A 72,089-nucleotide genomic window follows, 5' to 3' on the forward strand; every position below is an offset into this window, starting at 1 on the left:
GTGTGTGGTGTTGGGGAGCTCTGGCGATTTCCAACCAATATTCCCTTCCAATGTTTCAATGGAACTCTTGCCAGTTTTCAGAGATTTTATGTTGTTGTCGGGGAATGCGGTGCCTCGAGAGGAGAGGGAGTCTGTGGCCCATTGCCTGGTCAGACGGGAGGTCCACTCCATCACTCTTCCACCAGCGTGGTTGCCCAAGTGGAATTTCCACGTCACATGTGTGAAGAAGCAATGACAAGAAGATTAGCCATGTAGAAAGTCATTGAGCAACAGCTGCTATGAATAATGACCTTGCATTGTGCAATGAAAACCATAAGGGCCAAGAATGGTTTAGTGAGAGGGAAAGAATTTGGTAAGGAACCTCATTCTTGACTATCTCGAGGCGACTGCTGGGAAAATGTACGTTATATGGAGAAAGAAAGACTTGCATTTATATAGTGCCTTTCATGACCTCTGGACATCCCAAAGCACTTAACTACCAATGGAGTACTTTTTGCAGTATAGTCACTGTTGTAGTGAAGGAAACATGGCAGCCAATTTTCACACAGCAAGGTCCTGCAAACAGCAATGTGATGACGACCAGATAGTCATCTGGAGAATCTGGGATTGTCTTCTTGGAGTCGAGAAGGTTAAAAGGTGGTTTAATAGAGGTGTTCAAAAATGGAGCGGTTTTGATGGAGTAGATGGGAGTGAAACTGTTTCCACTGGTGGATGGGTGGGTTGGTAACCAGAGGACACAGATTTAAGATCATTGGGAAAAGAATCAGAAGGGAGATGAGGAGATCTGGAATGCGCTGCCTAAAAGGGTGGTGGAAGCAGATTCAATAGTAACTTTCAAAAGGGAATTTGGGAAAGGAAAGCTTTGCAGTGCTACGGGGAAAGAGCGGGGGAACGGTACCAATTGGATAGCTCTTTCAAAGAGTCAGCATGATGGGCCGAATGATCTTCTACTTCTGTGCTGTTAAGATTCAATGGGAACGGATATGGCCGGATCAGCAGTGATGCGTCACGGTTGAATAGTCCACCAAATCACGCCACAAGGAGAGGGCACTTGGACAAGTTGGCGGTGAGCTGCTGGTACCTGTGGTACTGCGCCCCAGGAAGTGGGAGGGCCTTGAGGAACCAACGAATAAAAAAAAAAGCGAGGAGTACGAAGGGCGAGCGTTAATTTAAAAGAGCAAGTTGGATTAAATTTCCAACTATGATTACTAACTATATATGCTGTGACCTGGTAAATGTTTGGTAGTTTTGCTGCCACAGTTTCTGACAGATTAAATAAATAGCCTGGTGGATGAGGAAATTGCAAGGGCAATTTTTTTGTAATTTAGTATAATTGCTGATATGCTTGAATGTCAATATTTTTTCCCTAGTATTTTGAAACTGCGTTTTTGTCTTTACATGCACTGTGTACTTGTTTTATTAAAGCACAATGCCAACTCCGGCAAAGACAGCAAGGTATGAGGGATGAAGAAGAAATCATTTCTCAGTGCAGTTTAAAGGAAAGTTGGCATCATTTGCTGTTCTCTTTCCCCCCACCTAAAGTTCCATTCCTGAAGATGCTGGGGAATTGCTGTCCTGGCACTACCGCCCTCGCCTACCTCACCCACATGTCTATATGTCATGTGTTGGCGGGCCTTGTGATTGTGAGTGGGTGGGGGAGGATATCAATATATGTTGGTGTTTATTGGAAGTAATTTGTATTAATTGTTCACAGCATTATAATTGCAATACATTCAATCAGCACTCCTCCAACTCTGGCCTCTTGCGCATCCCTGATTTTCATCGCTCCACCATTGGTGGCCGTGCCTTCACCTGCCTAGGCCCCAAGCTCAGGAATTGCCTGCCAAAATCTCTCCGCCTCTCCACCTCTCTCTTTAAGATGCTCCTTAAAACTTACCTCCTGACCAAGCTTACTTCTGTGACCGAGTGTCCTAACACGTCCTTATGTGGCTCGGTGTCAAATTTTGCCTGACTATGAAGCATCCTGGGATGCTTTACTACATTAAAGGTGCTATATGAATGCAATTTTTTGTTGTAGGCTTATCAATTTAGTACAGACTTGAGTCTAGTTTTTGGATTCTGAAAAATATTTTTACTCCCAATATTTTTACTCCAAGATCGTAATCTTTTAATAAATTTCTGGCGTGCAGGTGCCACTGTCCTCATCCTAATAGGAAAGAACGTGCATTTATATAGCACCTATCACAACCTCAGGACGTCCCAAAGCGCTTCACAGCCAATTAATTACTTTTGACGTGGAGTCACTGTTGTAATGTAGGAAACGCAGCAGCCAATTTGCGCACAGCAAGCTCCCACAAACAGCAATGAGGTAATGAGATAATCTGTTTTAATAATGTTGACTGAGGGGCACCACGAGAACTCTCCTGTATACTGCCGTGGGATCTTTTATGTGCACCTGAGAAGCCAGATTGGGGCCTCTGTTTAATGGCAACTTCAGGATTTAGCGCATGCTGCAGATAAACGTGTAAATCCTGAAGTTGCGGTCAGTCATTCACTGCTCCGACACAGGTTGGGCTGTGGAACTTCCCCAGAGCCGGAAATCAGTTGAAATCACAGAAGGAAAAAAACATCCTTTTTTTATGATGGAATATAAAAAAAAATTCAAACTTTTAAGTCTTGTTGGAAAAGGTGTAACTGGGTTTTTAATGGCATACCAACTGCTGAGCAACCGCACTAGCTCTGAGAGACTAATTTTATATTTGTGGAATGTCATTTTTCCATTTGTATGATTAAGAATTACAAGTTTTTAATATTTTTTTAAAGTTTGTTTGATATTTCAGCTATTACCTTAAGCCTATGTGTATGTCCCAATCTTTATTTTGCTCTCCTGTAAAATTTATTAAGAGTAAATTAGAATCTGTACATTTTACTTTCTGGTTTGCTGTCTGTGAAAATTCTTCAATGTGATTGGCTGCTTAGCCAGCTTGATGACATCACTGTTGTTGGATGCTTAGGATTCGCTTGATAAGGCCCCAGATTCAAACAAGCGTCAGGACAGCTGAAAGTCATGCCACAAAGATTGTTAGATCTTCTAACGATCTTTGTGGCAGCTTTCTTTGAGGTCAGCAGTGAGCATATTGCTACGCCCAATTCTGGGCCATTGTCTTATCCGAAAGACAGTACCTCCGACAGTGCAGCACTCCCTCAGTACCGCACTGGAGTGTCAGCCTGGATTGTGTGCTTGTGTCCCTGAAGTGGGGTTAGAACCTAACACCTTCTGACTCAGAGGAAAGAGTGCTACCACTGAGCCACAGCTGACCATTCCTGAGCAATATTTGATGTGTGAGTCTAGATAGCAGCAGGCTATTTGACTATGGCAGGCATCAAGCCACGCCTGATCATGATGTCCACATGCATACACCTTTCCACCAGGGTTCACTGGGAAACTGTGCTTCCTCCTCCTTCCCTAGGCTTGTCAGATCCCTATTGCTGCGCTAATGGGATGAGTCACCAGAGCACAGGCTGGAAATTGAATCTGGGACCTTTTAGGTCTAATGCGGCTTAGTGAGATGTCACGAGGTGCATTTAATCAGCCATCCACCGGGGAGCTGTGTAATTGTACTGGTGAATGCGGGAGGGTTGCAGGCACTTTATACTGTTTGACAAGCAGTGTTTGTGATGGCATAATCAACTGTTGATGACACCGCTTTATTTGTGTGAGATCAGATAAGAGTTGCCTAGAGACACTCACATGGTGATGATCCCATCAAAGGGTTCAAGACAATAGTTTAAATGATGAGAGGGAGCCCTGAGACAAGGTAACTGCCTTGTCATAATTACTATATATCTGCTTTTCATTTAGTGCTAGTAGATCTGCCAAGAGTGAGATGATAGGCTGTTCAATAATTACAGGACTATTGTATCATGTATTATTCTGCTGCTCATGTGAAGCTGTTCTGTGTCTCTTTTTCTGAGCTACAATGTCTAACTCCAGTAAGTTAATTTTTGACTAATTGCTCTTGGCATATCCTGAGGTCAATTATAATATTTTAATTAGAATTAATGAACTTGAAGTAATGTTCAGAGGGACCTGGATGTCCTTGTACACAAATCACTGAAGGTTAACATGCAATACAGCAAGCAATTAGGAAAGCAAATGATATGTTGGCCTTTATTACAAAGGGATTAGAGTATAAAAGTAAAGACATCTTACTGCAATTATATAGGGCCCTGGTGAGACCACACCTGGAGTATTGTGTACAGTTTTGGTCTCCTTACCTAAGGAAGGATATATTTGCCATAGAGGGAGTGCAACGAAGGTTCACCAGACTGCTTCCTGGGATGGGGGGATTGTCCTATGAGGAGAGATTGAGTAGACTAGGCCTATATTCTCTAGAGTTTAGAAGAATAAGAGGTGATCTCATTGAAACATACAAAATTCTTACAGGGCTTGACAGGGTAGATGCAGGGTGGATGTTTCCCCTTGGCTGGGGAGTCTAGAACCAGGGTTCACAGTCTCAGAATAAGGGGTCGGCCATTTAGGACTGAGATGAGGAGAAATTGTTTCACTCAGAAGGTGGTGAATCATTGGAATTCTCCACCCCAGAGGGCAGTGGAGGCTCAGTCATTGAGTATATTCAAGACAGAGAACGATAGATTTTTGAATATTAAGGGAATCCAGGGATATGAGGATAGTGCAGGAAAGTGGAGATGAGGTAGAAGATCAGCCATGATCTCATTGAATGGCGGAGCAGGCTCGAAGGGCCAAATGGCCGACTCCTGCTCCTATTTCTTATGTTGTGTTCTTATGTTCTCGAGTACCTGGAGTTTCCGTGGAGGTCCGCCAATAGGAGATCGGCAAAACCCTCAGAGAAATGCCATAAATGGTGTAAAAGGGCCTTTTGCACCATTTCCCCAGGGTATCTATCTGAAGTTGGGGTGGGCGATTGGGAGAACCCAATGGAAAATTCCCCCCCATTGTATGTAGACTCTGTGCTGCCCCGTCTTGAGCTACCTCTTTTTCAAGGCTGAGAAACTCCCTGGTTTGTTCTCGTAACTCAATTCTTTGCTACCTCTAGGGCTTGAGTGTCTTGGTGATATTTTGTCACACCATTTCTCCATTATACTCTAATAGGATGAACATAGGACCTCCCTCTCTCGAACCAGCCACAAACCGACAAACTTAAATGGCGATTGCCTTGTGAGAGCTATTTAACCTAGAACAGAATAATGTGGAATATACAGCAAAGAAACAGGCCATTCGGCTTGTAATGATATCAGCAAATAGTGATGATATTTGTCTGTGTTTGATTACTTATGCCTTACAGCATATTTGTCTGTGTTTTTGATTACTTGTGCCTGACCAGCAGAGGTCATGTGAGAGACAAGCAGTCCAGAGGAGTTTTACTTTCAGTTTCATTCTAGATGCATCACAGCATAGTGTGTTCTGTAAAAAGCTGTAGCAAGACTTTAGATTAAACAACATTCTCTTTCAGAAATGAGTCTTTATTGAACCCAAAAAGAAAACAAAACATGATGTCAGAAGTGGCTGAAAGAGAAAAGATCTGAAGTTAGCAACTTGATGGGACAGTGAAAGCAGTTGTGGCAAGTAAGCGAAATCAGCTCTCCACATATTAGCAAGCCAGAAGAGAACATCATTGCTTACCATTAGAGAATAGCTAACGAAGTGAAAAATGGAAGGTTTACACCCACCGGCGACGCTTCAATTAACAGGTAATGTGGCTGAAAATTGGAGAAGGTTCAAACAACATTTAGAGTTGTATTTAGCGGCAATCGGAGCTGACAAGAAAAGTAATAAACAGAAATCGTCACTGTTCTTGCATGTCGTGGGTGATGAAGCGATGGAGGTGTATAATAACTTCACATTCGCTGTTGATGGAGACAAAATGAAGCTAGATAAAATAATGGAACAGTTTGAGGCCTACTGCATACCTAAACGCAACGTGACCTTTGAGAGGCACAAATTTTTCACATGTGTACAGAAAATTGGCGAGACTATTGATCAGTATGTGACTGAACTGAGAAACCGGAGCAAATCGTGTGAATTTGGGGGACTCACAGACTCGCTGATAAAAGACAAACTGGTGTGTGGTATTCGAGATAATGGTCTAAGGGAAAGACTGCTAAGAGAGCAAGATCTAGACCTGGGAAAAGCCATAGCACTGTGTAGGGTTACAGAGACTGTGAAGTTGTAGGCAAAGGAGCTGTTCAGTGACAGTAGCTGCAACGTGGATGCAGTGAGAAAGAACGGATACAAACCGTTTAACAAAGAGAGCGCCAATGTGAAAAAAGAGACGTGGCCAGCAAACGAAAATGAAAGGGACAATCGGAAGTCATGTAGTCGATGCGGTACACAGCATCCACCAAGAAAGTGTCCAGCATATGGTAAAACTTGCAATAGTTGCAACAAGAACAACCATTATGCCCGTTGCTGCAAGAACCAAGTGCAACAAAGCAAGGTCCATGCAGTAGATGAAAGCGACATAGAGGAATTCTATGTAGATGTTGTGTCTGAAAACAAAAGAGAAGAAAGAGACTGGATGTTGACACTAAAAGTGAACGACATACACATTCCATTTAAATTGGATACTGGAGCACAAGTTAATGTGATATCAGAGACCGATTTTAAGAGAATTAGACCCAGACCAAAGATACATGGAATACAAGTGAAAGTGACCGGATACTCAGGTACTGATATACCAGTGAAAGGAAAATGCATTGTCAAAGTAACACACAAGGACAGAGAGCACACGCTAACATTAATCGTGGTGCCAAAGGATGTGCAAGCCATACTAGGGTTAAAAGCCTGTGAGAGACTGAACCTGGTAAAGAGAGTCCTCGTTGTGGAAAGCAAAGGAGAGACAGTCTATGATGAACTCATGAAAGAGTACAAAGACCTATTTAAGGGTCTAGGCTGCATTCCAGGAGAACACACGATCAGAGTAGATAAAAGTATGACACCGGTCATACATCCATGCAGAAAAGTTCCGTTTGCTCTTCAAAAGCAACTGAAGGCAGAGTTGGACAGGATGGAAAGCCTGAACGTGATTCAGAAGATAGATGAGCCAACTGAGTGGGTGAGTTCCCTCGTCGTAGTGGACAAAAAGAATGGAAAGCTCAGAATTTGCCTGGATCCAAGAGATCTAAACAGAGCAATAAAGAGAGAGCACTTCAAGCTTCCTACACGTGAGGAAATCATGGCACAGTTTGCAAATGCAAAATATTTCAGCAAGTTAGATGCGTCCTCAGGATTTTGGCAGATGAAGCTGGACGAAGCAAGTTCAAGACTGTGCACGTTCAACACTCCATTTGGCAGATACAGATTCCTAAGGTTACCATTTGGCATTGCCTCAGCTCCTGAAGTGTATCACAAGACTATCCATATGATCTATGAGCACCTGGAGGGAGTTGATACATCAATGGATGACATCATAGTATGGGGAACCACGAGAACTGAGCATGACGAGAGACTGAAAAAAGTGCTGGGAGCAACAAAGAAAACAAACCTAAAGCTGAATAGAGAGAAATGCCAGCTCGCGGTGACAGAACTGACATTCGTGGGAGATATCCTTAGCAGTGAGGGCATCAGACCAGATCCCAGAAAGGTGTCCGCCATTGAGAATATGCCAAGGCCACAATGCAAAAAGGACGTGCAGAGGTTTAATGGAATGATCAACTACATGGGTAAATTCATATCCAACCTCTCAGAAAAAATAGCGCCACTGAGAAGACTAACTGAAAAGAACATAGAATGGGAATGGAATCATGAGCATGAGAAGTCATGGAGCGATCTAAAGAAACTGCTCACAGAGGAACCAGTTCTGAGGTTTTATGACCCAGCGAGACCCATCAAGATATCATCAGATGCATCACAGAGTGGGCTCGGTGCCGTTCTTCTGCAACAATATGACTACTGGCAACCTATTGCATATGCATCACGCTCAATGACAGACGCGGAGACGCGATATGCTCAAATAGAAAAGGAGCTGCTCAGCATCACATACGCCTGTGAAAGATTTCACCAGCTTGTGGCAGGACAAGCAATCAGTGTAGAGACTGACCATAAGCCCTTGATTGCATTGCTCCAAAAGCCACTGAATAGCTGTCCACTTAGAATACAAAGAATGATGATCAGGCTGCAACGCTATACACTGAATGTTGCGTACACACCGGGTAAGCTGATGTATACAGCAGACACGTTGTCCAGAGCTGTTGACCCAAGTGAGCCTGCAAACACCACAATGGATGAAAAAGTGAACGCCTACGTGGACATGATCACAAGTGCACTGCCCATAGCAGATGCAAAAATGGAGCTCATAAAGACTGAGACAAACAAAGATGAAACAATGAGATGACTGAGAAAAAGCATCTTGGATGGATGGCCCAACATGAAGCAAGACTGCTCACCTGATATAGCAAAGTACTGGAACTGCAGGGCGGAACTATCAGTGGTCGAAGACATCATCTACAAAGGAAGTAAAATAGTTATCCCAAAGAGTCTGAGAAGAGATGCTAAAAAAGATCCATGGAGGACATCTGGGAATCAAAAAGTGTAAGAAAAGAGCACGAGAGGTGATGTACTGGCCACGAATCAACCAAGATGTGACAAATGAGGTGTCAAACTGCACAATATGCCTGAAATATCGAGCAAGCAATCCGGTAGAACCACTAAAGCCACACCCAGCACCAGACAGACCTTACCAGAAGGTAGGCGCTGACCTATTCGTATGTCAAGGGAAGGACTATCTTGTCATCACAGACTATTACTCCCTGTATCCAGAGGTTTGTAGACTGTACACCACCACTGCAGAAGCTGTGATAAGAAGTATGAAAGCCATATTCTCCAGACATGGCGTGGCAAGCGAGGTCTTGACAGACAACGGACCCCAGTTTAACAATGCAAATTTCCGACACTTTGCCAAAGAGTGGGACTTTGTCCACACAACGTCAAGTCCTCACTATCCACAGTCCAATGGACTAGTGGAAAAATCGGTCCAGACAGTGAAAAGACTGATGTACAAGGCAAAAGACAGTGGAACTGACTTCTACCAAAGCATGCTTGTATACCGCACAATGCCGCTCGAGTGTGGTATGTCACCAGCCCAACTCCTGATGGGACGTCGGCTAAGGTCAAACCTACCCATCCCGGAGGACCTCCTGAAAACAAAAGAGGGGGAGAAAGTGAGGAAGTTCAAAGAGCAACAGAAAGAAAAGCAAAAGTACTACTATGACAGAGGAACACAAAACCTACCTGAACTCCACACTGGTGACCAAGTAAGGTTGAAAGACAAAACAAACACATGGACTCAGAAGGGAACTGTCCTGAGTGAAGTTCAACCAAGATCATACACCATTCAGACAGATGAGGGTGCTGTTCTGAGAAGAAATCGTCGAGATCTTCTCATGGGACCAGCCACAGCAGGTCAAGGGACTGATACTGGTGAACAACCTGATCACACAGCTGAGAACCAATCATCTGAGGCAACAACTCAGATTCAAGGACAATCAATCAGAAAATCCTCAAGACACGTGAAGCCTCCTGAGAGACTCATTGAGCAAATTTAAGGACTATTGTTAAAGAAGGAAGTAATGTTATCTTATTCTTTCTTCAAGTTCTAGTGTATTGACATATTTCATGTGAACACACAAAGCAAGGGTAAAAAACCTTGATCATGATAATGATAATGTAAGTTCATTAAATGTTGTTAGTTAAAAGTAAAATACTTTTGTTTTAAGAAAGGGAGATGTAATGATATCAGCAAATAGTGATGATATTTGTCTGTGTTTGATTACTTATGCCTCACAGCATATTTGTCTGTGTTTTTGATTACTTGTGCCTGACCAGCAGAGGTCATGTGAGAGACAAGCAGTCCAGAGGAGTTTTACTTTCAGTTTCATTCTAGATGCATCACAGCATAGTGTGTTCTGTAAAAAGCTGTAGAAAGTCTTGAACAAGACTTTAGATTAAACAACATTCTCTTTCAGAAATGAGTCTTTATTGAACCCAAAAAGAAAACAAAACACGGCTGGCGTTATGCTCCACTCGAGCCTCCTCCCATCCTTCCTCATCTAACTCTATCAGCCTAACCCTCTATTTCCTTCTTCCTCATATGCGTATCTAGCCTCCCCTTAACTGCATATTTGTTTTTACTTATTAATAAACATGAGATACTAAGTGCAAAGATGTCTTTGCGTCCTTTCGGCTTGATAGCAGTGATATTGGATTCTTCTTGGTCCTCTCGTTCACTGAACAAAATAAGGCTTGCCAAATATTCTGTCATGAATTCGGTCCACCTCTAACTCAATCACTGCCCTGCCATGACCGCACGCATCAGATGATGCAGAGCTCCCCATATTCTGAATCACGGTTGTAAGGTCATCCACTCGAGTCTAAGGGGGGGAGGCTTTGGGCTCATCCAACACTGGCGTCATGCGTGGATTCTCTGGGTTTTTTTGGCCGTCCTCTCCAGGTCTCTTGAGCTGGTGACCCTTTAATGAGACATTGATCACCGGGTGTGCAGACGTCCTGGTTAACAGCTGCCCGAGTCATGAATGGCATAACAAATACCACCTGATGTTTCAGGCTCCACAAGAACAACTTGCATTTATCTAGCGCCTTTAGCTTTTGCTCAGCTGTCCTAATATTTCCTTATGTCCACAATTTCTACCCAATCACAGAACTCATGGATTTATTGCCAGAAGGGCCTATTTTAATTCGACCAATAGGAATGGCACTGAGCTGCTATGCTGTCACCTGACAGAAATGAGCAGCACAATGGTTGATTTTGAAGGGCACCGTTAATACAATAGTCTAACAAGGCTTTTGAATTGAAGCCTCACGGTGACATGGGTTGCCCTGGTGTCACCCTGTAAAAAAAAAGAAGGGAAAAAAACCAAAATATCTCTTTACATGGCTCGGGTGTCAAATTTTGCATGACAATTGTTCCTGTGAAGCCCCTTGGGGCATTTTTACTATGTTAAATGCGCTGAATAAATGCAAGTTGTTATTGTTTGGCTCACATGCTCACTGGGCAGTGAATTTACCAACTGTGTCTGTGGTGGCATCTTGTGATAGCAATTTTAAAGGCCTCCTGCGGATTGAGGTCGGAGCAGCTTGTCTGGTTTGTACTCGTGCTTTTAGAATGCAATTTGCATCTTTAATTGAATCAGACTGAGTGCCCTGATTGCACGAGCCAAGCGGAAAAGTAATGAATTGAGTCATTATTGGGGCCAGGACAGAATATACCAGCCAAACTACAGGTGGATAATGTGTAATAAGTGACGGATAAGTGAAGACTTTTAAGTGCGTAACAGAGGCAACCTCGAGTGTTCCAACAAAACCGAAATTATAATGATCACAAGCTATGCATCTGAGGTACTATCATTACACCTTTTTAGCTCATCTGGTTGTGGAACCTCCAATCTGCCCCGCTTTCAGAGTTTAAAGGAGTAATTGACTTAACAGTCCATTTTTGATCCCCGGGGACATCACTCAACAGATATGTTTTCTCAGACCTTAGCTTGCAATCATTTGCAATATAGGAATTTCTGGATTGGAAAAAAGACTCGAGGTCCATTTAGTTCACCTACCATCCTGGTTGTTGCACGATACAACAATAATGGAGTTGTTACTAATCCTAGTAATCAATCTCTATCAATTAGTCTACAACAGAGCCAGACATGAGGCGAGGAAAAACCTCAGTGGTGGAGAGCTTTGGGAGCCATAGGTCCAAAGTCACCTGATCCTCCCCAGTGCGCTACACTCACCATATGTTGTCTCAAATTATTCATACACTGTCCCAAAATGTTATTTTCTGAAAAAAATCTATCTAATTTACATGCAAATTTTAGAAGTAAATTCTCCATAGCTACTAATTTCAATCTCTTATTATTATGACCCGTGTTGCTATAGTTTAAGGTGATTTCCAAAGTTTGTCTGCCTTTGTTGGTTTTATATATGGTTGCCCCAACATTCTAGAATGTTATAATTATCAGGAAAGGCCGAACAGGCTGAGGCTCTTTCCTCTAGAAAAATGAAGGCTGAGGGATGACCTGATAGAGGGCTTCAAAATTATGAATGGGTTTGATAGGTTAGATGTAGAGCAGAATTTACTGGTGGGAGAATCTAAAGCTAGCAGTCATTGAATATAAGATAATCCAATAAGGAACTCAGAAGAAACCGCTTTACCCAGAGAATGGGTAGAACGTGGAACTCGCTACCACATGGAGTAGTTGAGGCAAATAGCATAGATGCCTTTAAGGGGAACATAGAAGATAGGAGCAGGAGTAGGCCATTCGGCCCCTCGAGCCTGTTCCACCATTTAACGAGATCATGGCTGATCATCCAAATTCAGTACCCTGTCCCTGCCTTCTCCCCATATCCCTTGATCCCTTTAGCCTTAAGAAATATATCTAACTCCTTCTTGAATATATTTACTGAATTGGCCTCAACTGCCTTTTGTGGTAGGGAATTCCACAGGTTCACCACTCTCTGGGTGAAGAAATTCCTCCTCATCTCAGTCCTAAATGGCTTACCCCTTATCCTTAGACTGTGACCCCTGGTTCTGGACTCCCCCGCCATCGGGAACATCCTTCCTGCATCTAGTCTGTCTAGCCCTGTTAAAATTTTGTAAGTTTCAAATGAGATCCCCTCTCATTCTTCTAAACTGGATAAGTACATGGGGGAGAAAGGAATAAAATATGCCGATAGGGTTGAGATGAAATAAGGTGGGAGGAGGCTCGTATGAAGCATAGACCAGTTGGGCCGAATGGCCTGTTTCCGTGCTGTAAATTCTATGTAATCTTCTTCCAGGTCTCAAGGTGACAACAGGAATGAGGAACTATAGTTGTAAGGAGAGAGTAGAGCTATTTCTAATGGCTTTAGAGGAGATTTAATAAGAGGTTTGTAAAATTATAAAGGGTGACTAAGAAAGAATATTTCCTGACACCTTGCCACTGACTTCCCAACCATTTGAAATTTGTCACAGAGTGAGGGGAAATTTTTAGAAAGATTTCTTTGCATAGTTATTGGAGCATGGAATAATTGAAGCAAAGACCGTTTCATCTTTTTAAAGAAAGAATGGATAAATATTTGAAGCAGAGGATTATGCAAGGTTATATAGGGAGGGAGAAGGGCAATGGGATGAAGTTTTGGGGGTCTCGAGCAAGCAGTTGGTATAGACAGGATGACCTGGAGAGCCTTCAGCTATGCTGTACATTTCTACGGCTCTAACGGTCCTGTTAGCTCTCTTCCCCTACTCTCAAAAGAATCTTTTCAACGGCCTCTCCTAACATTTTTACTTCCTACTTAACAACTTCTGAGCTTTTTAAAAGGCTCATGATGACTGTTGCATTAGATTTAAGGGAAAGCTAGATAAGTACACGAGGGAGAAAGGAACAGAAGGATATGGTGAGGTGAAACAAGGTGGGAGGAGGCTCGTGTAGAGCATAAACGCCAACATGGTCCAGTTGGGCCAAATGGCCTGTTTCTGTGCTGTACATTCTATGTAATTCTATGGGGTTTTTTTTAGCCAACTTTCTGTTGTTTCCACTAATAAAATGTCTTCACGCAGAGGGTTGTGAATCTTTGGAATTCTCTATCTCAGAGGGCTGTGGATGCTCAGTCGTGAGTACTTTCAAGGCAGAGATCGATAGATTTTTGGATACTAACAGAATCAAGGGATATGGAGATCGGGCGGGAAAGTGGAGTTGAGGTCGATGATCAGCCCTGATCTTATTGAATGGGGGAGCAGGCTCGAGGGGCCGAATGGCCGACACCTGCTCCTAATTCTTACCTTCTTGTGTTGTGTTCTTATGTAAAGTTGTATTACATGAGCTTGGCTGCTATTTTATTGATGGGTTGTAAAAATCTATCAAGCATTTAATTCCCTTTGGCCCCTTATTGTATTCTTATGGAACCTTTAAGGATATTTTATTCTGGCATGCGCTTAATGATCCCTCACAACCCCATATGTATCAGAGTTTTTTTTTTAAGAAGGTCCAGTCCAAACTAATGACTATTATGGAGCTGTGAATTAGCTTTAAAAGGATTGTAATCCAATGGTTGACTACAGCAGCAATTTCATTAGAGTGAATTATACACTTTGAGGCAAATACCACAGAGTTTCATTGATTTGAAAATGTTATGGATGTGCATGAATGGAGTTGATGATGAGATGTCCTAAACCTGCAAACATCTACACAGGTAGAAGGCGAATGCTGCATAAACTGCAGTATGCACACACACCCACGCTAAGCAACAAGCTATTTTTTAAATATTAATATTTTTTTTAATAGCGGATAAGAAAGGCATTACCAAAAAAAACAACAAAATACTGCGGATGTTGGAATTCTGAAACTGAAGCCAAAAATGCTGAAAACACTCGGGTCAGAGAGCATCTGCGGGAATACATTGCCCCTTAACCCTTGAAGTACTTATAGGAACAGCAGATATTTATTGGGAAGTAAGGGCAACATTGGGTGTGGTGGGGGGCGGCGGGAATTCATCTTAGAAAGAAAGGGCCTGGCGTTTCCACTCGATTGTGCTGGGGCTTTTTCAGCGCAGTTCACATGAAATCAGCTTAACCAGCGCGAAAGATCGCGGAATTTTTAGCGCAAGTTACGTCCAGCGCCAATCGAGTTTCCACGAATTTGGATGATCAGCCATGATCTCATTAAATGGCGGAGCAGGCTCGAGGGGCCGAATGGCCTACTCCTGCTCCTATCTTCTATGTTTCTATGATCTTTGGCACTGGTTTAAAAACATCACGCTTGAAGCTGGCCCCGCCCACAAAGCTGGCCACGACCCCCCCCCCCCCCCCCGCCAAGGTAAATACATCACCATTGGGAATTTCCGCTAATTGTGCTCGTTTGCGGGACTTCGAGGAGGCTCCAAAAATTAAACCAGATCTTTTGTGTACAAGGGCACTGATGGGCACGTTTTATAAGCTTTTGAATGTAACTTTTAAACATTACTAAAACTGACGACTGTACCCCAATATAACTAGCAGATGGTTCTGTATAGTTTTTAAATGTCACTTTTTCAGTCATTTAAAATCGGGTTACTCACAGGTGGTGGATTGACGCCGTGATTAAAAATGCTTATTTTTGGGATAAGTCCCACTCCAGAGACTTGAGCACAAAAATCCAGACTGACACTCCAGTGCAGTGCTGAGGGAGTGCTGCACTGTCAGAGGCGCTGTCTTTCTGATGAGAGGTTAAGCCCAGGCCCCGTCTGCTCTGTCAGGTGGACGTAAAAGATCCGATGACGCTATTTCAAAGAAGAGCAGGGGAGTTCTCCCTGGTGTCCGAGTCAATATTAATTCCTCAATCAACATCGCCGAAAACAGATTATCTGGTCATTATCGCATTGCTGTTTGTGGGAGCTTGCTGTGTGCAAATTGGCTGCCGCGTTTACTACATCACAACAGTGACTCCACTTCAAAATGTACTTAATTGGCTGTGAAGCCCTTTGAGACGTCCGGTGGTCGTAAAAGGCGCTTTCTTTTTTTTTAAAATATTGCGTTTTAAAACGCTGCCCGATTGTGCTGGTTCATGACGGATTTTGCATACAGTGATATGCAAATGAGTGAACGGAAACTTGGGGCAGTGGGGGAGGGGCGGTGGGGAGAAAACATTTTTCAAAACCGGCACAATTTGCACCCAAAGCAGAAACTCTACCCCAAGATTGGCAAATTCCATTTATATAGAACCTTTTAAATGTAGAAACATCCCAAGGTGTGATATGCTGAACGGTCTACTTCTGTACCAGTTTTCCTACAATTCTGCCCATGTACTCAGAATAATGTAATTATGGGGAGTATATTAACCAACATGAATTTGGTGATGGTTGGTGCTACCATTCTATTGTTGCAGATTTAAAGTCACCTGACTAACCATAGCATAAAATAGGACATTATCGAGAACTTTGGTGTGTACTGCAGCTTTGAATACAGAGTCAGGCGTGGCTCAGTTGGTACCATTTAGCTCGTATCATCTCTCCTCATTCTTCCTACCAAAATGTATCACCTCACTTTTTTTTCTGCGTTGAACTTCATCTGCCAGGTGTCCGCCCAGTTTAACAGCCTGTCTCGGTCCTCTTGAAGTTGATTACTATCTTCCTAACTGTTGACTATACTTTCAAGTTTGGTGCCATCTGCCAATTTCAAAATTGTGCCCTGTAACCCCAAGTCCAAGTCCTTAATGTATATCAAAAACGGCAGTGGTCCTGCTACTGACCCCTGGGGAACACCATGGTATACCTCCCTCCAGTCCGAAAAACAGCCGTTTATCACAAGTCCCTGTTTTCTATTCTTTAGCCTACATTGGCTGTAAAGCACTTTGGGACGTCCAGTAGTCGTGAAAGCCTTTATATAAATGCAAGTCTTTTCTTTTAACCAAATTTGTATCCATGTTGCTACTGCCCCTTTTAGCACACGGATTCAAATTTGCAAACAAGCCTAATATCTGATACTTTGCTTGGTTTGCTACTGTCACCGATTTTAACAACAAGTTCGGTGTCCTGGGAGACGACATTAGTTATGATCTAAGAGCTAAGATCATGTAACAGGCTGGGCCGTGAGAAGGCTGTCATCATCCACCCCTTCAAACCTTCCTCGCAAACAGTGGACAACCATCAACCGCCTCAGAACCGGTCATGGTAGATGCTGCCACCTTCTCCATAGATGGAAGATTAAAGTATCCCCCATCATGTGACTGTGGAGCTCCTGATCAGACCCTGGAGCCCATCATTGAGCACTGCCCTCAGAGGAAATTCACAGGCAGCCTACAAGATATCTACGCTGTTACACCAGGAGCTTTGGCCTGGATATCTGACTTGGATATCGACATCTGATTTGCTTTGCTACTACCATCCGAAAGAGGAATAAGAAGTGGTACTTTCTCAAACACCTTTTTGAAAGTCCATATACACAACATCAACTGCACTACCATCATCCCCCCTCTCTGTTACCTCATCAACAAACTCAATCACGTTAACCATATACGATTTTCTCTTAACAAATTTGTGCAGGCTCTCCTTTATTAGTCAATACTTGTCCAAGTGGCTGTTAATTTTCTCCTGGATTATTGTTTCTAAAAGCTTCCCCACCACCGACGTTAAACTGACTGGTATTTAAGAGCAAGAGGATAACTAAGGAACAAATAGGGCCTATTAGAGACCAAAAAGGTAACCTGTGTGTGGAGGCAGAAGATGTGGGTTTGGGTCTTAATAAATACTTTGGGCTGGATTTTCCAAGCCCCGTGGAGGCGGGTTTGGAGGTGGGAGTGGTGGGAAAATTGCAGAACCGGGGGGGCACAAACCCATCCCGCCCCCAACCCGCCTCCGTGCCAATGTCCCAGGAGGCGGGTATCCGACCCGTGAAGGGAGCCACCTCCCCGAGGCGGGAAGGGGATTAGTGCCAATTGCCTAACCCCTATTTTTAGCCCTGAAGTGTGGGCTTCCCGACGGCTCCAAACCATGCCAAGTTAGCAAGGCGGAGCGTCGGTCTGAAGGGGTTGGAGGGGTCGAGATGTCCATTGTGCAGGTGAGTGATGGGTGCATGTATGCAGAGGTAAGTGTGTGAGGTAAGTGTAAAGTGTTTTAATAAGTTTTACTTGCCTTTACTTTCTCCTGCAGGCTTCCTCGCTTCAGTTCTCGGGAGTCCCTCAGTTCACCGGCACAGAAAGCAGAATGGCCGCTGAAATGTCAAAATCTGCAGCATTCTGCTTTCTGGTCTGGAGAGATCTCTAACTGAGTCTGAGTAGAAGGACTCAAGTTAGAAGACAGATTGTCAGTGTTTGACAGCTTCACAGAGCTGTCAAGTGCTGATTTTTTTTATCTGTCAAAAGCTCTTGACAGATGAAATGTCAATCGTTGACATCACCAGTAACCAGGTGTCCCTTAATTGGCCTGCTGGGCCCACTGGGCGGGCTTAACAAGGTCAATCAAGGGAAAATAGCGTGGGTTGGCCACAATTCGATGGAGGCGGGACTACAACCCAAAAAGTGGGAGTCCCGCCTCCATCACATCCCCATTGACAAAATCCAGCCCTTTGCGTCTGTCTTCACAAAGGAGAGAGACAATGCAGTCATTGCAGTTAAAGAGGAGGAGTGCGAAATATTAAATGAGATAAACATCGTGAGAGAGGAAGTATTAAGAGGTTTAGCATTTTTGAAAGTAGATAAATCACCAGGCCCGGATGAAATGTATCCCAAGCTGTTAAGAGACGCAAAGGAGGAAATAGCAGAGGCTCTGACCACCATTTTCCAATCCTCTCTGGTTACAGGCATGGTGCAGGAGGACCGCTAACATTGTACCTTTCTTTAAAAAGGGAGAACGGGATAGGCCGAGTAATTACAGGCCAGTCAACCTAACCTCGGTGGTGGACAAATTATTAGAAAAAAAATCTGAGGCACAGTATTAAATCATTTAGAAAGGCTCGGATTAATCAAAGACGTTCAGCATAGATTTGTTAAGGGAAGGTCGTGTCCGACTAAAACAAATACAAAAGCAAAATACTGCAGATGCTGGAAATCTGAAATAGAAACAGAAAATGCTGGAAATACTCAGCAGGTCAGGCAGCATCTCTGCAGAGAGAAACAGAGTTAACGTTTCAGGTCGATGACCTTTCGTCAGAACTGGAAAAAGTTAGAATTGTAACAGATTTTTAAGCAAGTGCAGCGGCAGGGAAAGGGGGGAGGGGGAGGAAAGAGGGAAGGGATGGTCTGTGATAGGGTGGAAGGCGGGAGAGATTAAATGACAGAAGGGATGATGGTACAAAGGAGATGGTAATGGGACAAGTAAAGAAACAAAAGATGGGTGTAGAAGAGGTGTAAATGGGAATGGCAGAATCATCAACAGCTGCCATGTGAAAATATAGGGCCCGAGGTTATGATCTGAAATTGTTGAACTCGATGTTGAGTCCAAAAGGCTGTAAAGTGTCTAATCGAAAGATGAGGTGCTGTTCCTCGAGCTTACGTTGAGCTTTGTTGGAACAGTGCAAGAGGCCGAGGATGGAGAGGTCAGAGTGGAGCAGAGGATTAAAGTGACAGGCAACCAGAAGCTCGGGTTCACGCTTAGCAACTGAACGGAGGTGTTCCGCAAAGCGGTCACCCAATCTGGGTTTGGTCTCCCCAGTGTAGAGGAGACCGCATCGTGAGCAGCGAATACAGTATACTAAATTGCAAAAAGTACGACTAAATCGCTGTTTCACCTGGAAGGAATGTTTGGGGCCCTGGACAGTGGGAAGGGAGGGGGTAAAAGGGAAGGTGTTGCATCTCTTGTGCTTGCAAGGGGAGGGGGAATTGAGGAGTGGACCAGGGTGTCTTGGAAGGAACGGTCCATTCGGAATGCTGAATGGGATGGGGAGGGGAGGGGAAGATGTGTTTGGTGGTGGGATCACGCTGGAGATGGCGGAGGATGATCCACTGAATATGGAGGCTGGTGAGGTGAAAGGTGAGGACAGGGGGACCCCTACCATGGTTCTGGGAGGGAGGGGAAGGGTTGAGAGCAGAGGTGTGGGAAATAGAATGGACACAGTCGAAGGCCATGTCAACCACGGTAGAAGGGAATCCTCGGTTGAGGAAAAACAAAGACATATTGGAAGCACTGGTATGAAAGGTGGCATCATCAGAACAGATGCGACGGAGAAACTGGGAGAATGGAATAGAGTCCTTACAGGAAGCGGGGTGGGAGGAAGTGTAGTCCAGGTAGCTGTGGGAGTCAATGGGCTTATAGTGAATGTCTGTCGATAGTGTATCCCCAGAAATGGTGACAGAGAAGTCAAGGAAGGGAAGAGTCGGAGATGAACCATGTGAAGGTGAGGGAAGGGTGGAAATTGGAAGCAAAGTGAATGAAATTTTCTAGTTTGGGATGAGAGCAGGAAATGGCACCAACACAGTCATCAATGTACTGGAAAAAGAGGTGAGTAGGACTGGAACAAAGAATGTTCCACATATCCCATGAAAAGGCAGGCATAGCTAGGGCCCATGCAGGTTCCCATAGCAACACCTTTAATTTGGAGGAAGTGAGTGGAGTCAAAGGAGAAGTTGTTCAATGTGAAAACAAGTTCAGCCAGGCGGAGGAGGGTGGTGGCGGAAGGGGACTGGTTGGGCCTCAGTTCAGGGAAGAAGCAGAGTGCCCTCAGGCCATCCTGGTGGGGGATGGAGGTGTAGAGGAATTGGACATCCATAGTGAAAAGGAGACGGTTGGGGCCAGGAAACTGGAAACTGTTAGTGGTGGAGGACGTCAGAAGAGTTGCGGATGTAGGTGGGAAGGGACTGGACAAAGGGAGAAAAAAGTCGAGATAGAAAGGAATCAGTTCCGTGGGACAAGAACAGACTGAAACGATGGGTCTACCAGGGCAGTCCTGTTTGTGGATCCTGGGAAGGAGGTAGAAGCGGGCTGTGCAGGGTTGGGGGACTATGAGGTTGGCGGCTGAGGGGACGATCTCCAGAGGAGATGAGGTCAGCGACAGTCTTGGAAACGATTGTTTGATGTTCGGTAGTGGGGTCATGGTCCAGGGGGAGTTAGGAGGCAGTGTCAGAGTTGCCGTTCAGCCTCCGCAAGGTAGAGGTCAGTTTGCCAAACAACAGCACCACCCTTGTCAGCAGGTTTAATGACAATGTTGGAGTTGGATCTGAGAGAATGGAGTGCTGCAAGTTCAGAGGGAGGTAGGTTGGAGTGAGTGAGGGGAGCAGAGAAATTGAGATGGCTGATGTCACGCTGGGAATTCGCAATGAAAAGAGTGTCTGACTAACTTGATTGAATCTTTTGAGGAGGTCGATGAGGGTAGCGTGTTTGATGTAGTCTACATGGATTTTAGCAAGGCTTTTGACAAGGTTTCATTTGGCAGATTGGTCAAAAAAGTAAAAGCCCATGGGATCCAAGGGAAAGTGGTAAGTTGGATCCAAAATTTGCTTAGTGGTAGGAAGCAGAGGGTAATGGTTGACGGGTGATTTTGTGACTGGAAGGCGGTTCCCAGTGGGGCTCCGCAGGGCTCAGTACTAGGTCCCTTGCTTTTTGTGGTATATATCAATGATTTAGACTTCAATGTAGGGGGCATGATTAAGAAGTTTGCAGATGATACAAAAATTGGCCGTGTGGCCAATAGTGAGGAAGAAAGCTGTAGACTGCAGGAAGATATCAATGGACTAGTCAGGTGGGCAGAAAAGTGGCAAATGGAATTCAATTCAATCTGGAGAAGAACAGAAGAGTTCTTCCTGGTGTTCTGGCCAATTTCTATCCCTCAAACAACATCACTAAAACAAATGATCTGGTCATTATCTCATTGCTGTGTGCAAATTAATGGCTGCGTTTCCCTCATTACAGCAGTGACTAGACTTCAAAAAGTACTTAATTGGCTGTAAAGTGCTGTGGGCTGTCCTGAAGCTGTGGAAGGTGCTGTAGAAGTACAAGTTCTTTCTTTCTTGTATTTCCCCCCCTCTTGCAGTGTGAATGCAGCATCGAATAACCCAGTATCAAACTGTCACGCAAAAAAAATAATAAACTCCTAATATGTTCAGTGTGACCTGTTGTCATGACGGATCAGAAGTCACCTGTGGCGACAGTCTGTTCACTTGTCCCCGCTGCTGTTTGTCTCTGCCTTTCTCCCGACACTTCACGCCGAGGCTTCACTCGCTGATTTGCCTCAACAAATTATTTTTCCCCCACTAGTGCTTCAGTAGGTCTCGTTTTAAAAGAAGGTGTGTGTGGGGGGTACTTTCCCGAGCTGTCAAGACATTTCAAAATTCTGCTGACATTTACAAAGCACTCGAGCTTTGCTCTTGCAGTTTAGGATGTCATCTAAAAACTGTTGTTGTGGGTTTTTTTTCAGAGACATGTGATATCCTCATCATAGATATAAATAGATAGATAGATCGAGAAATAGATAGAGAGATAGATAGAGAAATAGATAGATAGATAGAGAAATAGATAGATAGAGAGATAGATAAATAGATAGATAGATAGATAGATAGAGAAATAGATAGATAGAGAGATAGATAGATAGATAGATAGATAGAAAGAAAGAAATAATAAGGCCAACCTATTTAACATTGCATCACTCTGATAGAAAACGAATACACTGACTCCCCGAGAAGCAGCAAGGCGAGTCAAGCTCAACAGAAAGCTTAACTTAAAGTTCCATTCACGAATTGGACCTGAATTAAGGAGGAAGGGCCAATAGCGGGCAGCAGGAGTCAATGCCATCCCTCCCCTCGCCACATCTCGGCAGCTGTGCGGGACTCGAGGCTCGGAACTGCCATCGACTTGGCATCGACCCAATTCTGCAACCAGTCCGTCAAGATGCAACAATGGTCTGGGACGTGACCCGAATGCCGAATAGGATTCTTCAGATTGCTGTCACGTCGCTCTCAACATGTAAACAAGGCGAACAGGGGGGAACTGAAGTGAGCGAACTGTAAGACATGCTACAGCTGGTCATTGCCTACAAGTCCCAACCCCTGCTCTGTGCCCAGCTATTTTTAGATCGCTTGGAACTACTTTTTCCTCCTCCGCTCTTTCTTTCTCTCCTCTCTCTCTCACTTCTCTCTCTCTCTGTTTTTCTCTTCTAGCTTTTTCTCTTTTTCTCCTTTCTTTCTCTTTATTTCTTTTTCTTTCTTTCTTTCTCTTTTTCTTTCTCCGCTTCTCGACCGAAGATGCCAACTTTTGCCAGTGGTGGCGGTGGGAGGAGACAGTTCCCCATGTGCTTCCTCGCTTCCATCCCACCCCACCAGGTGGCCATTCTTCATGGGTGAGCCTAGACGGCGAGTCCCAGTTGATTATTGAGCTGGGGTTGGGGCTGGCAGCCAATCGGCTCATTTCCACCCCTTGATCTTTGCAAACAAGCCCATTCCGGCAGTCGTCACCGAATGTTGGCCAGGAGCGGTTACCCTGGCTGAATTTTCCTTTTCCCCCTCCCTAGCCCATGGGCTAGGTAGGCCAATCGTAGCACCCCCACTGTCATTCTCACTCTGGTCAGCTGACTTGGCATAGCCTGGAGATTAAATCATGGTCTCTGTGCCTCAGTATCACACCAGGCAATGCATTTCCCCACTGAGCTGATTGCAGTCTTTATTCACGTCCTGTTGTCAATAGTATTCACACACAGAATCATAAAGTATGATTAAGAAGTTTGCAGATGATACAAAAATTGGCCCTGTGGTTGATAATGAAGAAGAAAGCTGTAGACTGCAGGAAGATATCAATGGACTGGTCAGGTGGACAGACAGTGGCAAATGGAATTCAATCTGGGGAAGTGTGAGGTAATGCATTTGGAGAGGGCTAACAAGGAAAGGGAATACACTATAAATGGTAGGACACGGAGAAGTGCAGAAGATTAGAGGGATCTTGGAGTGCATGTCCACAGATCCCTGAAGGTAGCAGGACAGGTAGATAAGGTGGTTAAGGAGGCATATGGAATACTTGCCTTTATTAGCCGAGGCATCTCATTATTATTTATTATCTATATCTCTATATATATAAACGGATACTTCTGTCTGTCTGTGTGTATGTCCGGACTTAACTCAAAAGTTATAGAGCGTACCTACACATATGTTATATCAAAAGAAAGCTTATGATTAGGGGAGTGTCATAGGCATATTTACTTCTTGGTCAGACAAAAATTGTTCGGACAGTATACAAAAAACATTCAAAAATCCGCTCATTAGCGGTTGGCCAATCATACGGGGGAATCCGCTCATTAGCATTGAGTGACGTGAAGGTTGACCAATCCTACGGGGGGAGCGTGCTGCATAACGGGAGGCGTTTCATGGCGTGTGTGGGCGGGGCCTAATCTTTCAAACTGCCGTTAGTGCAGGCGGACAGTGTACAAAAAATGTTCAAAAATCCGCTCATTAGCGGTTGGCCAATCATATGGGGGAATCCGCTCATTAGCATTGAGTGACATGAAAGTTGACCAATCCTACGGGGGGAGTGCACTGCATGACGGGGGGCGTTTCATGGCGTGTGTGGGCGGGGCCTAATCTTTCAAACTGCCGTTAGTGCGGGAGCGTGAAAAACCACAGACAACCATGCGGCGATAAACTGATAAACTGCGACCATACAACAGCCAGAAAAACATCGGCTGAAATAAATCCAGCAGCGGAGCGGCGTCGGAGGCCCGCAGCGGGAGCTCATCAGGGTTCACTCGGGCCGGGCCTGAGGCGATATGCTGCGCGCAGGGGCTCCGGTTCACCGGAGCGGCAGGGGTCCATAGGGCCGGGCCTGAGGCACTCCTTCCCCCCCTCTCTCTCCAGGCTAATCCCGAAATAAGTCCAGCAGCGGAGCGGCGTCGGAGGCCCGCAGCCGGAGCTCATCAGGGCTCACTCGGGCTGGGCCTGAGACGAAACGCTGCACGCGGGGGCTCTAGTTCACCGGAGCGGCAGGGGTCCATCTGGCTGGGCCTGAGGCGCTCCTTCCCCCCAGTCTCTCTCTCTCTCTTTCCCCCAGTCTCTCTCTCTCTCTTCCCCCCAGTCTCTCTTTCCCCCAGTCTCTCTCTCTCTTCCCCCAGTCCCTCTCTCCCCCCAGTCTCTCTCTCCCCGTCTCTCTCTTCTCCCCCCAGTCTCGCTCTCTCTCCTTCCCCCTCTCTCTCCCCCTCTCTCTCTCTATCCTTCCCCCTTTCTCTCTCTCTCCTTCCCCCTCTCTCTTTCCCTCTCTCTCTCTCTTTCCCTCTCTCTCTCTCCCTCTCTCTCTCCTTCCCACACAGACAGACAGACAAACTCATTTATATATATAAAAATTATTTCTACTTTTTCATAACAACATGCCCTCAAAAAACCCTTGGCACCACCAGGCACTCCAGCTAGTAGAATATAAGAGCAGGGAGGGTATGCTTGAACTGCATAAAACAGTAGTTAGACCGCAACTAGAGTACTGCGTGCAGGTCTGGTCACATTACAGGAAAGATGTGATTGCATTAGAGGGGGCGCAGAGGAGATTTACGAGGATGTTGCCAGGACTGGAGAATTTTAGCTATGAGGAGAGATTGGAGAGGCTGGGGTTGTTTTCTTTGGAACAGAGGAGGTTGAGGGGAGACCTAATTGAGGTATATAAAATTATGAGGGGCTTAGATATAGTGGATAGGAAGGACCTATTTCCCTTAGCAGAAGGGTCAATAACCAGGGGGCACAGATTGAAAGTAATTGGTCGGAGGTTTAGAGGGTGGTGGGGGTCTGGAACTCACTGCCTGAAGGGGTGGTAGAGGCAGAAACCCTCATCACGTTTAAAAGTACTTGGATGTGCACTTGAAGTGCGATAACCTACAGGGCTACGGACCAAGTGCTGGAAAGTGGGATTAGGGTGGATAGCCCTTTGTCGGCCGGCACGGACAAGGTGGGCCGAATGGCCTCCTTCTGTACTGTAAATTTCTATGATTCTGTGATACAGAATGGAAGGAGGCCATTTGGCCCATTGTGCCTGGTCCATCATTCAGTGCTCCTTCCAACTGGCCCAACTCTGGGTTGTTGGGGGGAGCAGGAAGCAGGTTGTTGGGTCTCACGCTCTCGCAATCTCTCTCTTTCTCGCTCTCTCTCTCTCTCCTCTCTCTTTCACTCTCTCACTGTCCTAGTTGATTGAAAGGGTTTTTGTTTTTTTGTATTCTACAAATAGCTGACTGAGTCTCATTAACCCACTTAAGTGAAGTTTAACTTAGCTGCAAATTAAAAAATCTTGAATAAAACCCAATTGGAAGATCACTATTCTATTTGAGTGAAAGGTTTTTTTTGTTTTATACAAATAGCTTACTGAGTCAATTGTACTGTAGATTACAATCAAGTGCGGGTTAATTAAATGGAAAAATGAAACATTTAACAGTTGAAAGGAGATTAGTGAAGTAAAAAAAAGAAAAGACTTGCATTTCTACAGCGCCTTTCACGACCACCAGACGTCCCAAAGCGCTTTACAGCCAATGAAGTACTTGTTGAAGTGTAGTCACTGTTGTAATGTAGGAAATGCGGCAATCAATTTGCGCACAGCAAGATCCCACAAACAGCAATGTGATAATGACCAGATAATCTGTTTTAGCGATGTTGGTTGAGGGATAAATATTGGCCAAGACACCGGGGAGAACTCCCCCTGCTCTTCTTTGAAATAGTGCCACGGGATTTTTTACGTCCACCTGAGAGAGCAAACGGGGCCTCGGTTTAACGTCTCATCTGACAGTGCAGCGCTCCCTCAGCAGTGCACTGGAGTGTCGGCCTGGATGTTTGTGCTGATGTCTCTGGAGTGGGACTTGAACTCACAACCTTAAACTTGCTTGCAAGCTGCTGGGAATATCTGAGGAGGGAATACAACTTATTTCAGACATGCCATTTCCCCAAGACTTGTATTCTGCCTCCGAACAATTGTCTCTTTTTCTGGGAAGGGCAGGGCAAGTCTTTGTGTGGGTGTGTGATCACACTGGCTTTGAGCCCACAGCACAATATGGCCTCTGATTCCCGAGTGATTCTTAATGGGTTGGATCTTGCTGGAAACATTGTGGCCTGTTAATGACACACACTTGTAAACATCTGACATGATTCTCTGACTATATAAGCTGTGTCTTTATGCATTTCTCCACTTCACCTGAAGAAGGAGAAGCGCTCCGAAGGCTTGTGATTTCAAATAAAGCTGTTGGACTATAACCTGGTGTTGTGTGACTTCTTACATTTGTCCACCCCAGTCCAACTCCGGCATCTCCACACCATGACACACACTGTTAGTCATGTGCAAATCAGCCAGCAAGTTCAGGGGGTTGAGCGTTATGCCGTGAGTTGCGAGTCACTGGAACTTGCTGGTCGATTTACACCGCACCGCCCTTTGCTTCGCACCAACGGGGTCTCAACCTTAGCCTCACCGTTATTTTTTAAAACTTGCTGGATTTGCACAATAATTGCCCATTAAACTCACTGCAGAAAGTCAAGTCTGGTGATTAAGAACACAAGTACCCTTTTAACAAAGTGATAATTGTTGAACTTCTCTGAATCAGAAAGGGATTAATTTAAACTGTGGAGTCCCATTCCTTCAGATGATAAATTGGTTTAAAGATTTAAAAAATGTAATCTATCATTCTCCCTCTCTCTCTCGCACTCTCTCTCACACACACAAACATTGTTCTTTCGCTCTCTCTCTCATCGTTCTTTTCCTCCCTTTATTTCTCTTTCTGTACCTGATTTGACTCCAATTCACCACTCTCCGTCATTGCGGTTTCTTTCTCCATCCTTAAATCTCTGGTTAAGGAGCGGCACTGCTGGTCCCACCTTTCACTGAGGTCCCAGTTGCCCCTTTGCCCTCACTGCAGCATTATTTTCTTGCACTTCCAGCAAGTTACGGCACAGAATTTTCACACTGAAGGGTGCAGGAAAAGTAACAGCGAGAGGCCCCACTCCAGCAAGACCCTGCCCAATAAGTTGTCGGTCTCATTTCGAGAGGCCATAAGGATGATGGCCGGGGCAAGAAAATGGAAAAATGTTCTGCTGGCATGGTAGAGGGTGGTCTACTGAACTTGGAGTTAAGGGTCTAGAGATTCCACAGGAGGTTTTCCGGCAATAACTTTGGCGGGATAGTGGCAGAATCACCAGAGAAACAGCGTAAGCTCCTGCTGACAACCGTTGATGCTGTTTCCCTCAAGGTTGCGCAGATCCCCCTGTGTGAGATATGAAGAGTCCCCACAGAATTTCAGACCCAAGACTGTTGGGGTCAGTAGCAGGAGCTTTAACCACTAATGATCTCATTACCTCCCACTCCATCAATTCAATAGATCAGAAAGGAGCTTAGACGTACAGACATTCCTGTGAGTTATATCCATTGACTGTTTAGCCACTAACCTCTCTACATTGCTCCATTCACTGTGCAATATCAGCAGGAAGTTGAAAATCCACAATTCCTTCAATATGTTTTAACCTTTTGATACCACAGGCAAACATGACCAGACTATTCATTGGCAACAGTCCTTCTGGAAATGGCAGCAGTATAATTGGGAGGAAAGAAAGACTTGCATTTATATTGCACCTTTCCCGACTTCATTGGACGTAAAGCGCTTTGAGAAGTACTTTTTGAAGTGCAGTCACTGTTGTAATGTAGGAAATGTGCAGTGAGTTTTACGCACAGCAAGGTCCCACAAACAGCAATGAGATAATTGACCAGATAATCTCTTCTGGTGTTGGTTAAGGGATCAATATTGGCCAGGGCACCAGGGTGATCTCCCCAGCTCTTTTTTGAAATTATGCCGCGGGATATTTTACGTCCATCTGACAGAGCAGATGGGGCCTCGGTTTAACGTCTCATCAGAAAGAAGGCACCTCTGACAGTGCAGCGCTACCTCGATACTGGACTGGGAGTGTCAGCCCAGATTATGTGCTCCAGTCTCTGGATTATCAGTCCAGCAACATAACATAAGAACATAAGAAATAGGAGCAGGAGTAGGCCAATCGGCCCCTCGAGCCTGCTCCACCATTCAATAAGATCATGGCTGATCTGATCCTAACCTCAAATCTTCTATCACTCTCCATCCCACGCGAACCCATGTGATCTCCCGGGAGAGGCGAAAAACCCAATGGCCAATTTGGGAGAAAAAATCTGGGAAATTCCTCTCCGACCCATCTAGGCGATCGAAACTCGTCCAGGAGATCACTCTGTCCCTATATTTTCTACAGTACTTACCTTCTGTAAAGGCGATCTCCACCCCAGCCAGGAACAGGAATAAAACCATCTCCTGAAATCTAACACAGAATTAGAACACAAGAAGTAGGAGCAGAACCAGGCTACACGGCCCCTGGGCCCGCTCCACTACCCACAGGGCCATGACCATTCCGAACCTAGACTCATGTCCAGTTTCCTGCCTGCTCCCCGTAACCCTTAATTCCCTTTACTTCTAGGAAACTATCTATTTCTGTTTTAAATTTATTTAATGATGTAGCTTTCACAGCTTTCTGGGGCAGCAAATTCCACAAACCTACCACCCTCTGAGTGAAGAAGTTTCTCCTCATCTCAGTTTTGAAAGAGCAGCCCCTTATTCTAAGATTATGCCCCCTAGTTCTAGTTTCACCCATCATTGGGAACATCCTCACCGCATCCACACGATCAAGCCCCTTCACAATCTTATATGTTTCAATAAGATCGCCTCTCATTCTTCTGAACTCCAATGAGTAGAGTCCCAATCTACTCAACCTCTCCTCATATGTCCATCCCCTCATCCCCGGGATTAACCGAGTGAACCTTCTTTGTACTGACTCGAGAGCAAGTATGTCTTTTCTTAAGTATGGACACCAAAACTGTATGCAGTATTCCAGGTGCGGTCTCACCAATACCTTGTATAACTGCAGCAATACCTCCCTGTTTTTATATTCTATCCCCCTAGCAATGAAAGCCAACATTCCATTGGCCTTCTTGATCACTTGCTGCACCTGCATACTAACCTTTTGAGTTTCGTGCACAGGACCCCCAGATCCCTTTGTACTACAGTACTTTCCAGTTTCTTGCCATTAAGATAATAACTTGCTCTATGATTTTTCCTGCCAAAGTGCATAACCTCACACTTTCCAGTATTGTATTCCATCTGCCAAATCTCTGCCCACTTACTTAGCCTGTCGATGTCGATTTTTTATCTTGAGCAATAATCTTTTGTGTGGCACCTTGTCAAATGCCTTTTGAAAGTCTAAATACACTACGTCCACTGGTTCTCCTTTATCCACCCTGTATGTTACTTCCTCAAAGAACTCAAGAAAATTTGTCAAACATGACTTCCCCTTCATGAAACCATGCTGAGTTTGTCCTATTAAATTATGTTTATCCAAATGTCCCGTTACTGTCTCCTTAATAATGGACTCTAACATTTTACCAACCACAGATGTTAGGCTAACAGGTCTATAGTTTCCAGCCTTCTGCCTACTACCCTTTTTAAATAAGGGTGTTACATTAGCAGTTTTCCAATCTGCCGGGACCTTTGCTGAGTCCAGTGAGTTTTGGAAAATTATTACCAATGCATCCACAATCCCTACCGCCACTTCCCTCAAGACCCTAGGATGTAAGCCATCAGGTCCAGGGGATTTATCGGGCTTGAGTCCCATTATTTTACCAAGTACCACTTCTTTAGTGATTTTAATCATATTTAGCTCCTCTCCCCCTAGAGCCCCCTGTTTGTCCAGTGTTGGGATATTCTTAGTGTCCTCTACCATAAAGACTGATACAAAATATTTGTTCAGCGTTTTTGCCATCTCCATGTTTCCCACCATTAATTTCCCGGTCTCATCCTCTAAGGGACCAACATTTACTTTAGCCACCCTTTTTCTTTTTATATAACTATAGAAACTTTTGCTATCTGTTTTTATATTTTTTGCTCATTTACTTTCATAATCTATGTTCCCTTTCTTAATCAATCTTTTAGTTATTTTTTGCTGTCTTTTAAAGACGTCCCAATCTTCTATCCTCCCACTAGATTTGGCGACCTTATATGCCCTTGTTTTTAGTCGGATACTACCCTTAATTACTTTACTTAGCCACGGATGGCTGTCATTTCTTTTACATCCTTTTTCCCTTTTTTCCTCAGTGGAATATATATTTTTTGAAAGTTGTAAAATAACTCCTTAAATGTACACCACTGATCATGTACCGTCTTACCCTTTAACCTATTTTCCCAGTCCACTCTAATCAATTCTGCTCTCATACCTTCATAGTCTCCTTTATTCAAGCTCAGCATGCTTGTTTGAGATCCAACCTTCTCACCCTAATTTACCGTTCCCCCGCCAACACCAGCGCACTTGACAGCACAATCTACAGAATGCACTGCAGCAACTTATCCAAGATTATTTTGACAGCACTTCACTCCCCCATGACCACATCCATCGAGAAGGACAAGAGCAATCAATATTGTGGGAGCATCAAGCCCTCAAGTTCCCCGCCATGCTGAACTGGATATACATCACCATTGCTTCATAGTCACTAGGGCCTAGAAATTCAGTAGCGCCCCGTTTGGGGCACCAGCCTCGCCAGGGCACCAAAAGTAGCACCCCGGAAGTAGTCACGGCCGCCCGCCGCAAATTCACTTTGCGCGCCCCAGAGGGAAGCGCGGCACTACTCGAGGCGCCCCGCATCCCTCTTGGGGTGCTGCAGCTGAAGATCGCTGCGCAATGTGCCGCAGCGCCATACGCTGCAGCACAGCGCGCTGCGGTACGGCGCGCTGCGGTACTGCAGGCCTTCCTCCCCTTCTTAAAGGGGAGGGGCCTGCTGCAGCGCGAGCGAAGATCGCGAGTGCCGGCAAAAGAGCCCGGCACTGAGGAGAAGTGCCGGGCTCTTGGAACACAGCCGGCACTCTGCGGCGGGGGGGGGCTCAGGAGGCCGGGGACGGTGGCATGGAGAGGTGCTGGCAGGCGGCCAGCAAAAAAAATGGCCACTCCGCACCTCAACACCTGTACTGCCGCAGGTAGGCCCCCCTGAACCGGTCACAAATAGCGACTAGCGTTAAAGCAGGGGGCGCCACTAAATTTCACAATCAGGGCAGTAGCGGTGCGCTGCGCTGCGCACGCCAATGACATCATCGGTAGCGGCGCAGCGCTAACGGCTAGCGCCACCATTAGCGTCTCGCTAAATTTAGCGGGAGGCATGGCCAGTGGCTTCCGACCCACTTAGCGCCCTCTTAAGGCGCTAACGGGTGGTGCAGCCCACTGAATTTCTAGGCCCCAGGTCTCTGAAGTTGAGTGGGACTTGAACCCACAACCATATGACTGAGACAAGAGTGCTACTCACTGAGCCACTGGGCTGAGGTTGAGTAGAGTCTACGATGGGATAACTTTATTTTTATTCTTGTTTCTTTCACGGCCACATTTCTTGCCCAGCCCTAGTTGCCCTGATATGGTGGTGGGCCTTTTCCTTGAACCACTGCTGTACTTGGTGCTCTCGCCCAGTGGTGCTAAGTATGGATTCCAAAACCTTGACCTAGTGACTATGAAGCAACCGTGATGTATATCCAGTTCAGCATGGCGGGCAACTTGAGGGCTTGATGCTCCCACAATATTGATTGCTCTTGTCCTTCTCGATGGATGTGGTCACGGGGGAGTGAAGTGCTGTCGAAGTAATCTTGGATAAGTTGCTGCAGTGCATTCTGTAGATTATGCAGCCATGCTGGTGTTGGCGGGGGAATGGTAAATTAGTGGTCATGTTGCTGGACTGATAATCCAGAGGCCTGGACTAATAATCCAGAGACATGAGATCAAATCCCCCCAGAGCAGCTGGGGAATTTAAATTCAGTTAATTAAATAACTGGGAAAAAAGCTAGTATCAGTAATGGTTGTAAAGTCCGCGCCTCAATAATACATGGACTTTGGGAGAACAGTTTAACAGGTACTTTACTGAACAAGAGGCAGCTTGAAACTGAAACTACAGAAGCCTGCTAGGGCCTTTTATACAGGGGTGGCCACTGCCGGTACTGCAGTCTAAGACCAGTTATTCCCTTAAAGGTACATACACAACAATGGTGACCATGAAACTACCGGATTGTCCTAAAAATCCATCTGGTTCACTCATGTCCCTTTAGGGAAGGAAATCTGCCGTCCTTACCCGGTCTGGCCTATATGTGACTTCAGACCCACAGCAAGGTGGTTGACTCTTAACTGCCCTCTGAAATGGCCCAGCGAGACACTCAGTTGTACCAAACTGCTACGACAAAGTCAGCAGTGTGGGTGCACCTTCACCACACGGACTGCAGCGGTTCAAGAAGGCGGTAATTAGGGATGGGCAATAAATGCTGGGCCTTGACGCCCACATCCTGGGAATTAATTTTTTTTAAATTGTCAGATGTTGATGTTTGCGAAATGACTGAAATGTTTGCACATCACCTCAATTGCACTTGAAAATAATTCATTGTATATTAAATGCTTTGAGACTCTTCGGAGAGATGTGATTAGGTGCTGTATAAATACAAGTTTGTCCCTCTTATCTTTTCTACCGTATGAAGGTGACCCAACACCCCATAGTAATCGCTAATTTTCATTTTGGAGAATCAATTTCAAGATGTGTTAAAAAGGTAAACATTTTAAATCCACATTAATAGACAATAGCACTTAAACTGCTTCCAGCATTTATAGAACTAAACCACAAGGGAATATAGTGTACCATAAACCTAGCTCTCTTTCACTCTTTCACTAATTACCTTTACTTAATTTATTATCTAATTAAGTTGTTAATGAGTGATATAAAGAGAATACATTATGAAACGTTGCGAGGCATGGTTTAAATCCTAATCGGATGTTTCAGGTCAGATATAAATCCTGTACTAAAGGTCTTGATAATGTATCTCACACATAGAATGTAATACATTTTTATTCCTAAATTGGAAATCTTCCCTGTATCCCCGCAGTTGAATTCACGACTCCTTCTATCATATCTTGCTCAAGTCCATTCTTTCTCCGACCCTCCAAACCTGATGTTGCTTCTTGGTATTCTTTCTATTAGTTCTTGGGACATGGTGCGGTAGGATCATGTTTTCTTGGCCCTCTCTCCTTGCCCTGTGTTGTAGTAGTTGTTTATTTGTACACCATTTCAGAGGGCATCAAGATTCAACAGCGTAGCGTGGACTGGAGTCACATGGAGACCAAGGTTTCCCATTGGTGAACAAGGTTGGGTTTTTCTGACCATTGGGTCACTTTACACGGTCACTTTTTTTTCTGGTGCCCATCCAAAAAAAACCTACAACATTTTTATTGAATACAGTAGCATAGTGGTTATGTTATTGGACTAGTAATCCAGAGGCCTGGTCTAATGATCCAGAGATATGAGTTCAAATCCCACCATGGCTTAAATTCAGTTAATTAAATAAATCTGGAATAAAAAGCTAATATCAGTACTGTTGACCATGAAACTATTGTATTGTCGTAAAAACCCATCTGATTTACTAATGTCCTTTAGGGAAGGAAATCTGCCGTCCTTACCTGGCCTGGCCTATATGTGACTCCAGACCCACAGCAATGTGGTTGACTCTTAACTGCACTCTGAAATGGCCTAGCAAGACACTCAGTTGTGAAAAACAATAAGAATAAAACCAGACTGACCACCCAGCATCGACCTTGGCACTGCCTACGGACACGACAACGGCACACCCAGCTCAGTCGACCCTGCAGAGTCCTCCTCACCAACATCTGGGACTAGTGGCAAAATTGGGCGAGCTGTCCCACAGACGAGTCAAGCAACAGCCTGACATAGTCATACTCACAGAATCATATCTTTCAGCCAATGTCCCAAACTCCTCCATCACCCTCCCTGGGTATGTCCTGTCCCACCGGCAGGACAGACCCACCAGGAGTGGTGACACAGCGGTATACAGTCGGGAAGGAGTGGCCCTGGGAGTCCTCAACATTGACTCCAGACTCCATGAAGTCTCATGGTTTCAGATCAAGCATGGGCAAGGAAACCTCCTGCTGATTGCCACCTACTGCCCTCCCTCAGCTGATGAATCAATACTCTTCCATGTTGAACACCACTTGGAAGAAGCACTGAAATTAGAAAGGGCACAGAATGTACTCTGGGTGGGGGACTTCAATGTCCATCACCAAGAGAGGCTCGGTAGCACCACTACTGACCGAGCTGGCCAAGTCCTGAAGGACATAGTTGCCAGTCTGGGCCTGCGACATGTGGTAAGAGAACCAACATGAGGGAAAAACCTACTTGATCTCGTTCACACCAATCTACCTGTTGCAGATGCATCTGTCCATGACAGTATTGGTAGCAGTGACCACCGCACAGTCATTGCGGAGACAAAGTCCTGTCTTCACACTGAAGACACTCTCCATCATGTTGTGTGGCACTGCCACCGTGCTAAATGGGATAGATTCAGAACAGATCTAGCAGCTCAAAACTGGGCATCCATGAGGTGCTGTGGGCCATCAGCAACAGCAGCAGAATTGTATTCCACCACAATCTGTAACCTCATGGCCTGGCATATCCCTCACTCTACCATTACCATCAAGCCAGGGGACCAGCCCTGGTTTAATAAGGAGTGTAGAAGAGCATGCTAGGAGCAGCACCAGGTGTACCTAAAAATGCAGTGCCAACCTGGGGAAGCTGCAACACAGGACTACATGTATGCTAAAAAGCGGAAGCAGCATGCTATAGAGAGAGCTAAGCGATCTCACAATCAGCGGAGCAGATCAAAGCTCTGCAGTCCTGCCACATTCAGTCGTGAATGGTGGTGGACCATTAAACAACTAACTGGAGGAGGAGGCTCCATGAATATCCCCATCCTCAATGATGGTGGAGTCCAGCACATGAGTGCAAAAGACAAAGCTGAAGCGTTTGCAACCATCTTCAGCCAGAAGTGCCGAGTGGATGATCCATATCGGCCTCCTCCTGAGGTCTCCACCAACACAGAAGCCAGTCTTTAGCCAATTCGATTCACTTCAAGGGATATCAAGAAATGGCTGAGCGCAATGGATACAGCAAAGGCTGTGGGCCCCGACAACATCCCGGCTGTCATGCTGAAGACTTGTGCTCCAGAACTAGCCGCGCCTCTAGTCAAGCTGTTCCAGTACAGCTACAACACTGGCATCTATCCGACAATGTGGAAAACTGCCCTGGTATGTCCTGTCCACAAAAAGGACAAATCCAATCCTGCCAATTACCGCCCCATCAGTCTACTCTCAATCATCAGCAAAGTGATGGAAGGTGTCATCGACAGTGCTATCAAGCAGCACTTGCTCACCAATAACCTGCTCACTGATGCTCAGTTCTGGTTCGGCCAAGACCACTCGGCTCCCGACCTCATTACAGCCTTGGTTCAAACATAGACAAAAGAGCTGAATTCCAGAGGTGAGGTGAGAGTGACTGCCCTTGATATCAAGGCAGGATTTGACCGAGTGTGGCATCAAGGAGCCCTAGTAAAACTGAAGTCAATGGGAATCAGGGGAAAACTCTCCACTGGCTGGAGTCATACCTAACACAAAGGAAGATGGTTGTGATGGTTGGAGTTCAATCATCTCAGCCCCAGGACATCGCTGCAGGAGTTCCTCAGGGTAGTGTCCTAGGCCCAACCATCTTCAGGTGCTTCATCAATGACCTTCCCTCCAACATAAGGTCAGAAGTGGGGATGTTCGCTGATGATTGCGTTCAGTGCCCTTCACAACTCCTCAGATAATGAAGCAATCCATGCCTGCATGCAGCAAGACCTGGACGACATTCAGGCTTGGGCTGATAAGTGGCAGGTAACATTCGCGCCGCACAAGTGCCAGGCAATGACTATCTCCAACAAGCGAGAGTCTAACCATCACCCCTTGACATTTAACGGCATTACCATTGCTGAATCCCCCACCATCAATATCCTGGGGGGTCACCATTGACCAGAAACTTAACTGAACCAGCTACATAAATACTGTGGCAACAAGAGCAGGTCAGAGGCTAGGTACTCTGCGGCGAGTGTCTCACCTCCTGACTCCCCAAAGCCTTTCCATTACCTACAAGGCACAAGTCAGGAGTGTGATGGAATACTCTCCACTTGCCTGGATGAGTGCAGCTCCAACAACATTCAAGAAGCTCAACACCATCCAGGACAAAGCAGCCGTTTGATTGGCACCCCATCCACCACCTTAAACATTCACTCCCTCCGCCACCAGTGTACCATGGCTGCAGTGTGTACCATTTACAAGATGCACTGCAGCAACTCACCAATGCTTCTCCGCAGCACCTCCTAAACCCGCGACCTCTACCACCTCGAAGGACAAGGGCAGCAGGTACATGGGAACACCACCACCTCCAAGTTCCCCTCGAAGTCCCACAGCATCCTGACTTGGAAGTATATCGCCGTTCCTTCATCGTCACTGGGTCAAAATCCTGGAACTCCCTCCCTAACAGCGCTGTGGGAGTACCTTCACCACACGGACTGCAGTGGTTCAAGAAGGCGGCTCACCACCACCTTCTCAAGGGCAACTAAGGATGGGCAATAAATGCTGGCCTTGCCAGCGACGCCCACATCATATAAATGAATTTTTTTTTAATTGCCAATTTGGGATTTGAACTCATCTCTGGGCTGCCAGTTCAGTATCATCAGCACTGTAGTACAGGATTTATATCGGACCTGAAACTTCCGATTAGGATTTAATTTATGCCCCTCCGGTCATGTCCCTCAGGTATTTTCTTTATATCACCCATATAACACTGCATATCTACCTCCGCCTCTTTCCAATTCCTTGATGGTTCCTCTGTACTATGAGTCTTCCTCCTACTGTGTCCGTCAGTAAATTAAATCCAGTAATTGCTCCTTGTTGAATCACACACATCATCTGTCTTGCTTTCAGCCCTCCTCTCCAGGGGAAAAATCAGACTTAAGATGTCAGCCCTGACTCAGCGGTAGCGCTCTCGCCTCTAGTCAGATGGTCATGGGCTTAAACCCACTTAGAAGAATAGAGCACATAATTTAGGCTGATGCTTTAGTGCAATACTGAGGGATGGCTCCACTTTCAGAGGTGTAATTCTTTTTAGATATGTTAAACCAAGGCACAGTCTGTCCTCTTGGGTGAACATAGCAGATTACAGCCTTGTTCCAAATATGGACAAAAGAACTGAATTCCAGAGGTGAGGTGAGAGTGACTGCCCTTGACATCAAGGCAGCATTGACCGAGTGTGGCATCAAGGAGACCTAGTACAACTGAAGTCAATGGGAATCAGGGGGAAAACTCTCCACTGGCTGGAGTCATACCTAGCACAAAGGAAGATGGTTGTAATTGTTGGAGGCCAATCATCTCAGCCCCAGGATATCGCTGCAGGAGTTCCTCAGGGCAGTGTCCTAGGCCCAATCATCTTCAGTTGCTTCATCAATGACCTTCCCTCCATCATAAGGTCAGAAGTGGGGATGTTCGCTGATGATTGCACACTGTTCAGTTCCATTTGCAACTCCAAGGCACAAGTCAGGAGTGTGATGGAATACTTTCCACTTGCCTGGATGAGTGCCGCTCCTACAACACTCAGGAAGCTCGACACCATCCAGGACAAAGCAACCCGCTTGATTGGCACCCCATCCACCACCTTAAACATTCACTCCCTCCACCACCGGCGCACCGTGGCTGCAGTGTGTATCATCTTCAAGATGCACTGCAGCAACCCGCCAAGGCTTTTTTGGCAGTACCTCCCAAACCCGCGACCTCTTCCACCTAGAAGGACAAGGGCAGCAGGCGCATGGGAACACCACCACCTCCAAGTCACACACCATCCTGACTTGGAAATTTATCGCCATTCCTTCATAGTCATTGGGTCAAAATCCTGGAACTCCCTCCCTACCAGCACTGTGGGAGTACCTTCACCACGTGGACTGCAGTGGTTCAAGAAGACAGCTCACCACCACCTTCTCTGGCAACTAGGGATGGGCAATAAATGCTGGCCTTGCCAGTGATGCCCACATCCCAGGAACGAATATTTTTTTAAAAATTGGAATCCCTACCTAGCACCACGGACAGCAGAGTATTCGCTTTTTAATGTGTGTGGTGTTGAATTTATTGGTTCCCCTGTGATTTGTGTTGATGTTCATGTGTGTGACCTAGTCTCCTTTTTTGGCCTGTAATTACCGGATTATCTCTCTCTCCCGAGCAGCATAATTTTTAATCGTCAAATTCATAATTGATGTTAATTGCATGTCAATCCACAGGACTGATCGCGAGTGCTTTTGTGGATTTAAAATAAAATAAGAGTCAGCCATCTAAGGCTACAAATTACTTTGATTTTTTTTTCCCCTCATTTAATTCTTCTTTGCATTCTATCTAAAGCTCTGTAGGACAATGAATACAAATGTTTGCAGTTTTTAATTAGTGAAAAACAATTAAATTCAACAAGAGTATAATTAAAAAGAATATGATCTCTTGTCTTGGCTAAAGTTCCCTTTAATGCCCAGCTCTTCATTTACATTTTCTCTGATAGACTTTTTCCAGATTGAGTGAAAGTGATCCTCTGATCTTCCACCCTACATAAACTTGAGGTCATCCAAAACTTTGCTGTCCATATCTTAACTCGCACCACGTCCCGTTCACCCATCACCCACTGTGCTCGCCGACCTGCATTGGAATCCGGGCCAGCAACGCTTCCGTTTTAAAATTCTCATCCTTGTGTTCAAATCCCTCCATGGCCTCACCTCCTCCCTATCTCTGTAACCTCCTCCAGCCCCACAACCCGCTCGAGATATCTGCGCTGCTCCAATTCTGGCCGCTTGAGCATCCCCGATTTCTTTCGCTCCACCATTGGCGGCCGTGCCTTCAGCTGTCTAGACCCTAAGTTCTGAAATTCCCTCTCTAAAACTCTCCACCTCTCTACCTCCCTCTCCTCCTTTAAGACACTCCTTAAAACTTACCTCTTTGGCCAAGCTTTTGTGGATCGGTGTCAAATGTTATCTGATAACACTCCTATGAAGTGACTTGGGGCATTTTATTATGTTAAAGGTGCTGTATAAATGCAAGTTGTTGTTGATGTAAGCTAGTGTGGGCACAGGCTGGCGTAGTACTGGGCTCTATACACCCAATGGCCCCAGATTCAGTCGCTGGTCTGTGCTGATTTTAGATGATCTGAATAAGGCCACTTAAATTAGTCTCTGTCCCTGGGACAGGGATGCCCAATCCTGAAATAATAATGGAAAACACTTGGGAGTGCTCAGCAGATCAGGCAGCATGTGTGTGGAGAAAGAAACACAAAGTTAACGTTTCGGGTCGATGACCTTTTTTAAACAGAACTCGTCTCTATCCAGTGTCGTTCAGTTGGAAAGGATTTGTGTGAGAGGACGGGTTTGGGTTCCACTGTGATGCACTCCACCGGTTAAATAGCCTGCAGGTACTCGTTGAGGCTTATAGATTAATCACGGCTACCTCACTGAGGGGCTGCTGGGGATCCCAGCTGACTACGTGCCTTCTAAGGAAGATGGTAAAAAAGAAAGCTGAATGAGGATGGGATATACGGCTATTTCTTTCTTTTTCTTGAGAAAGTGCTGGCATCTGTTTATCATCGTGTAACTATATTTAAATGGGGAATAAAGATTGGGTATGAGCGACTGCAAGAAAGTAATCTCGTTAAAGTCATCTGATTAAAGGACTTGGGCAACATCTGGAATGGAGAAAGTGAAGCTCATTGATTAACCAGAGATGAGATCTTCCTGTATAATTACTCCCACCCCAATGGCATCTTATATTATCTAAATATACTAGCAGATCTCCCAGAATTTTCTCATGGTGCCAGGCTATGATTTTTTTTATTAACAAAGTGTTACACGAAGTAGTCATAACATTGACAGTGCATGCTATATTCCACATTGTCCACTGTAATTTAATGAAGGTTTGTTTTTTAACATGTAAATAATGATTGAGTTGGAAGAAAGACTTCAGACACTTGCTCCACAGAGCCAGCAACTACTCTGGACAATTATAGAAAGAAAGACTTTCATTTACATATCGCCTTCATGACTTTTTATTCATTTCCTGGGATGTGGGCGTCGCTGGCGAGGCCAGCATTTATTGCCCATCCCTAGTTGCCTGCGAGAAGGTGGTGGTGAGCCACCGCCTTGAACCGCTGCAGTCCGTGTGGTGAAGGTACTCCTACCCATTAGGTAGAGGTGTCCAGGATTTTGACCCAGCAACGATGAAGGAACGGCGATATATTTCCAAGTCAGGATGGTGTGTGACTTGGAGGGAAACGTGGAGGTGATGGTGTTCCCATGCACCTATTGCCCTTGTCCTTCTAGGTGGAAGAGGTCGGGGGTTTGGGAGGTGCAGTCGAAGAAGCCTTGGTGAGTTACTACAGTGCATCTTGTAGATGGTACACACTGCAGCCACGGTACGCCGGTGGTGCAGGGAATAAATGTTTAAGGTGGTGGATGGACCTTTGAACATCCCAATGCACTTTATAGCCAATTAAGTACTTTTGAACTGCAGTCACTGTTTATAATGTAGGAAATGTGGCAGATAATTTGCAGATAGCAAGGTCCCACAAACAGTATATGACCCAGTCATGTTTTAAAGATGTTGGTTGAGGGATAAATATCGTCCAGGACATGGGATAACTATCCTACTCTTCTTTGATTAGAGCAATGGGATCATTTATGTCCACTTGTGAAGACAGACAGCGCCTCGGTTTAAAGTCTCATCCGAAAGACAGCAACTCCAACAGTGCAGCACTCACTCTGTACTATATGGGCTCGATTTTCCAAGCCCCGAGGAGGCGGGTTTGGAGGTGGGAGTGGTGAGAAAATTGCAGAATCGGGGGGCAGGAACCCATCCTGCCCCCAACCCGCCTCCGTGCCAATGTCCCAGCAGGCGGGTACCCGACCTGAGCTGGGAGCCGCCTCCCCGAGGTGGGAAGGGGATTAGTGCCAATTAACTGCCTGTTAACAGGCAGTTTTTTGCCTAATCCCTATTTTTAGCCCTGAAGTGTGGGCTGTCCGACGGCTCCGAACCACGCCAAGTTAGCGAGGCAGACCGCCAGTCTGCAGGGGTTGGAGGGGTCAAGATGTCTGTTGTGCAGGTGAGTGATGGGTGTATGTGTGCTGACTTAAGTGTGTGAGGTAAGTGTAAAGTGTTTTAATAAGTTTTACTTACCTTTACTTTCTCCTGCAGGCTTCCTTCCTTCAGGTCTTGGGAGTCCCTCAGCTCACCGGCACAGAAAGCAGAATGGCCGCTGAACTGTCAGAAGCTGCAGCCTCTGCTTTCTGGTCTGGAGAGATCTCTAACTGAGTCTGAGTAGAAGGACTCAAGTTAGAAGACAGATTGTCAGTGTTTGACAGCTTCACAGTGCTGTCAAATGCTGATTTTTCATCTGTCAAAAGCTCTTGACAGATGAAATGTCAATCGCTGACGTCACCAGTAACCAGGTGTCCCTTAATTGGCCTGCTGAGCCCGCTGGGCGGGCTTAACAAGGTTAATCAAGGGAAAGTAGGGTGGGTTGGCCACAAGTCGATGGAGACGGGACTACAACCCACAAAGTGGGAGTCCCGCCTCCAAAAGCTCCCCATTGACAAAATCCAGCCCTATGTGTCTGCCTGGAATTTTGTGCTCAAGGCTCTGGAGTGGGGTTTGAACCCACAACCTTCTGACTCGGAGGCAAAAGTGCTACTGAGTGAGCTGAGCCTGAACCCAACTTGTTGCCCTCGTTGAGATGTTTAATTGAGGTTTGCTAACTCAGCAGTGACTGAGGATTGAATTTGGGACTTTGCTAGTGGGTATGGATCAGTCCCACTCTAGACTATGTACCCACCCACTAAGCCATCCATCGGGAAGCTAACAGATATTATTTTGTAATGCTTCAATTCCAGCCAGTTGTTTCTGTATGGATGATGTTTTACACCTGGGGGTAGCTGTTTTGCCTGACACCAGTAGCTACGATTCTCCATTTCAGTTGAGACCAGCTCAGTGCCAGTTTGGCTGCGTTGTGTGTCAGAAGTTTGAGGCTTTGAACCCCCACACCGAGCCTTGAGTGCACAGTCTCAGCTGACACTCCTGTGTGGTGCTAAGCGAGTGGTGCATCGTCAGAGATGCTATCTTTCAATGAGATGTTCTGCCTATTCTTGTATCTCAGCTGGAAGATCCCATGACATTATTTGAAGAAAAGCAGGGAATTCTTCTGGTGTCCTGCTCAAGGTTCATCCCTCACCCAATACCAGGGGGAGAAAACTGCACTCCCTGGTTATTCATCATTGCAATAATACGATAGCAAAATACTGCGGATGCTGGAAATCCGAAATAACAACAGAAGACGCTGGAAAAACTCAGCAGGCCAGGCAACATCCGTGGAGAGAGAAACAGAGTCAACGTTTCAGGTCTGGGACCCTTCATCAGAACTGAGAGAAAAAGACAGGAAATGAAACAGATTAAAAGGCAGTTTGGGGGCTGGGAAATGGGGGAGGGGCATTGCTGTTTTTGGGATATCGTATGATGTGTTTGCCTACACAACTCAATCAAGCAGCAAGCATATACCATGCCTATATCATTTGTAAATGTTATCTTGGCTAACCTGAATAAAATATCTTTCTTCATGTGCAACGATGTCCTCATTGAAACCTTGAGATTCTGACATCACCATTTCAGATCGACTGAATGAGGGAAATTAGTGATATACAGATATCCTTCCATGCACTCTTAAGCTGCAAGAATTCATTGCCATCTCCTCTGGTAATTCACTTGACGAAAAGAACAAGTTCAAGCTTGTTCTTGTGCACAGTTTTGGTCTCCTTATCTAAGGAAGGATATACTTGCCTTGGAGGCGGTGCAACAAAAGTTCACTGGATTGATTCCTGGGATGAGAGGGCTGTCCTATGAGGGGAGATTGAGTAGAATGGGCCGATACTCTCTGGAGTTTAGAAGAATGAGAGGTGATCTCATTGAAACATATAAGATTCTGAAGGGGATTGACAGGTAGATACTGAGAGGCTGTTTCCCCTGGATGGAGTGTTTAGAACTAGGGGGCATAGCCTCAGGATAAGGAGCCAGCCTTTTAAGACTGAGATGAGGAGGAATTTCTTCAGAGGGTTGTGAATCTTTGGAATTCTCTACCCCAAAGAGATATGGATGCTGAGTCTTTGAGTATATGCAAGGCTGAGAGCGATAGATTGTTGGACTCTAGGGGAATCAAGGGATATGGGGATCGGTTGGGAAAGTGGAGTTGAGGTGGGAGATCAGCCATGATCTTACAGAATGGCGGAGCAGGCTCGAGGGGCCGAATGGCCGACTCCTGCTCTGAATTCTTCTGTTCAAGCTAGTAAATCAGACTTGCCCTCCGCTTCTGTTCCCTCTTGCTTTCCTCCCCCTCTCCTCTCCCGAAGACACTGACTCTTGCTTAGGGTTTGGTTTCACAGTTGGCAGACACCCTCATTTGTGAGCTCCGTGAGTGCCAACAGCCTATCCTATGTGGAGGACATCACACCCGAGCCTAATTCTGTCCTTGCACAACCTCTGCACTTTTTAGTGTGTGGAGATGTGGGGGTGAGGGCGGTGGTGAGGGATCACAGACATTTTCTTTCCGCGCTCTCCCTCGGTCTCTCGCTCCTTCCACCCCCGCACCCCCCCCCCCCCACCACCCCGCCGTGCCCACATCCCAGAGGTAATGAGGCCAGTTGTAGCTCCTCTATCACCACTTGGGTTGAGATTAGTTAATTTAGCGGAGATCGAACCAGTAGACTATTCTTGGCTAGGGGTCTGTCCAACATCAGGCGGTACCCCTACTTGGCCAAAAAGGCAGCAGCTCGCCAGTTATGGCTGCTCGTGGGGGTGGGTGGTAGGGGGTAGTTTTGTTCACTTTTGTTCACCATTTATGAAATCCAGCAAGCCTTTGGTAGTTGTCAAGGCAAGCCTGTCAGCTGACAGTGGTAACCTTTAAACGAGACCCCTTGCCCCTGTGAACTGTTGCTGTGGTGGAGGAGGTGGGATTAAAAAGAAAGACTGCATCAAGTGACCCCACAAGTCCTGGCCAGAATGGAGATGATTGGGTAATTCCCCCCCACCCCCGTGCCCCCTGTCAAACACGCCTGGCAACTGCGCTGCTGTAAGTGCCTGGGATTGATTTTACGCACAGAATTTGTATTGTGCATTTCGCCGGAGAAATAATCCTGCTTTTATCGGGAGACTTTGCTGTAGTTTCAGTCATGAGTTCTGTGTGCTGTAGTTTGTAGAGACTCTGTTTAAATGTACCTGTGTGCTGTAAATACCTCCCACATTCAATTCATTGGTGGACACAATGGTGTCAATGGTCTAAGAAAGAAAAGCTGCAAAGGCTGGAGGTCTGAGGTTAAACACAGGAAAAATTGTAAATAGCAGGTCAGTTGGGAACTGATGAGACAGGGTGACATTTCAAGTGGAGAGATGTTGCTGGAACTTGATGAACAGACTTGCCCGAAACCTTAACCCGTCTTTATTTTGTCTCCTCGGGTGCTGAAGGGAACCATCCAGCATTTTATTTCTGTGACGCTGCATTTTGAAATTGAAACTGAAGTCTATGCCGTCTCCCTTTCCTGCTTTCCTGCTGGAGGAAGGGAGGGAATAGTAATAACAGCAGGTCAGAGGCTGGGTATTCTGCGGTGGGTGTCTCACCTCCTGACTCCCCAAAGCCATTCGACCATCTACAAGGCACAAGTCAGGAGTGTGAGGGAATACTCGCCACTTGCCTGGATGAGTGCAGCTCCAACAACACTCAAGAAACTCGACACCTTCCAAGACAAAGCAGCCTGCTTGATTGGCACCCCAATCACCACCTTAAACATTCACTCCCTCCACCACCAGCGCACCGTGGCTGCAGTGTGCACCATCTACAAGATGCACTGCAGCAACTCGCCAAGGCTTCTTCGGCAGCACCTCCCAAACCCGCAACCTCTTCTACCTAGAAGGACAAGGGCAGCAGGTGCATGGGAACACCACCACCTCCAAGTTCCCCTCCAAGTCACACACCATCCTGACTTAAAAGTATATCGGCCGTTCCTTCATTGTCGCCGGGTCAAAGTCCTGGAACTCCCTCCCTAACAGCACTGTGGGAGCACCTTCACCACACGGACTGCAGCGGTTCAAGAAGGCAGTTCACCACCACCTTCTCAAGGGCAACGAGGGACGGGCAATAAATGCTGGCCTTGCCAGCGATGCCCACATCCCATACACGAATTTAAAAAATCCATTAAAATCTTAATTTTAGAAAAAGCGTTGGTTTTAATGGCATGTAGTCAGCATTCTTCCAAAGATAAAAATAGCTTTTAAACTTGTGTTAAAAGAAATCTGATTAGATTAAATAGAGGACATATTCAGGTTTATTACAGGCTCATCATTACCACTTGGCCTTTATATTCTATATCTTGTGATGAGCTTAGAATTCCATTAGCGAAGTGTGGTGTCTAGTTTGTGACGAATATGTACTAGACTCCAGAATATATGGACACATAATTATTCTTCCACTTCACTCAGCTTGTATTGACTGAGGAGCTTTGTATTATCCCATTTTTTTTCTTTAAATGAAAGTTATCCCTCCAATTGACACAGTGAGGGTTGCGGTAAGGATACTAAAGAAGCAGTGGTGCATTGGCGGGCCTGCGTGTTGTGGCCTCGGCGCACGTGAACCGGAGGTCTCCAGGTAGCTTGCCGCGGATCTGGGACCGGACCGGCGGCCTTCCTTCTTGGTGTGGCTCAGCTCTGTGCCAGACGCTGCTTTGAGTAACTGACTCTTTGAGCAGCTCCCTGGTCCCTTTTCATTGAGTACATAATCATGGAAATTTACGGCACGGAAGGAGGTCATTCGGCCCATCGCGTCTGTGCCGGCCGACAAAGAGCTCTCCAGCCTAATCCCACTTTCCAGCTCTTGGCCCGTAGCCCTGTAGGTTACGGCACTTCAGGTGAATATCCAAGTACTTTTTAAATGTGATGAGGGTTTCTGCCTCTACCACCCTTTCAGGCAGTGAGTTCCAGACCCCCACCACCCACAGGGTGAAAGAAGTTCTCCTCAACTCCCCTCTAATCCTTCTACCAATTACTTTAAATCTCTGCCCCCTGGTTATTGGCCTCTTTGCTAAAGGAAATAGTTGCTTCATATCCACTCTATCGAGGCCCCTCATAATTTTATACACCTCAAGTAAGTCTCCCCTCTGCGTTCTCTGCTCCAAAGAAAACAACCCCAAATTTCGACCTAATACAAAAACAAATTACTGCGGATGCTGGAAATACTCAGCAGGTCAGGCAGCATCTGTGGAGAGAGAAACGGAGTTAACGTTTCAGGTCGATGACCCTTCGTCTGAACTGGAAAAAGTTAGAGGTGTAACAGGTTTTTAAGCAAGTGTAGGGGCAGGGAAAGGGGGGAGGGGAGGAAAGAACCAAAGGGAAGGTCTGTGATAGGGTGGAAGGCGGGAGAGATTAAGAGACAAAAGGGATGATGGTGCAAGGCACAAGGAGATGGTAATAGGACAAGAAAAGAAACAAAAGGTGGGTGTAGATGAGGTGTAAATGGGAATGGCAGAATGATCAACAGCTGCCATGTGAAAAAATAGGGGCAAAGGTTATAGTCTGAAATTGTTGAACTCGATGTTTGAGTCCTGAAGGCCGTTTGTTTACAAGGTTCTTGAGGTAGTTGATCCAAAGGGCAGGATTTTCATTCAGCCGTGGAGGCGGGATTGGAGGCATGTGGGGGGTTAAAATCTCAAAATCGGGGGGCACGAACCCATCCTGCCCCCAACCCGCCTCCATACCAGTTTCAAAGGAGGCGGATACCCGACCTGTGCTGGGACCTGCCTCCCCGAGGCGGGAAGGGGATTAGTGCCAATTAACTGCCTGTTAACAGGTAATTAACAGGCAGTTTTTAGCCTAATCCCTATTTTTATTGGTGAAGTGTGGGATTCCCAACAGCTCCAAACCACGCCAAGTTAGCAAGGCGGACCGTCGGGCTGAAGGGTTCGAGATATCCGGTGTTCAGGTGAGTGATGGGTGCATGAGTTCAGAGGTAAGTGTGTTTGGTGTGTGTAAAGTGTTTAAAGAAGTTTTACTTACATTTACTTACCTTTACAGCCTTCCTTCCTTCAGGTCTCGGGAGTCCCTCATCTCACTGGCACAGAAAGCAGAATGGCCGCGAGCTGTCAAAAATTGCAGCATTCAGCTTTCTGTTCCAGGGAGATCTCTAAATCAGCCTGAGAGGAAGGAATTAACTTGGAGTGCAGATTGTCAGTGTTTGACAGCTTCAAACAGCTGTCAAACAGCTGTCAAATGCTGATATTTCATCTGTCAAAAGCTTTTGACAGATGAAATGTCAATCTGAGACGTCACCTGTTGCCGGGTGGCCCTTTATTGGCCTGCTGAGCCCGCTGGGCGGGTTCAACAAGGTCAATCAAGTGAAAATTGCGTGGATTGGCTACAACTCGATGAAGGCGGGACTACAACCCTGAAAGTTGTAGTCCCGACTCCTCAATCAAAATCCAGCCCAGAGTCTCAGCAGTCTCATTGAACGGTTTGCCTCATCAGTTACTGTAGCATGTGCGGGTCTTCTGGCTAAAGGTGGCTCTTGAGTGGGGCGTACTTCGCTGATAGCTAGCTTCCTGCATTAATTCAATTTGAGCCGACAAATGATCTCTCCAAATGACTACTCTCAGTAAGTGGAAAGCTTTGCCTCTGAAGTTTGTCATTTTTTTACTATGCAAAATGACAATAAACATGAATCAATGTTTGTTTGAATCTCAATGTGCGATCATGTTCAGTCTATTATGCAGTCTCTCACATATTAACACACACACCAACCATACTCTTACTTTTTCCCCTTTGCCAGAAGGTCACATATATATATATAGGCGATACATTTCCAAGTCACACACCATCCTGACTTGGAAATATATCGGCCGTTCCTTCATCGTCGCTGGGTCAAAATCCTGGAACTCCCTCCCTAACAGCACTGTGGGAGCACCTTCACCACACGGACTGCAGCGGTTCAAGAAGGCGACTCACCACCACCTTCTCGAGGGCAATTAGGGGTAGGCAATAAATATTGTTCTTGCTAATGACGCCCACATCCCGTGAATGAATTATTATTTAAAAAGAAGTTGCTGGCATACATTTCAATGGTTACTCCGCCCAAGTGGCATTTGTTCATGTGTGAGCCTGGAGACTGTGTACTCACAGGCTATTCCGCTATAACTGGCATCACAGCTGACTCCAATCCTTGTCTCACCCGACAGTCACTCATGCATACCTTCCTGCCAGAGTCACTAGTCAGGAATGGTAACGCTTCCTAATCCGTACTGATGCTCCAGCTGAATCAGTACAGGTGGAGGATTAATCTTGGTACTTTCGCTATTCGTGGATCCACACAGACTTCTTCACCGAGTTGTTGGGGGCTCAAATTCCTTCTTCTGAATGACTTGGAACGTCGACAAGAAATTGCATTTTTATAGCACCTTTTTAACGTAATCAGTCAAACATTGAGTCCGAACCAAAGAGTAGATATTCGGATGGGCGACTAAAAGCTTGGTCAGCGAGGTAGGTTTAAGGAGGGTCTTAAACGAGAAGAGGAAGAGGTTGAGGGAGGGAATTCCAGAGCTAAGGGTCTAGACGGAGATTGGTTAGAGCTGGGAGCACTGGTATTGCAGAGGAGTGTGGGGTTTTCTGTGCATTTATCACAACATGGGCTCAAGTAAGGAAGGTTCTTCAACTCCTTTTGATCTGATACCAACCCGATCCCATTCCCATTATAGCATTCAGACATTAGGGGGAAAAATTGGGTTGAAATCCCCTAGCGCCCGGGTGCGGCGCCGCTAACACCTCCCACGAAATTCAGCAGGAGGTTAGCGGCGACGGTAGCCGGTAGCGCCCCATGGTGCTCCACAGCCGGCGATGATGTCATCGCCGCGCACATCGCCCCGCTTGCACCCCGGCCGCAAACTTTGCTTGTGCCACCTGCCCTATCCATGGACGATATGTCCGACTGGGTCAGGGGGCGTTTTTTGCAGCGGCGGCGGCACTGCTTAAAGGGCAGGTGTCGGGCGGCCATTTATTTTTGGCCGACTGCCAGCACCTACTCGCTTCCCATTTTTTTTTCGAGGTGCCAGCCGCGATCGCTCATCCCAGCACTCCTCTTGAGTGCCGGGCTGTTTTCACGACACCCCGCTCCCTGCTGGTCCAGCAGGGCCCCGGTGCACGCAGCGCTAGGCCCCTCCCCTTCAATCAGGGGAGGGTGGCCTGCAATGACGCGGTGCTACGTGTCGGCGCGCGTTGCATGTAGCGCTGCGATATTCACTTGATGCGCCCCAGGAAGGAGGGGGAGCTCTTCCAGTAGTGCCCTGCCTCCTGCTTGGGGTGCTACAACAGAATTTCTGGCAGAGGATCGCTATTTTTTTCGGGGCACTAAAATTTTTCCCCCTAGTTTTTTTTAAAACTAGACAAGTGTTCCGGCCTCAATTATATCCACCTGATAATTCATTCCAACTGCTGATTTGCCATCTTTGGAAAGCAGTACTTCCTGGTATCTGTCCTAAACTGTGTGGACCAATTATTCCAGCTTAATTTATCCATTGCCGACTGAACTCCCACTATTCCCCTTCATCTGTTTCTGCTGTTGGCCCTTGCATCTGCTGGTCTTTATTTCTTGTGAGGTTTCTGTCGATCTTTCCCTTTTTGGCAGCCCTTGTACCTCCTGTATAAAGTTTCCCCCTCCATTTTACATGTTGTGTCAGCCGTGGCTCAGTGGGTAGCACACTTCTCCTCCCTGAGTCAGAAGGTTGTGAGGTTCAAGTCACAATCCAGAGATCTGAGCACAAAAACCTAGGCTGGCGCACCCATGCAGTGCTGAGTGTGCAGCAGTGTCAGGGGTGAGCTGTTAAACTGAGGCCCCGTCTGCTTTCTCAGGTGGACATATAAGATCCCATGAAACGATTTCAAAGAACAGCGGAGGTGTCCCGGCCAATATTTATCCCTCAATCAACATCACTAAAACAGGTTATCTGGTCATTATCACATTGTTGTTTGTGGGAGCTTGCTGAGCGCAAATTGGCTGCCACGTTTCCTACATTACAACAGTGACTACACTTCAGAAAGTACTTCATTAGCTATAAGGAGTTTTGGGACGTCCTGAGGTCATGCAAGGTGCTATAGAAATGCAAGTCTTTTCTTCTTTTCTCTCTGGAGATCAAGAGGGCAGGCAATGAAAGTCCTTCAAGGCCTTCACCAGTGCTGCTATGAGCTGGTCACTGGGAGGTCATTAACCCAGTTACAACACTTTCTTTCTTTCACCAACCCTCATGCAAAGGAACGACCTCTGCCGTTATGGGCTGCAATTGTCAATTTGTGAAATAGTAAATCAAATGTGTATCTGATGTCAGCTGTGTCTCAGTGGGCAGCACCCTGGCCTTTCAGTCAGAAGGTTGTGGGTTCAAGTCCCACTCCAGAGACTTGTGCATAAACTCCAGGCTGACACTCCCAGTGCAGCACTGAGGGAGTGCTGCAATGTCAGTGCCATCTTTTGGATGAGACATTAAACTGAGGCCCCATCTGCCCTTTCAAGTGGACATAAAAGATCCCATGGCACTATTTCAAAGAAGAGCAGGTGGAGTTCTTCCTCGTGTTCTGGACAATATTGATCCCTCTAACTGCATCACTAAAAAACAGATTATCTGGTCATTATCACAGTGCTGTTTGTGGGACTTTGCTGTGCGCAAAATGGCTGCCGTGTTTCTTACTTTACAATAGTGACTGCACTTCAAACGTATTTAATTGGCTGTAAAGCGCTTTGGGATGTTCTGAGATCGTGTAAAGTGATCTAGAAATGCAAGTTCTATCTTTCTATGGCACTGCACATTGATTCACCAATGCAGTGCAATTTGGGTCCAGACCATCTATATCTATTCTCCAATTTCTAGAAGGTGAAAACTACATGTCCTCTCCCTCCACCCGTACTGATGATTCGACTTTCTTTGGAAGAAGACTATTAAATCACACGTTCAGCGATACTATAACTAAATCCACTGCTGTCTGCCTCAGGGATATTGCATCTCTGATTCTTTAAACCTTTCTCCCATTTGTGACAAGTTCCCCAGAGGAAGCAAAAAATGACATTTCACTTCACTTAAAATATTCCTCTGACCCTGTCATTGACGATTCATCTTCAGTTTTACTTAAAACCTCAACGAGTGAAGGGAGGGCAAAACTCATAATTAGATGCCGTATTCTGAGATCACAACTTAGATTTTAAGGCTGCATTTGTTTCAAGGCATTGAAAATGCTGCTACTTATCCCAGCTATAGCTAATTTTCCAATCAATCCTACTAATTGGGAGTTGATGGCGGTTGGCATTTGGTGGCTGCTAGGGGTTGGGATTCGGACTCGAGTCGGTGGGTATTTGGTGGAGGGGCTTTCTCACTGGAGTAAGTGGATGATGGGAGGGTAGCTGACCCAGGTAGGGTAGGTCCCGAGTAGAAATCGCTGATCAGAAGAGGTGGGACGCACTTTGGAGTAAGTGGGTGTTAGGGGAGAAACTATTGATTGGAGTGAGTGTTAGACTTCCTAATGCTGTTGGATCAACGTTCTTTTGAGCTGAATTAATTTAAAAAAAATGTTTTTTATTCGTTCATGGGATATGGGCGTCGCTGGCAAGGCCAACATTTATTGCCCATCCCTAGTTGCCCTTGAGAAGGTGGTGGTGAGCCGCCTTCTTGAACCGCTGCAGTCCGTGTGATGAAGGTACTCCTACAGTGCTGTTAGGGAGGGAGTTCCAGGATTTTGACCCAGTGACGATGAAGAATCGACGATATACTTCTAAGTCAGGATGGTGTGTGACGTGGAGGGGAATTTGGAGGTGGTGGTGAAAGGATAATTACTAGTCCTAGCCCCTTTAGGGCTGCCCCGGATCAGGCGTATTCCCCAGACGTTCACTTTCAACTAAAGTTAGAGGTAGCCGAATCGTAAAGATGCTTAATTGGGTCTAAAGGTCCAGACTATCTCTCCCTAAAGGAGAGGAACAACCTGAAGATGTTACCGTCCTCCAGATAGCACTTTTAATAAGATTAACTAGACTGTAACGTTCCGGATATTATGAGGGTCCAGAAACTCCCCCAGAATTCTGCAACTCCTCACCAAAGAGTGTACAGAGATTGAGTTTGCGAGTTTGATACAGAAGTATTATGTGAGAGAATTCTAAAAATATATAGATTTATTAAAGAATTGACATGTAATTACAGTAGGTGTTTCAATCGCAACATTAACAGTTCCAAAAAGAGAAAGCTTACAATTCTTATTATCAGATCTTAACTTCGCTAGATTTTTACAGTTCTTAGTCTCATTCAGAATATCCACCAAAATCAAATACAGTACCGTTGATCCCCGAGAGTTGTAGACATACAGAGCCTGCTTCTGAAGCCTGAGAATCGCTTTGCCCCTTTACAGTGAATCTATCATCCCATTTGAAAGTTCAATATTTATATCCTTTCTCAGTGGTATGTCCTTTGAAGTTTTTAAGCTAATTATCTCTAGTCATTTTTCTGCTGACCCTGCTATTCTTACCGTCACCTCAGCTGGTAGCATTACAGACTTATGTCTCTACCCTAGGTGTCCCAAGCTTACCATAAAAATGGTGTGACAGCAGGTGTTACTATTTGATGTCATTGTTACTAAGCCCTTCTGTTTGTGCTCTTGCAATTAGAACACCTTAATTAGGGTGATCTATGCAATTCTAAGTCAATTCAATTCAATTCAATTCAATTCAATTCAAATAGCTTTATTGGCATGACAAGTTATATCTTATGTTGCCAAAGCATCAAAAAACATTCATGTTTGTACACAAAAATACAGATTTATCCATACAGTGTATAAACAGATATATCCCTGAGTGTATAAATATACTTTCATATAATTTATATATACTCTTTTCTTATATTTAGTGGTTGTCCCTCTGTTTATGGCAAGCTGTAACATAGTGTGCCGCTAGTGTTACACAATTTCTCTCTTCCCCTAGTAGGTATGGGAGTTTTTGGTCGTCATTCAAATTTCTGAATTCCGGGCATATTTTTGTGAATTTTGGGTAGAAATTCTCCCTTATGCCCTGATATTTTCTACAATCTGTGAGGAAGTGCATCTCTGTCTCCACCACTCCCTGACTGCAGTGAGAGCATATCCTGTCCTCTCTTGGTAGCCGGGTCTGCCTGTGTCTACCTTTTTCGATCGCCAGGCTATGTTCACTGAGTCTGTACATTGTCAAGGTTTTTCTCAGTTTGCTATCCTTTACCATGGTCAGGTAATCAGCCATGTTGTATTGTCTGCTTAGGGCCAAGCAGCAATTGAGTTTGCTTTGGGTTTTTGTTGTTTCTGCCCAATATGACAGATATTTTTCCTTTTGCTTAGCGACGATTGTGTTGGGTCGAATTCTTTGTGTTACGCTGTCACTGTCCTGAGGCTGGTTATTGTTAGTAGTGTTAGTAATTACTTCACTGAGTCCCAGGACTAGTTGACTGAGGGTATTCTTCTTTATGGTCCTCTCTTGGCATTTCAGGGCTTCGTAATGATAGCATTGGGGGTTGCTCATTTCTAGGTGTTTCCAAAATTTGGTGGCTCTTTTTTGGATAGTGATTATTAATGGATATTGGCCTAGTTCTGCCCTGCATGCATTGTTTACGGTTTTCCTTTGAGTCCGGAGGATACTTTTACAGAATTCTGCATGTAGGATCTCAATTGGGTGTTTGTCCCATTTTGCAAATTCTTGTTGTGTTAGCGGTCCCCACACCTCACTGCCATAGAGTGCAATTGGTTCAATTACTGATTTGAAAATTTTGAGCCAAATGCTAATTGGGATTTCTATTTGGATTGATTTTTTAATGGCATAGAAAGCCCTTCTTGCTTTCTCTTTCAGTTCATTCACAGCCAGTTTGAAATTTCCCGTAGAACTGATTTTTAACCCCAAGTATGTGTAGTTAGTGGTTTGTTCAATTTTGGTTGTTCCTAGTGTGAAATTTATTTTGGGTCCCTGATGTCTGGATCTTTGCTGGAACACAAGGACTTTGGTTTTTGGGGGATTTATTGTCAGGGCCCAAGTCTGGCAGTACAACTCCAGCAGATCCAGGTTCTGCTGTAGACCCTCCTTAGTTGGTGACAGCAGAACCAGGTCGTCTGCATAGAGGAGGAATTTAACCTTGGATTCATTTAGGGTGAGGCCCGATGCTGTAGATTGTTCAAGTAGTTTTGCCAATTCATTTATGTAAATATTAAAGCGTGTCAGTGAGATTGGCAAGCCCTGTGTCACCCCCCGCCCCTATGGGAAGTATTTTGTTTGTTTGTCTCCAATTTTAACTGCACATTTGTTGTTTGTATACATTGATTTAATTACATCATATGTTTTTCCCCCTACCCCACTTTCGATAAGTTTCAGGAATAAACCATCGTGCCAGATGGAGTCGAAAGCCTTCTGGAAATCTATAAAGCATGCGTAGATTTTGCTTTTGTTTTGATGAACGTGTTTGTCAATTAGGGTCTGTAGGGTGAAGATATGATCTGATGTTCTATAGTTTGGCAGGAATCCAATTTGGCTTTTACTCAAGACATTGTGCTCCTCAAGGAAGTTTATAAGTCTTTTGTTTATGATACTACAGAATACCTTCCCCAGGTTACTGTTTACACAGATGCCTCGATAGTTATTTGGGTCGACTTTGTCCCCACTTTTGTATATGGGCGCTATGAGTCCTTTGTTCCAGATATCAGGGAAGTAACTGACACTCAGAACCAAGTTGAAGAGTTTTAGGATAGCCAGTTTCATTTTATCGTCTGTGTGTTTAATCATCTCGCTTAGTATGCCGTCTGCCCCGCAAGCTTTTCCTGGTCGCAGGTCCTTGAGTTTTTCAAAAAGTTCTTTTTCTGTTATTATGGAGTCTAGCGGGTTTTGGTTATCTTTTATGGCCATTTCGAGCTTTTCCAGTTTTTTGCATATTTGGTGTTGCTCTGGCCTTAGTGTGTTTTTCTGGTATAATTTTTCAAAGTGGTTTTCCCATGTGTCTCCATTTTGAATGGCCAATTCGTCGTGTTGTTTTTTGTGTAATGTATTCTAGTTGTCCCAGAAACAATTGGAATCAATGGATTCCTCAATGGAGCTGAGTGTATTCTTAATATATTGCTCTTTTTTGGTTCTGAGTGTGTTTCTGTATTGTGTTAGTGTCTGACAATAAGTAAGGCGTAATTCCTCGTTTTCTGGATGTCTGTGTTTTTGGTTTGATATTTTTCTAAGTTTTTTCCTCATGTTATGGCAATCTGGGTCAAACCATTTTTCATAGTTTTTTGTTTTGGGTTTGTTCTTGCGAGCTTTCAAGTTTGACCTTGTTGCCAAATTATCAAAAATATTGTTTAGGTTATTCACTGCCCGGTTTACGCCTTCTTTATTGTGAGTGTATATGTTATCCAGAAAGGTGTCCAAGAGAGCTTGAGTTGATTCATTGCTAATTGCTTTCTGGTATTTTTCCGTGTCGTTTTTGGCCCATCTGTACGATTTTTTGGTGTTGTACAGTTTACTGGGTTGTGTTTCTGTGTTATTTGTTTCTGTCTTTTTAAGATACATAGTAATTTGACTGTGATCTGACAGTGTTGTTTGTGGTTTGACTGTGAATGCTCTGAAAGAGGATGGGTCCAAATCCGTAATCATATAGTCTACGGTGCTGCAGCCAAGAGGTGAGCAATAGGTCGATCTTCCTAGGAGGTCTCCTATGAACCTACCATTGACAATGTACAGACCCAGGCTTCGACAGAGCTGCAGGAGCTGTTTTCCGTTGGTATTTGTCTGCTTGTCGCAGTTATGCCTGTATGGAAGGGAAGGGATATCGAAGTGGTTATTCCCGAATATGTAATTGTCATGTCTCCTGTGTTTCATTTGATGTCATTTTTACGAAGGCATATGTTTCTTAATTGTATGTGTTTCTTTCCGAAGTGTAATTTAGAACACCTTAACAGGGTGTACCATTGTGTTCTTTCCAAAGCTTCAGACTTCAGGAACCTCCAGCCTCCTGTTTCAATAAGGTTATTGATTCAGTGTTAACAACTTATCTTATCCCAATAGCCTGAGTGCTGTTAGATAGTTGAGGCTTCCAGATTTCCAAACCCAGTTTGTCATGTTGTAATAAGGCCAGAATTATTTCATAAAATGGTGTATTTTCCTGAATATGGCTTATTCCTTCACAGTGGTATTCCCGTGCGCCTGCTGCCCTTGTCCTTCTAGGTGGAAGAGGTCGCGGCTTTGGGAGGTGCTGCCGAAGAAGCCTCGGCGAGTTGCTGCAGTGCATCTTGTAGATGGTACACACTGCAGCCATGGTGCACTGGTGCTGGATGGGGTGCCTAAAATGCAACAATTATCGGTGTTGGTTTAACAAAGACAACACCAATGTGGCCATCAAATCAGAGAGCTTTGGCATATTGTATGAGGCGAATAGCATAGATGCCTTTTAAGGAAAAGTAGATATGTACATGAGGGAGAATGGAATAGAAGGATGTGCTGATAGGGTTGTATGAAGTAGGGTGGGCGGAGGCTCGTGTGGAGCATAAAGACCAGGCGGGTCAAATGTCCTGTCTCTGTGCTGTAAATTCTATGCAATTTAGTGGCATGACTCATTTCCCTTGCAAGATATTCTTTTGTTTTCTTCTCTGTAGCAAGCCGACATAGAAGGGAAGCAAAAGATGGAAAGGATGCCTGTACTGTGAACGGAGATTATTGCTATGTTGTGGAATGAATCAAATGATTCTCATTGTAATCCTAGTGGCTCATTGAGCGTGCAGCTTGTTGAGATGCGTTGTATCCCTTACACTGCATGTTTCTCATCCCCAAAGTAATTGCCTTTGCTGCAATCTTTAAAAGGGTATCCGCTTCCTGGAAAAAAAAATATGCGGCCAAGCCAACGTTTCTTTTGCCTAAACAAGAAAAGGAGACAGAGGGCTGAGAGCCACATCTTCACAGGATATTTATGAATGAGGAATATCATGCAGTCTATATTAATATACATCCATCCATAGTGACCCTACACACTCTCCATTGCAGCAGCTAAGTCGGTTAAATGTTTCCAGGATTTTTATCTACTACCCCAAGTGTTGATCACTCTGTGTGAGAACAATAAATTCCTGATATAAAAAAACTATATATATGTATATATATATATATATATTTTTTTTTTATCCATACTTTTAGTCTGTCTTTTTTTCTTCTCCCCCACATGGCAGCTGTCTTCCATTCTGCCAGCACAATTTACACTTCATCTCGAGCCATCCTTTGTTTCTTAACCTGTCCCATTACCATCTCCTCCCGCCTTGAATATCTCTTAATGTCTCTTAATCTCTCCTGCCTTCCATCCTATCACAGACAGATCCCCTCCCCCCTTTCCCTGCCCCTACACTTGCTTAAAAATCTGTTCCATTTCCTGCTTTTTTCCAGTTCTGACGAAAGGTCATCGACCTGAAACGTTAACTCTGTTTCTCTTTTCACAGACGCTGCCTGACCTGCTGAGTATCTCCAGCATTTTCTGTTTTAATTTCAGTTTTCCAGCATCTGCAGTATTTCCTTTTTGTATAAATTCCTGATATTAGTCTTAAAACGATCTACAGTAGTTACTATTTTTAACCTGTGCCCCCTTCATAGAAGCAGTGAATTTTACAGAACAGAAGGAGGCCATTCGGCCTGTCGTGCCTATGCAGGCTCTTTGAAAGAGCTATCCAATTAGTCCCTCACCCCAGCTTTTTCCCCAATAGCCCTGCAAATTAGTCCTCTTCAAATACATGTCCAATTGCTTTTTGAAAGTTACTATGGAATCTGATTCCACCACCCTTTTAAGGTAATGCGTTCCAGACCATCATAACCCTCTGTGTGAAGAAATTTCTCCTCATTTCCCCTCTAGTTCTTTTACCAATTATTTTAAATCTATGACCTCTGGTTAATGACTCACTTGCCAGAGGAAACCTTTTCTCCCTACTTGCCCTATCAAAACCCCTCATAATTTTAACACAATTTAATTTAAAGTCATATCCCAGGTATATTTTTCCCATTTCCGTAACTATTGTGCGTGCCTCTGTAGGATCTCCTTTCAAGGCTGAAAACCCAAATGTTCCCTCGCCTCTGTTCATAACTAAGACCGTCATGCTGATAATGTTACTCAAGATTTGAATTTTGTGATTTTTTTTTTTAAGTCATAAGAATGTAAATGAAACCCAAAAGTGAGAGAAGACCATTTGGCCCATAAAGCTTTTTCACCCAACGTTCTTCTATTACCACCCACCACCACTATCACCTGCTGACCTCCTACTTTACTTGGGGTGATTGTCCTATGAGGAGAGATTCAGTAGACTAGGCCTATATTCTCTAGAGTTTAGAAGAATGAGAGGTGATCTCATTGAAACATACAAAATTCTTACAGGGCTTGACAGGGTAGATGCAGGGAGGATGTTTTCCCTGGCTTGGGAGTCTAGCACCAAGGGGCATAGTCCTAAATGGCCAACTCCTTATTCTGAGGCTGAGATGAGGAGAAATTTCTTCACTCAGAGGGTGGTGAATCTTTGGAATTCTCTACCCCAGAGGGCTGTGGAGGCTCAGTCGTTGAGTATATTCAAGACAGAGATTGATAGATTTTTGGATATTAAGGGAATCAAGGGATAGTGCAGGAAAGTGGAGATGAGGTCGAAGATCAGCCATGATCTTATTGAATGGCAGAACAGGCTTGAAGGGCCGAATGGCCGACTCCTGCTCCAATTTCTTACGGGACACCAACATCCTTTCCCTAATTTCCCAAAGAGAAAAAAAAATCTAGTAATTGCTATAGCCCTCAATCTCTCTTCTCAACAGATATAGATCTAGCTCCCTTTCAAAAGATGTCAATTGACAGAATCAACTTCCTTCTCTGCGAGCCTGACCCACTTGCATGTCAGCCGTGGCTCAGTGGGCAGCACTCTTGTCTCTGAGTCAGAAGTTTGTGGGTTCATAGTCCCACTCCAGAGACTTGAGCACAAAATCTAGGCTGACACTTTACTGAGGGAGCACTGCACTGTCGGAGGTGCCGTCTTTCAGATGAGACGTTAGACCGCGGCCCCGTCTGCCCCCTCGGGTGGATGTAAAAGATCCCGCGGCACTATTTCGAAGAAGAGCAGGGGGAGTTCTCCCCGGTGTCCTAGGCCAATATTTATCACATCACTAAAACAGATGATCTCGTTGCTGTTTGTGGGACCTTGTTACGCGCAAATTGGTTGTGGTGATTCCACTGCAATTCCTACATTACAACAGTGACTACACTGCAGAAATACTTCATTGGCTGTAAAGCACTTTGGGATGTCCCAAGGACCACTAAATGCAAGTTTGTTCTTTCTTCCTCTTCTGTTTTGGTGTGTTGGGGGTTGACGGCAATATAAATATTACATATCAAAATGTGTCTTGTGACTTTAAACTGGTAAAACTGTAAACTGTTAGTATGGGTAAATTGTCACCCATCTCTTGTCATTATCTGAATCACCCCCAAAAAATGACAGTGTGTCGGCTCTTTAACACGGACAATATAAGGAATAATGTTGGGACTTAGCAGTGTTGACAGATGGTCTTGCCCATTGGGAGCGGATATTGGAAATTTCAATGAGTACTGCACCTGTTATTTTTCCCTAACCATTTAAATTTATGATTGGATGATCAATGCAGAGCCTACTCGAATTTCCGTTTTGTGTAAGCTCACTGGCATCGGTAGCGCAAAGTTAGGAAATTACTCTCAGTGAGTCCTTCCTTTCTCTCTTTGTTTTTGAAAAGCCAGGCTAAATGACAAAAAGTGGAAAGACAGCAGGCTCTGGAGATTGTAATCCTGCTGACTTAGAAGGAGCTCAAACTGATCCACAAGTCTGCTTTTCAGATCATCCGATTTTCCACATGGGGGTCCGATGGTCCCAGGGGGTGTTGGAGGGCATGGGATTTCTCTCTCTCTGTCTGAGGTTGGGCATTTCACGAGCACAGGGTCTCCAGAATTCTTCATTCTATATGCGATGACCCACTTGCACACTATTTCTGTTCATACAAGCATACAGCACAGAGGGAGGCCATTTGGTCCATTGTTCCTGTGCCAGCAATTTTGAAAGAGCCAGCTAATGTAGTCCCACTCCCACTGCTCTTTCCCCATAGCTTTAGTCCGCTTGTACACTAGCCCTGTTCATACAATCATACAACAACAACTTGTATTTATATAGCGCCTTTAACGTAATAAAACGTCCCAAGGTGCTGCACAGGAGTAATTTAAGACAAAGATTTTGACACCGATCCACATAAGGATAAATTAGGGCAGATAAAAAGCTTGGTTCAAGAGGTAGGTTTTAAGGAGCGTCTTAATGGAGGAAAGTGAGGTAGAGAGGCGGAGAGGTTTAGGCAGGGAATTCCAGAGCTTAGGGCCCAGGCAACAGAAGGCACGGCCGCCAATGGTTGAGCGATTATAATCAAGGATCCTCAAGAGGGCAAAATTAGAGAAACATAGAAACATAGAAACATAGAAGATAGGAGCAGGAGTAGGCCATTCGGCCCTTCGAGCCTGCTCCGCCATTCAACGAGATCATGGCTGATCATCCAAACCCTAGCACCCGGTCCCTACACCGACAGCCATCCCAGCCAAGCCCTATCCCCGTAACCCCGTAACCCCGTGTATTTAATCCCCCCTAACACTAAGGGCCAATTTTTATCATGGCCAATCAACCTAACCCGCACATCTTTGGACTGCAGATATCTCGGGGGTTTGTGGGGCTGGAGGAGATTACAGAAATAGGAAGGGGCGAGGCCATGTAGGGATTTGAAAACAAGGATGAGAATTTTGAAATCGAGGCGCTGCTTAACCGGGAGCCAATGTAGGTCAGCGAGCACAGGGGTGATGGGCGAACGGGACTTGGTTCGAATTAAGACATGGGCAGCCAAGTTTTGGATGACCTCAAGTTTATGTAGGGTGGAATGTGGGAGGCCAGCCAGGGGTGCATTGAAGCACAGCACAGAAGGAGGCCATTTGGCCCATTGTACCTGTGCCACCTCTTTGAAAGAGCTGTCCAATTAGTCCTACCCCTTCCCCCACCCACCCCGCTCTTTCTCCATAGCTCTGCAAATTTTTCATTTTTTCCCCCCAAGTGTGCGTAGATATATATAGTACTAGCTGGGGAGCCCCGCGTTGCGAGGGCAATTTTGGGGCGCGAGGGCAATTTTGGGGCGTTTGGTCTCCCTGCCCCTGTGTGTCCCCCCTCTCCCTGTCATGTCCTCTCCCTGTCCTATCCCTCCCTCCCCTCTCTCCCTCCCCTCCCCTCTCCCCCTCCCCTCCCCTGTCTCCCTCTCCCTCCCCTCCCCTGTCTCCCTCTCCCCCGCTCCCCTCTGTCCCTCTCTCCGGCCCCTCCCCCTGCCTAGCGCCTGAGGTCCGGTGCCGTTGCTGAGGTCCCCCGCGTATCGCGCGGCTGATGGACGGCCGCTGCGGGCGGGCGGGCGGCGCATGCGCGGTGAGTGTGGGCGGCGCATGCGCGGTGAGTGCGGGCGGCGCATGCGCGGTGAGTGCGGGCGGCGCATGCGCGGTCAGTGCGAGCGGCCCGCGGGAGCCGGCAAGGCCGTTAGCAAGCGGGAAACTTCGGGCGGCGCACCTGCGCTCCGTCCGCGACACCTGAGAGGGGGAAGTAGAGAGAGACAGAGAGGGAAGAGGAGAAGGAGAGAGAGGGAAGAGGAGAGAGGGAAGAGGAGAAGGAGAGAGAGGGAAGAGGAGAAGGAGAGAGAGAGAGGGAAGAAAGAGAGAGAGAGAGAGAAATTTTTTCAGCTTCAGGCCCCGAGTCCCCCCTGCGCGAGGGTGAGGAGGAGGGGGGGGGGTTGCTAAACACAATATAAAACTCAAATAAATTGTTAAATTAATTGCCTAACACATAATTGAAATATTTACCTTAGTTCCCTAACACACAGAAAGTGTGGGGGAAAAAATCGTGGAAAATCAAGATGGCGGCCACTCACCTCGGTTCAGAAGGATAAGGCCCGCCCACACACGCACCGATTGGTCGACCGGTCAGGTCACCAAAGCGTAGGATTGGTCAATCGTCGAGTCACTCGACACTCAACTGTAGGAAGACCTCGACGTCAGACGGTCGCTAATGAGAGCGGAACGCTGAACGTTTTTGGGATACCGCGGGCGGGATTTTTGTCCGGCCGAAACGTAAATAGGCCTATAACCGGTCCGGAATCGCAAGCTTTCTTTTGAGGCGACGCGCGCGTCGGTACGCTCTGTAACTTCCAAACGCATAGAGACCAGGCGGACAGACAGACAGACATCGGGACAGACAGAAGAGCCGCTTTATATATATAGATAGATATATCTCACTATATATCCAACTGCACATTATCAGTAAACCGTTTCATTGTGTTGTTATCCTTTGAGAGCAGATGCTGACCCATACTATCTCAGTATAATGTATCTGTACAATTCTGGTCACACCCATCACATAGCACAGACCAGTCTAATTTATACAGTCCCGGCGAGTCCAATTACACATGGCTGACCAACAGCATTAGTCAGTACTGATGAGTCCAATCATGAGCACTGCTCAGTCTTGGCTCTTGGAAGATTGAACAGGTAGTCAAGAATTGTGTCAATAACTTGCAGGAAGATCCCAAGGATGGTGTCAATAAATGGGGGCGGGGGGGACCTCCCAGGATACGTCAGTAATCCTTCCTTCGAGTAATCCCCAGGAGTGTGACGTTATTTGCAAGGAGCAGTTCACACAGAGAAATGTGAAATTGCTGGTTTAAATCCAGTTTTAATGATAACCGCAAGAAGAAATATCAAAACCTTGAGTAATTAAAAGAAAATTTAAAATGGAGGATCTTCATCACGCTCTATCGGATGGGGAGGCAGGAAAATTCCTTGCACAATGAGCTTTATAGAGTGAAGGTTTAAAACTAAAGTCATGTTAAATATCAACTGAGATTATTTATAACATGCACACACATTGCTTCCCATTCTTTCATCTGGGATGAGTGCCAAACCCATTGCAGCCAATATGTTCAGTTAGAAATCAGCATTACTAATGATGAGCTTGAACCCAGGATCACTGTAAATATTTTTTTAGGAGGAAGGTTCTATAAGGAGCCTTCTTAATTAATATAATTCAGATTTTTTTTTAACAGGCTAAACCCACTGCTTATATTTGCCTTTTTAAGGTGAGTGGAAGCCAATTTTATCGCAAACTTAGACTTGGCCTGGGGAATGGGGCAAGAGGGGATTTCTGGCCCCTCACATGGTGCCTTGTTACTTGCATTTATATACCAGGAGCAGTACCATACCGGTAATGTTACTGGACTAGTAATGAACAAGAGTTCTAAATCCCACCATGGCAGCTGGGGAATTTAACTTCAGTAAATAAAAAGCTAGTATCGTGTAACTACCAGATTGTTGTAAAAACCCATCTGGTTCACTAATGTCCTTTTTAGGGAAGGAAATCTGCCACCCTTACCTGGTCTGGCCTATATGTGACTCCAGACTCACAGCAATGTGGTTGACTCTTAACTGCCCTCTGAAATGGCCTAGCAAGCCTTTTGAGGGCAATTAGGGATGGGCAATAAGTGACGCCCACATCCCGTGAATGAATAAAAGAAAATATTGCTCATAGATTTAAAGTAATTGGTAGGGGATTTGAGTCGAAATCGTTTCACCCAGAGGGTGGTGGGGGTCTGGAACTCACTGCCTGAAAGGGTGGTAGAGGCACATCACATTTAAAAAGGATTTGGATATGCACTTGAAGTGCTGTAACCTACAAGGATACAGACCAAGTGCTGGAAAGTGGGATTAGGCTGAATAGCTCTTTGTCAGACAAGATGGGCCGAATGGCCTCCTTCTGTGCTGTAAATTTCTGTGATTCTGTGATTTAACATAGGTGCTTCACAGGACCGTTATCAAACAAATGTTGACATCGAGCCACATAAGGAGATGTTAGGACAGGTGACCACAAGCTTGAGTCAAAGAGGTAGGTTTTAAGAAGCTTCATAAAGGAGAAATAGAGAGGGGGAGAGGTTTGGGGAAAGAATTCCAGAGCTTAGGGCCCAGACAGCGGAAGGCACATTCCAGTTATAAAAAGGAAAGAACTGCAAATGCTTAAATCGTCTGAAGTAAAAACGGAAAATGTAAATACACAGCCAGTCAGTCAGCATCTGAAAAGAGAAGGCAAGTTAGCTTCTTCTGCGACTCTCAACACCTCCAACCCCCAATGCCCCGCAACCCCTTCAATCAGAATTGACATGGCCAGGTTGTAAATCATGATCGGAATGTGGAACTATTTACAGTCTATTAAACCTTCTAATAAAAAGGCGGGGGGGGTGGGGGGGAGGGGACTGTAAATGCTGGAAACCTGAAGCAAAGAGAGAACTTGCTGGAAATACTCGGCATTTCTGTAAAGACAAGGGTCAACTTCTGAGATGGAAGCCTTGGTCAGAGCTATTAACCTCATTGACTGACTGTCTCTGAGATTAGTTAGCATATCTGACCACTTGACATCCATGTGTTCTCCATTCTCTCCTCCGTTTTTGTTTCAGTCAGTCCGAGAACATGCTTCCTCCAGCCTGACTATGTGCCAGTTCCGATGTAGGATCCCACTCGAAACATGGATCTGCTCTTTTTTTCTCTCTTCAGACGCTGGCTCATTTGTTTCCTGTTTTATGTCTCCGCTCCCAGTGCTGTGTTCTGGTAGGATGGTGAGGTTTTGACCAGTCAAACACCAGAAGTCTTCACCCTACCCCACGTACACTTGGCAGGTCCTTAAACCTTGACTTTGGCATGCTGTGGTAAAGATTCCTGGATTGGTGGGGGGGGGGCAAAGTGTGGGGGGGGGCAGCGCGGAGGGGGAGATGAGGAGAGAGAAAGGAGTGGAGGGTTGTCCCAGTGTGAAGAGAGTGCACAATTCATCCTGGACAAACACACACTCTACCTAGAATCATACAGCACAGAAATAGGCCATTCAACCGATCATGCTCTTTCAAAGTGCTATCCAATTAGTCCCACTCCCCATAGACTTGAAAATGATTTTTTCAAGTATTTATCCAATTCCCTTCAGAAAGTTACTATCGAATCTGCTTCTACTGCTCTTTCAGGCAGCCCATTCCAGATCACAACTCACTGCGTATAAAAAAAAAATCTGCTTATCTTTCCAATGGCTTTTTTCCCAATTATCTTAAATCTGTGTCCTCTAGCTACTGGCCCTCCTGTCAAGGGAAATGGTCATTCCCTAACACCTTTATTAAATCTCTGCATAACCACCTCTGCTCCAAGGAGAACAAACCCGGCTTCTCCAGTCTCTCCACATAACTGGAAGCCCTCATCCCAGGTACCATTCTAGTAAAGGTCCTCTGCACTCTATCGGAGGCCTTGACATCCTTCCAAATGCGTAGTGCCCAGAATTGGACCGAATACTCCACAATACCTGTGTGGATTTTCTCAGGAGCTTCGTTTGGAGGCCATTCAACATGGTGATGGGTTTTTCCACTAGGGTTTCCAACCCGCCAGGATTGTCCCGGAGTCTCCAGGAATTAAATATTAATTTCCTGGACACTGCTGCAAAAAATCAGGAGAAACATCAGAGTGTCATTTAAAAAACATTGATTGTTTTATATTGAATGCTTCTGTTTATTAGTTATAAAAATATTGGAGATGTGGGAGAAGACTGGTTGGAGGGGAGACCACATTTGATTAAACTTCCTGGAATAAGTCCAACCAAAGTTGGCAACACTATAGACGGGTGGATGGAGTTAGGATACAGATCAGCCATAATCTCATTGACTGGTGGACCAGGCTCAAGGGGCTGGATGGCCTCCTCCTTTGTTTATGCAAGTTTGCTGGTGATACAAAGCAAGCTGGGAAAGTAAGCTGTGAGGAGGACACAAAGAGATATAGACAAGTTAAGTGAGTGAGCAATATAAGGTGCCAGATGGAGTATAATGTGGGGAAGTGTGAGGTTATTCACTTTGGTAGGAGGAATAGAAAAACAGAATATTTTTTAAATGGTGAGGTACTAGTAAATTTTGGTGTTCAGAGTGATTTAGGTGTCCTCGTACAGGAAACACAAAGTTGGCATGCAGGTACAGCAAGCAATTAGCAAACCAAATAGTATGCTGGCCTTTATTGCAAAGGGGTTGGAATACAAGTGTAAGGAAGTCTTGCTACAATTGTACAGAGCTTTGGTGAGACCATACCTGGAGTACTGTGCACAGTTTTGGCCTATTTATCTGAAGAAGGATATTCTTGCCTTAGAGGCACTGCAACGAAGGTTCACTAGATTGATACCTGGGATGAGAGATTGCCTATACTCCCTGGAGTTTAGAAGAATGAGAGATGACCTCATTACAACATACAAGATTCTGAGGGGGATTGACAGGGTAGATGCTGAGAGGTTGTTTCCCTGGCTGGAGAGTCTAGAACTAGGGGGCATAGTCTCAGGATAAGGGGTCGGCCATTTAGGACTGAGATGAGGAGGAATTTCTTCACTCACTTGGTTGTGAATCTTTGAAATTCTCTACCCCAGAGGGCTGTGGATGTTGAATCATTGAGTAATTTTCAAGGCTGAGCTCGATTGATTTTTGGACTCTTGGGGAATCGAGATATGGAGCTCGGCCGCGAAAGTGGAGTTGCGGTCGAAGATCCGCCATGGTGAACGGCGGAGCAGGCTCGAGGGGCCGTATGGCCTACTCCTGCTCCTAATTCCTATGGACTTATGTTCTCCTGTTCCTAATGTTCCTATTTTCCACCATGTGTCAGCCAGCCAACCAAAAAGAAAAGTGCACTGGCTGTGGCGATGCCCACACTGCTTCCAGATTGTCGAGGTCGCTTTTTCATGCAGCAACTTGCTTCCGCTTCGGGCTGCTACCTGAAGTTAAGCACCTAATTAAGATGATTGAATGTACGGAGCACTCTGGGCAAAGAGGGTAATCGCTTGTACACATCTGTTCTTGCCGGCCTCAGCGTGAGTTCCTGTACACGCAAGGTACACAGCGGGAAAAGGGCAATAACTCCAGCAGCATCTGGTACTGCGTCTCTCATTTTCAGCTTCTATCTATATAGAGCAAGCAGTGCGTGGAATGTTACAAGCCTAGAAATGATTGGTGGTGATACAGTATTAATGGCTGAATGCTTAATGGTTTCATTAGGATTCTCTGTCCATTATTTAAGCGTAGGTACCTTGGTTTTAACATCCCTAGTGAACTGGGGACAAATGAATGTCCTATTAAGCACTCTAATATTGCTCGTAATTTCTAGGCTATAATTACTTTTTTGTGCATCAGGTGGAATTAAACACAGATGCAGTCGGCGGTGGCTGTAGCAAGCCTGGATAACTCATGAATCTGATCCTGTTGCCTGCTAACAGCAAAGAAAGACTTGTATCCCATGTCATAATGTGCCAGAGGCAGTGCTGTAATATAAACGAGGCGGGATGCTTGCCTTTGAAGAAGTGGGGACACCATCTCCAGAGGTGTTTACATTACCCTCCACTGCCCACCCCCCCCCCCCGTCTCCAGGGGCAATTAGTGTTGCCCATGTACTGTGCTCTCAGCCTGCTCCACAGCTGCAACACAATCCTGAGGCTGCTGTCCTGTAGCAACCTCTCCCGATACTGGTGAAAGAATGGCCATCGCCAGCCTCAGCAATTGCAAGTGTGTTTGTGACTCTGAACCAGCTGCACATGCCTGGTATGAATGGGGCAAATCCAGCGCAGCAATGATGAATGGGATACTGCACTGGCGCATAATAGATCATGGATCTCCCAGACTCTCAAACATGCCCCAGGAACCCTTCTTCAGCAAGGTTAGTTATCGCTGTCTTTAACCTCCTGAGTGCAATATACTGAGTTCCAGGTTATGACACTGTCGGGGAAAGAATTCTACAAGCAGGATAAGTGCTGGTGTCCTTTAGCATTGAATAATTACGTTGCTCTTCCAGTGTCAGCTGTGGCTCAGTGGGTAGCACCCTTGCCTCTGAATCAGAAGGTTGTGGGTTCAAGTCCCGCTCACAGAGACGGGAGCACCAGATTTAGGCCACCGCTCAAGTGCAGAACCACTCCTCCGTTTATCCCAACCATTGTCATAAATCTGAAAGGAAAAAGAAAGACTTGCATTTCTATAGCGCCTTTCACGACCACCGGACGTCTCAAAGCGCTTTACAGCCAATGAAGTACTTTTTGGAGTGTTCTCACTGTTGTAATGTGGGAAGCGCGGCAGCCAATTTGCGCACAGCAAGCTCCCACAAACAGCAATGTGATAATGACCAGATAAACTGTTTTTGTTATGTTGATTGAGGGATAAATATTGGCCAGGACACCGAGGATAACTCCCCTGGTCTTCTTCAAAATAGTGCCATAGAATCTTTTACATCCACCTGAGAGAGCAGACGGGGCCTCGGTTTAACGTCTTATCCAAAAGACAGCACCTCTGACAGTGCAGCACTCCCTCAGCACTGCTCTGGAGAGTCAGCCTAGATTTGTGTGCTCAAGTCCCTGAACCCACAACCTTCTTGACTCAGAGGTGAGGGTGCTACCCACTGAGCCACAGCTGACACTGTGACACTTACATGAATTACATGTGATTACTGGCCAAAGGAGCTGAAGATTTGATTTTTACAGCTCTGACGAGAGTAAACATACTCGGCCAAAACCACAGCTCGGCCAAAACCACAGCCCATCTTTCTTAATGGTGTATCCATATCGGCCCAATGTCCACTTCTGTCTGTCTGCAGTGAGTTGGCCACTGTTTGGGTCTGGGGGAGGGGGAGGGGTACAGTGTCGGGGCTGGGACACGATCTGGTGGGAATGGTTTGAGCAGAATGCTAGTTTTGATAATTTTATAAGAATTAGATATTGACACATTCTATGCTGCAATAAAATCTACTGTTTCCTCAAAAAAAAATTAGCGGAGTAGGCTCGAGGGGCCGAATGGCCTACTCCTGCTTCTATCTTCTATGTTTGCCTTTCAGATGGGGAAGTAATCGGCACAGACTCGATGGGCCAAATGGCCTCCTTCTGTGCTGTTATGACTCTAATTAATCGGCCTGTAAAGTGCAGCATCAGCAGTGAAGAGGACACTTTTTTGTTGTTGTTGAGGCTCACCTGAGAAAGCCAACTGCATGAGCCGGTTGGCCACTTACCATGACCTTTCATGCCTTTGAAGCAATGGTGTGCATAATCCATAAGCTTCTTCATAAATCTGAGCCGCCATGACTCATTGAAAGTTCTACTCTAGATCTCACCTTGGTTTCAAACCTTGTACAAATAAAATAGTTAAAAGGTAGTTGTCTGGCACTTGGCAGTGTGTGGGCTGTCTATGCCTCATTGGCAGTTCCTGTACGTCCAATACTTATTGGCTAAACCGTACTCATTCATCCGTCTCTTGACAGCTATCTGGCTTATGTTGTCTCACTGCAACTCCTGTGTGGCCAGCATATGTGTTATGCAAGCTCGGCAGGTTAAGTGTCCCCCAAGGAGATGGAACTGAATGATCAATGTACTGATACCTGAGAATGAATTTTGCTGCGTTTGTGATGCAGAAGCTAACACTTGGGAGAAGGACGTAACTGCACTGGTGATGAAAGAAGTGGCACTTTTAAGAGATGTGTCTGATAGGTTGTTGACAAGGTATGTCTAGCATCCAAAACATGCATACCTACTGTGTACTTGTTGTATGCAAGTTCCCATTTCACATTTGTTTTGTTCTGTTCTATATGTGTCGGCTAATGAGCTGTAGCAATTCTCAACAGTCTATTTAAACATTACAAGAGGATTTGAGTACAGGAGTAAAGAAGTCTTACTCCAATTATACAGGGCCTTGGTGAGACCACACCTGGAGTACTGTGTACAATTTTGGTCTCCTTACCTAAGGAAGGATATACTTGCCATAGAGGGAGTGCAACGAAGGTTCACGAGATTGATTCCTGGGATGGCGGGACTGTTGTATGAGAAGAGATTGAGTAAACTAGGCCTGTATTCTCTTGAATTCAGAAGAATGAGAGGGGATCTCATTGAAGCATACAAAATTATTACAGGGCTTGATAGGATGGATGCTGGGAGAATGTTTCCCTTGGCTGGGGAGTCTAGAACCAGGGGCCACAGCCTCAGGATAAAGGGTAGGCCATTCAGGACTGAGATGAGAAGAAATTTCTTCACACAGAGGGTGGTGAATCTTTGTAATTCTCTACCCCAGAGGGCTGTGGAGGCTCAGTCATTGGGTATATTCAAAACAGAAGTCGATAGATTTCTGACTAGTAAGGGCATCAAGGGATATGGCGATAGGGCCGGTGAATGGAGTTGAGGCAGAAGATCAGCCATGATCTCATTGAATGGCAGAGCTCAAAGGACCGAATGGCCGACTCCTGCTCCTATTTCTTATGTTCTTATGTTCTTATGTTCTAAACAGAGACTCTACGAACTACAGCAAACAGAACTCATGACCGAAACTGCAGCAAAGTCTCCCAATAAAAGCAGGATTATTTCTCCAGCAAAATACAGTGAGTGGAGGATAAAAAATTGAGTGTAAAACCGAATCCTAGTCACTTACAGTAGTGCGGTCTCCAGGCCTGATTGACGGGGGAATTACCCAATCATCTCCATTCTGGCCAGGGCGACTTGCAGTGTCACTCTCTCCTTAAACCCCTTTCAGATGCAGTTTTCTGTTTCTTTCTGCCTCCCTTCCTCTTTCCACGATAGCGACCCTACGATATTTTCCAACGATTAAGTTGCCATTTTCTTTCCCCACCCTGATGCCTCGGATGTTTCCCCCAAAGTCAAACACAAGGCGGAAGATACAGAAAAATTCAAGCCAAAAATTTGTTCGTTTTGCGATACATTGTCAAGATTATCAAGTGGCACAAATCATGAATGGGCTCGTGACTATTGTTACACATGGTATATTGGCAATAGATTGACTTCTCCGCGATGCTTTGTCAAGTGTGCGTGACTTTCTTGCCTGAACACACATCTGTGGCATAATAAAGACTTATTTCCACCTCTGTAACATCATCTGTCTCTACCCTTGCCTCAGCTCATCCGCTGCTAAAACCCTCATCCATGCCTTTGTTACCTCTAGACTTGACTATTCCAATGTGCTCCTGGCTGGCCTCCCACGTTCTACCCAAGTAAACTTGAGGGCATCCAAAACTCAGCTGCCCATATCCTAACTTGTACCCAAGTCCCGTTCACCCATCACCCCTGTGCTTGCTGGCCTTGCAATGCCTCAATTTCAAAATTCTCATCCTTGTTTTCAAATCCCTCCATGGCTTCACCCCTCCCTATCTCTATAATCTCCTCCAGCCCCATAACCTCTTGAGATATCTGCACTCCTCTAATTCTGTCCTCTTAAGCACCCCTGATTATAATCGCTCAACCATCGGTGGCCGTGCCTTCTGTTGCCTAGGCCCTATGCTCTGGAATTCCCTGCCTAAACCTCTCCACCTCGCTACCTCTCTTTCCTCCCTTAAGACGCTCCTACCTCTTTGACCAAGCTTTTGGTCATCTGTCCTAATTTCTCCTTATGTGGCTCGGTGTCAAATTTTTGTTCTTTATAATATTCCTGTGAAGTGCCTGGGGACATTTTACTACGTTAAAGGTGCTATAAAATACAAGTTGTTTATTTTCTTTTTCCCTCTGAGTCAGAAGGTCCCACTCCAGAGACTTAAGCACATAATCCAGGTTAACGCTCCCAGTACAGTTAGTTCTGACGGGGTGCTACCCTCGGG

The sequence above is a fragment of the Somniosus microcephalus genome, chromosome 14 (assembly GCF_052327205.1).
Source record: "Somniosus microcephalus isolate GS21.2 chromosome 14, FLI_Smic_1.0, whole genome shotgun sequence".
Taxonomy (NCBI): Eukaryota; Metazoa; Chordata; class Chondrichthyes; order Squaliformes; family Somniosidae; genus Somniosus; species Somniosus microcephalus.